At 49.7% G+C, this 67531-nt stretch overlaps 8 protein-coding genes, 1 long non-coding RNA gene and 1 pseudogene across 17 annotated transcripts in view; 7 read left to right on the top strand and 3 right to left on the bottom strand.

Annotated features, from left to right (window-relative positions):
- Window positions 1–16589: 16589 nt before the first annotated feature.
- On the bottom strand, window positions 16590–16952 carry LOC136499906 (uncharacterized). Its single transcript, XM_066495399.1, has one exon. The coding sequence runs from the start codon at window positions 16950–16952 to the stop codon at window positions 16590–16592; it is 363 nt and encodes a 120-aa protein (XP_066351496.1).
- An 8758-nt stretch (window positions 16953–25710) lies between these two features.
- Window positions 25711–39709, top strand: LOC136499069 (uncharacterized). 3 transcript variants are annotated; one of them, XM_066494766.1, is made up of 8 exons: window positions 25711–26168; window positions 37555–37660; window positions 37763–37830; window positions 38014–38154; window positions 38467–38508; window positions 39125–39264; window positions 39338–39451; window positions 39578–39709. In XM_066494766.1, exons 1-8 carry the CDS (start codon window positions 25820–25822, stop codon window positions 39704–39706), a joined length of 1089 nt encoding a protein of 362 aa, XP_066350863.1. In that variant the 5' UTR covers window positions 25711–25819; the 3' UTR covers window positions 39707–39709. The 3 variants fall into 3 exon arrangements, with proteins under 3 accessions (XP_066350863.1, XP_066350861.1, XP_066350862.1); XM_066494764.1 differs by lacking the exon at window positions 25711–26168 and adding an exon at window positions 36270–36762; XM_066494765.1 differs by lacking the exons at window positions 25711–26168; window positions 38467–38508 and adding an exon at window positions 36270–36762.
- LOC136499071 (uncharacterized) lies at window positions 34087–35697 on the bottom strand. Of its 2 annotated transcripts, none has more exons than XM_066494770.1 (4): window positions 35569–35697; window positions 35323–35433; window positions 34755–34808; window positions 34087–34536 (listed from the first exon to the last, which is right to left on the bottom strand). In XM_066494770.1, the coding sequence occupies exons 1-4, from the start codon at window positions 35686–35688 to the stop codon at window positions 34087–34089; spliced, it is 735 nt and encodes a 244-aa protein (XP_066350867.1). In that variant the 5' UTR covers window positions 35689–35697. The 2 variants fall into 2 exon arrangements, with proteins under 2 accessions (XP_066350867.1, XP_066350868.1); XM_066494771.1 differs by having other exon boundaries at window positions 34374–34511.
- A 63-nt stretch (window positions 39710–39772) lies between the features above and the next one.
- On the top strand, window positions 39773–42365 carry LOC136499073 (phosphatidyl-N-methylethanolamine N-methyltransferase-like). 2 transcript variants are annotated; one of them, XM_066494772.1, is made up of 2 exons: window positions 39773–40149; window positions 41518–42365. In XM_066494772.1, the coding sequence occupies exons 1-2, from the start codon at window positions 39773–39775 to the stop codon at window positions 41546–41548; spliced, it is 408 nt and encodes a 135-aa protein (XP_066350869.1). In that variant the 3' UTR covers window positions 41549–42365. The 2 variants fall into 2 exon arrangements, with proteins under 2 accessions (XP_066350869.1, XP_066350870.1); XM_066494773.1 differs by having other exon boundaries at window positions 41521–42365.
- A 92-nt stretch (window positions 42366–42457) lies between these two features.
- Window positions 42458–45830, top strand: LOC136499070 (protein AGENET DOMAIN (AGD)-CONTAINING P1-like). Of its 3 annotated transcripts, XM_066494769.1 has the most exons (7): window positions 42461–42499; window positions 43006–43100; window positions 43201–43314; window positions 43711–43836; window positions 43937–44415; window positions 44508–44718; window positions 44832–45830. In XM_066494769.1, exons 5-7 carry the CDS (start codon window positions 44092–44094, stop codon window positions 44975–44977), a joined length of 681 nt encoding a protein of 226 aa, XP_066350866.1. In that variant the 5' UTR covers window positions 42461–42499; window positions 43006–43100; window positions 43201–43314; window positions 43711–43836; window positions 43937–44091; the 3' UTR covers window positions 44978–45830. The 3 variants fall into 3 exon arrangements, with proteins under 3 accessions (XP_066350864.1, XP_066350866.1, XP_066350865.1); XM_066494767.1 differs by having other exon boundaries at window positions 42458–42499; window positions 43711–44415; XM_066494768.1 differs by lacking the exon at window positions 42461–42499 and having other exon boundaries at window positions 43006–43116; window positions 43711–44415.
- Window positions 45831–46373: 543 nt separating this feature from the next.
- Window positions 46374–47229, top strand: LOC136500376 (heavy metal-associated isoprenylated plant protein 26-like). 2 transcript variants are annotated; one of them, XM_066495712.1, is made up of 2 exons: window positions 46374–46677; window positions 46772–47229. In XM_066495712.1, exons 1-2 carry the CDS (start codon window positions 46666–46668, stop codon window positions 47048–47050), a joined length of 291 nt encoding a protein of 96 aa, XP_066351809.1. In that variant the 5' UTR covers window positions 46374–46665; the 3' UTR covers window positions 47051–47229. The 2 variants fall into 2 exon arrangements, with proteins under 2 accessions (XP_066351809.1, XP_066351810.1); XM_066495713.1 differs by having other exon boundaries at window positions 46775–47214.
- A 181-nt stretch (window positions 47230–47410) lies between these two features.
- LOC136500372 (formin-like protein 9) lies at window positions 47411–50668 on the top strand (annotated as a pseudogene).
- Window positions 50669–50820: 152 nt separating this feature from the next.
- On the bottom strand, window positions 50821–54099 carry LOC136500374 (dihydrolipoyllysine-residue acetyltransferase component 4 of pyruvate dehydrogenase complex, chloroplastic-like). The gene is made up of 6 exons (XM_066495710.1): window positions 52931–54099; window positions 52644–52835; window positions 52466–52553; window positions 52305–52375; window positions 52005–52088; window positions 50821–51109 (listed from the first exon to the last, which is right to left on the bottom strand). Exons 1-6 carry the CDS (start codon window positions 53948–53950, stop codon window positions 51005–51007), a joined length of 1560 nt encoding a protein of 519 aa, XP_066351807.1. The 5' UTR covers window positions 53951–54099; the 3' UTR covers window positions 50821–51004.
- A 110-nt stretch (window positions 54100–54209) lies between these two features.
- On the top strand, window positions 54210–54943 carry LOC136500375 (NADH-ubiquinone oxidoreductase 20.9 kDa subunit-like). Its single transcript, XM_066495711.1, has 2 exons — window positions 54210–54478; window positions 54552–54943. Exons 1-2 carry the CDS (start codon window positions 54325–54327, stop codon window positions 54704–54706), a joined length of 309 nt encoding a protein of 102 aa, XP_066351808.1. The 5' UTR covers window positions 54210–54324; the 3' UTR covers window positions 54707–54943.
- An 11838-nt stretch (window positions 54944–66781) lies between these two features.
- The window catches only part of LOC136502072 (uncharacterized), a 10854-nt gene continuing 10104 nt past the window's right edge, over window positions 66782–67531 (top strand). Inside the window, exons 1-2 of one of the 2 annotated variants that reach the window (XR_010770417.1) lie at window positions 66782–67204; window positions 67294–67531. The exon at window positions 67294–67531 is cut by the window's right edge and continues 136 nt beyond it. This is a non-coding gene — a long non-coding RNA (uncharacterized lncRNA). The other variant, XR_010770416.1, reaches the window with a different exon arrangement.

Below are 67531 nucleotides of genomic sequence, written 5' to 3' on the forward strand. Positions count from 1 at the left end.
GACGAAGGCCCCGATCCTGGTTCCTCCTACCAATGGAGAACCTCTTTAGCTCTACATTGTGGCCACCACACAAGTGGTCAGCACCTCCCTAGTAGTGGAGCAAGAAGAAGAGGGGCACTCCCTCAAAGTATAGTGCCATGTGTACTTCATTAGCAAGGTCCTATCCGACTCTAAGACCCACTACCCCCAAATCTAGAAGCTCCTATAGGCTATCCTCATCGCCAAGAGGAAACTATGCCACTACTTCGAGTCACATCCGGTGACAGTCGTGATGTCCTTCCCCCTCGGCGAGGTCATCCAAAACTAGGATGCCATGGGAAGAACCACAAAGTGAGCACTCGAACTGATGGGTTAGGGCATTGCGTATGCCTCTCGAACAGCCATCAAGTCCTAGGTTTTGCCTAATTTTGTCAAGGAATGGACTGAGGTCCAAATGCCACCAGCGGTCATCGATCAAGAGTACTAGACGATGTACTTCGATGGATCGCTGATGAAGAAGGGCGCTGGCGTAGGGCTGGTCTTTGTGTTGCCCCATGGGGTATGCATGAGGTACGTGGTTTGCCTCCATTTCCCCTCATCCAACAATGTGGCCGAATATGAGGTGCTCATCAATGGCCTATGCATTGCCATCGAGTTGGGCATCCGATGCCTTGATGTTTGGGGAGACTCAAAGCTGGTCGTCCACCAAGTCATGAAGGAGTCAAGTTGCCACGACACCAAGATGGTTGCATACTACCAAGAAGTCCACCGACTGGAGGACAAGTTTGATGGCCTCGAGCTCAATCACATCCCGAGGCATCTCAATGAGGTAGCTGACTTGCTTGCAAAGGCGGCATCCGACTGAGAACTGGTGCCAACGGGTGTCTTTGCCAGCGACCAACACAAGCCCTCGATTCGCCACGAGGGGTCGAAATAAGCCGGTGATGGTTCGCCCAATCCAGGCTCGGGGGCTGACCAACCATCGGCTCCATCCGGCCCTAAAGTCATGGAGCTTGAAGAGGACCCAGTGATAGAGCCTAACCCTCTGGTCGACTGGAGGATGCTCTACCTCAACTACCTCCTCTGTGATGCACTTCTGATGGACAAGACAGAGGCTCGATGGTTTGTGCACCGCGCTAAGTCCTTCGTCCTTGTGGAGGGCAAACTCTACAAGCGGAGCCCCACCAGGATCCTACAGCGCTGCATCCCCATCAAATAGGGAAAGCATTTGCTGAGTGATATCCATAGTGGGGTCTGTGATCACCATGCCATGCCTAGAACTCTAGTCAGAAACATGTTCCGACAAGGCTTCTATTGGCCCACTGTAGTAGCTGATGCCGAGCAGATTGTACGCACCTACGAAGGGTGTTAGTACTATGCTCGGTAGACCCACCTACTAGCCCAAGCGCTCCAAATGATCCCTATCATGTGGTCATTCACGGTCTAGGGACTTGATCTGGTCAGACCTCTCAAAAGGGCGCCCAGAGGTTACACCCACTTGCTTGTCACCATAGACAAGTTTACAAAGTAGATAGAAGCTCGGCTGATCTCCACGATCAAATCCGAGCAAGACATGTTGTTCTTCCTCGACATCGTCCATTGCTTTGGAGTCCTGAACTCCATCATCACGGACAATGGCACGTAGTTCACCAAAAAGAAGTTCCTCTGATTCTGTGATGAATACCACATCTGAGTCGATTGGGCCGCCATCGCGCACCCCCGAACAAATGGGCAGGTCGAGCACACAAACGACTTGGTACTATAGGGCCTCAAGCCCAGGATCTTCAACTGGTTAAATAAGTTTAGAGCACGCTGGGTCACCAAGCTACCTTCAGTGCTCTAGAGCCTGAGGATGACCCCCAGTCAAGCCACCGGCTACACACCCTTCTTCATGGTCTATGGTTCCAAGGCCATCCTCCCGACCGACCTTGACTATGGAGCGCCAAGGATTAGGGCGTACGATGAACATGGAGCCAAGGCGTCCCTCGAAGATGCCATGGACCAGCTAGATGAAGCACGCGATGTTGCCCTCCTCTACTTGGCCAAGTACCAGCAAGTGTTGCGATGGTACCACAACCGTCGAGTGTGGGGACGAGCCTTCAACGTTGGAGACCTAGTCCTCCGCCTCGTCCAGAGCAACAAGGACCGCCACAAGCTCTCCCCGCAGTGGGAGGGATCATATGTGGTTGTGGAGGTGCTCTGTCTAGGCTCCTACAAGCTCTCCTCGCCGTGGGAGGGACTGTACATGGTTGCAGAGGTGCTCCATCCAGGCGCCTACAAGCTCAAGACTAATGACGGCGAAGTCTTCGCTAATGCCTAGAACATCGAGTAGTTATGTCACTTTTACCTCTAATAAACACACATTTTCTCTTATCAGTTTCATTATCAAAACTCCCCCATCATTCGTGACATCCGACCCCAGCAACGGCAAGGGGTCAGGCCTCACTCAGGGGCTGATATGAATGTATCTATCCGGCAAACATTCCTTGTGCATGCCCCCCTTTTTCATGTTAATGCAAAGGAGCTAGGTTTACGAGAACAAGCTCTGAGTATAACTAGCCGGACTGCGGGAAACCTATGCCCTAACGGTTACGGTGTCTTTGCTCACCAGCGTGATTAGAATTGGCTCACTCGCAATCTGAGCTTTTACAACCTTAATGACGGAAAGGGTCGGAACGCACTAACTTTTTATGCAAAAAGGGGAGAAGAGCTAAGAAGCTGTTTGCTATACCGAAATTCAAGAACTTGTCCATTTGTTACAAGTTTTCTCAGCTTGGCTTATCTATCTAACTCAATTCTTGCATGGGATGTCCTCATCCTTTATCTCCATAGGAAAGTCTCGCCAGGGTAGGTAACACAAGTCGACCGGATGGCTTGGCCACAGCCAAGGAATGGGTAGGGAGCAGATAGGATCCCGCTCATATCCGATGGAGGCTTCCTGAACCCATCACTCTTACCATCAAGGTAAACCCGGTGCCTAGGTCGATTGAATAGCTCAAAACCGTTGCCGAGAGATGAGCACCCTTACTTTACGCATTAATTTCACTACTAAACCTCTGACCCTAGCAATGGTAGGGGGTTGGACATCGCTCGGGGGCTGGCGAGAGTGTGTATTCGCTAGACATTTCTCTTTGCCTGACCCCTCCTTATGTTAAAAAACTGGAGGCATGGTGTGCGGGCACAAACTTTGAGTAAACCTGGTCGGACTGCTAGGACCCTACGCCCCAGCGACTACGGCATTTTTGCTCACCAGCGTAATCAGACTCTTTGTCTCCGCACTCCAAGCTTTAGCCTCCACCTTCTCGGAAGGGTTTGGAGGGGCCCACCTATGGAATCTCCATCAAGGAGAGGTCGGCAAGTCACCCAAGTCGATCGGATGGCTTGAGCCACTGCCGAGAGACGGGTATGGAAAATTGGGATGCCTCATGCAGGTTACTCTGGCCCTGTCATGAACGTCAGACCCGGACCCCACATAGACACATACGGTAAGAACCTCCCAAACCCGTCACTCGAACCATCAAGGTATCTTTACTGACCCCACTTTTTCTTTTCCATTATATGATCGTTCATTCATCCATTTTCATTCATCCATTTTTGTTCATACATTCGTTCATCCATTCATTCATCCCATACATCCAAGCATTGCATATGTAATTACTGCATCACAATGCTTCGCGTTGCGTGATGAAGCAGTAGTCATCTCATTCGATATGAGCAATGACCGATCGAGGTTCAAAGGCCAGCCCACAAAGGGCTCGAGGCTGCCTCGCATCAAATAGAGCCAGGGGAGAAAAACTAAGATGAGCCCCTACGGCCTTGCCCGACCCCGCTTAGAAGTGGACAGGGACGTCTTGACCTTTCTTATTCGTTTCTAACCTCGAGCCAAGCCCATAGAATCTCCATCGAGGAGAGGCCAACGGGCCACCTGAGCCTATCGAACGGCTCAGGCATCTGTCGGGAGGCAGGTTAAGAAGTAGTGGAGTGCCACATGAGGGCTCTACCAACCCCATCTGTGGATGACAGACCCGGATTCCACTCAAACATGCCCGTTAGCGAGCTCACCGAGCGCGACACTCGTGTTGTCGAGGCAAGTGTTGTTAGCTTAGCCCCTCTAGTTGTGGAAATCGAGGATGGGGTGATGCATGAAACACGGTCGACCCCTACTGAACCCCATAGGGCTTGGGGGCTCAAGCCGCCCGGTCCTAGATTGAGAGACTGAGGTTCGAAGGCTGGCTCACGAAGGGCCCAAGGCCGCCTTGCGTTGGACAAGAGCTAGGGGAGAAAACATAGATGAGCCCCTATGGCCTCATCTCGACCTTCTCGTTTGGTCCTAGCCTCTAGCCGAGCCCATAGAATCCCCATTGAGGGGGAATCTATTAGAAGGCGGGTTAAGGAGCAATGGAATGCCACACAAGGGCTTTGCCGACCCCATCATGAACGATGGAACCAGATTTAGTTCAAACATGCCCGTTAGTGAGCTCACCGAGTGCGTCACTCGAGCCATTGAGGCAAGTGACGTTAACACAACCCCTCTGGTTGTGGAAACCATGGACGGGGCGACAACCACAAAAATGAGTCAACCCTCGACCGAATCCCTGCTACACGCGGGGGCTCGAGGAAAGTTGGACTTGTAAGGAGATGGAATGCACAGTCGTAGAATGATAGCTATGATCCTAGGGAGGGGGTATGTGCGAGTACAAGAGATGCTTTCTCCTACTAGTTTCGCTATCCTCTCCTTGACCTTCAGTGACATTCGGCCCTAGCAACGGTAAGGGGTTGGATCTCACTCGGGGGCTGGGATAACGGTATAAATACACCCTTTTTGAAACAATCACCATGCCAAACCTGTTCCTCACATTAAGTTTAGTGGCAAGGTTTGCGGAAATGAATAACAGAGCATGGCTGGTTGGACTGCCAAAAACCTACACCTCAGCGGCTATGGTATCTTTGCTCACCAGCATGATCGAAGTTTCCCTCTTACACCTTGGGCCCTATGGTCTTAATGAACGGAAGGGTCAGAATACGTGAGCCCCTTTTCGCACACAAAAAGGGAAGAAAACAAGTTTAAACAAACAAAACGAAATTACAAATTTGTTTTTACGATACATAAGGGTCGGCACTTGTCCATAGATAACAATAATGTTCATTCGACCTACTTGACTAAACTAGCCCCTCCGGGAGAGAACTATGTCTTCAATTTTGTCCGCCAGGTGCCGCACAAGAGGAGCCACCACCGTCTCTATCTCATCCAGCTCAAAGGCTTCATAGCCAGGCACGAAGCCATGGCTCATTATCTCCAAGTCAATTATGTCCGCGTAATGAGAACGAGTGATGGCAAAGGATTGGGTGACTCTAGAGCGAAGAGCGTCCCTCTCAAGCTGGCACACCTGTGCCATGATATCGATGCCATGGGCTGTGAGTGCACTAGTCCCCTCCGACCGCACCACCTACAGGTCATCGTAGACTAGTCTGAGGGTGGCACTTAGGATACTAAGCTTGTTGCTCTCCACCTAAAGGTTCCTCCTCACCTTGGCGAGGTCCGTGGCCAGCCTGGCAAAGACGCCCTCGGCCTCCAGCCTCTGATTTGCCATGGTTCCAAGCTTGGCCTAGAGGAAGCCAATCTTCTGTTGTGCGGTGCCACGCTCCCGGATGGCCTGGTCGCGCTCCTCACATGCCATGCCACGCTCCGAGTGGAGCCTCTCCATGGTCTAGTGTAGCTTGTTCCACTCCTTGCATAGCTAGGTGACCGCCTTGGCATCCAGACTTGCCCTCCACTCTAGGGCCATGAGCTTCTCCCCGGCTCCTAGCTTTAGCTCCCGCTCCCTCTTAGCCTTGGCCAGAAGGTCAAGGATCCGCTGGTGGGTCTCAGCATCCCTCTAAAGCAGCTCATCCCGCTCCCTCCTAACTTTGGCATGCCCTCACCGATAGGGCCTCGAATGCCCTCTCGGCCTCGTCTGCATGTCGATGGGCATCGGCCTCCCGCAGTCGAAGACTGTCTGTCTCCTCGGCAAGGGGAGTTTGCTCGGCCACACTTTGTTGGCCAACAATGAGCTAGGTGATCACATCCCCGTGCAGTCATGCCTCTTCGATGAGGCGGTCCTAGCTCTCCTTCTGCTCGGGAAGGAACCGAGATTTCTCCTGGCTGCGAGCAATGAGGGACTGAAAGGAGATAAGGGTCAGACCACAAAAAATACATAAAGGAAGAAGAGAGCAAAAGGTAAGATCAAGCGAATACCCAGCCAGTGGGAATGATGACTTCGCATAGGGCGCCCCTGGCATGGTCCAAGGCCTCCAGCGTGGCCGTAATTCCCATGTCAAGACTCTCCCGCTCCATGCACTCAGCGGCATCATCGAGGGTGAAGAGTGTTGACGATAGGTCCTGCGAGTTTGTCCACTGGAGCAGAGGCTCACGCCATGTGAGCGAGTGGCTGCCTCACGATGTCAGGGCCAGGGATGACTCCCCGCTGATCCCCTCGGCAACCACCATGATGTTTGGGGATCCCTTGGCCGCATCCCCCTTTGTCCGGCCCAAGATAGGCGTCGTCGCTTTGGTTGCCGATGGCGCAGGTCGTACCACTACCTCAAACACCACCATAGTAACGCCCGACTACGGCCCATCCATCACAGCCACCGCCACCTCCATCTGCGTTGGTGGGGCCTCATTCAGCTGCGTCGTGCCCGCCGCGGTCGGCACCATAAGCGCGGTCGGAAGCTTCGTCTGACCCATCGTCGGCAGTGGCACCACCTCTATTACCAGTTCCTCAGCGACCTCCGAGGGCATCCTTCGAGCCCCCGCGTCCACTTGCCCCGCCGAGGGCATGGGCACCAACATGGGCGACACCTAACTAGTCGGCAAGGCAGTAACACCAGTGCTCCTGCCTGAAGTGGGTGCGACGTCGATCGATAATCGCCGCCTCACCTGAAGGGCGACGCTCTTCTTTGGTGCCAGCACCAAAAGATTGCACCACCTCAAGACGCTGCGAGAAATAAAAGGCATAAGTCACGTTGAAAATAGAGAAAAATAGAGAAAATAGAAGAGCTGGTGACTTACACTAGTGTTGTTGGATGGCAGACATGTTTGGGGGGCGAACCCCTAGACCCCTACTCCGCCTCATCGGGGCAAGGCCGTTTTGAGCCTACCCCCTACTCTCGGGCAGAGGAGCTCGCTTCCCTTGCATCTAGGGGCACGGCAGCGGGGCCACCCTCCTCCGTTGGCACCTCGGGTGTAGCGGTAGATCTGCCCACCTCTGTTGGCTCTTGGGGCGTGGCGGTGGAGCCACCCTCTTCTGCCTACACCTTGAGTGTGGCGGCAGATCCACCCGCCCCTGCTGGCGCTTGGGGCAGGCCGATGGTCCGGCCTGTCTCCACCAGCCTCACAGACGCGCCTTCCCCTCCATGAAATGGGAAGGGTCCCGACCCCTATAAGGATGAGCAGGTACATGTTAGCATATCCTTGCTCATCAGGTCATCCTGCTCAGTGTCGGCAACTACCTCATCGTGTCCTCCTCATCGTCGTCGTTGTCATTGTCAGTGTCCTCCCCTCGCTCCCATGCCAGCAGCTTCCGCAACCTCTTCTTCCTCTCGTCCTCCTTCACCTTCCTCTACCACTCGGCCTCGGAGTGATTCGCCGTCCTCGCTGGACCCCCCATCTCAATGTTAGTATCAAGGGGTCGGGAGTTCAATTGAAGAGGAAGCATGAGGAAAGAGAACTTATGAAGACGATGTAGCCCGGTTCTGGCCGCATCGGAGGGTGCCCCGGCACTAGATACACGAACTCGAGGGGTGCACTAACATTGTCCTGCGAAGGCTCCATCGCCTCCTTGATGCACTACGCTACTTTAGAGGGGGAGAGCACTCCCTCGGCGAGCGTTGTCCTGTCGAATGACGCCTCGGGCGCCATCGCGTACAACGATAGCATGCGCCTCATCAACGATGCCACCCTTCTCATGTGGTAGGCTCCGATGATGCCTGGCCCCTTCAGGCCCCTCTCCTTTAGGATTCGGATGCTGGTGAGGTAGTCTTAGATCCTCTTCTTGTCCTTCTCCGGGACACCCCACTTTCTCCACGAGTCTGGGACCTCTTCGACTAGGTGCCTGGTGAACTCTAGCAGGGGGCGGTTGCGTCGTTCTTGAGATAGAACCAATGCGAATGTCACCCCTTGTTGGAGGTCGATAGATGCATTGATGGGTATTCACCGACCCGGTTGTTCTAGAGTTGCATGCCAGCGCATCCCATCGGCATGTTCAGCTCCTGCTTCTTCTCCCGCTTCTTCTGAAGGGTGACGGCGAAGAAGTACCGCCATAGGTTGAAGTGGGGACTGATCCCTAGGAATCCCTCAAACAAGGCGACAAACACCACCATGTGCTAGATTTCATTGGGATTGAGGTGCTGCAACTCAATTTGGTAGTAGTGCAGTAACCCCCAAAGAAATTTGTGAGCAGGGGTAGTGTCGGTGCAGAAAGTGACCAACACGTAAATATTTGTAGTTTTGTCGTACGTTGTGATTGGAGGTGACCTAGCACTCAATGACACAGGGTTTATACTAGTTCAGGCAATATGCCCTACGTCTAGTTTGAGTCGGTTGGTGACTTTATTCCTGAGCCTAGGTGCTCAAAGTTTGCTGTGGGGTTACAAATGAGTAGGAGTAAGGTGGGGGTGCAAGAGGTCCAGTCGGACTCTGGTCAAAGTGCCGAGAGTGATGGGAGCTCCTATGTGCATATGCTCTATGTAGCTTTAGAGCCTTTGAGTTCTAAAGTCTAGCAGAGGGAGTTGGAGTGAATCGTGTGTTGTTGTTGTATCGATCGTTTGTCAATCGAGTCGTCCTCTTTTTGGAGAGAGCGCATCCCCTTTTATGGATGAAGGGGACGGCCTTACAAGTGAGAGAGAGAGAGTGTGCTACTAAGTCTTATTGCCCACGCCATCGGGTACAAGATGATTATAGGCGCCCACAATACTGTTGACGTCAGACACATGTGGGAGGTTTTACCGTGTTTCACAGGTATGGCAAATGCCAGCGCCCACAACACTATGGTTGCCCAAATGCATGTGGGGGGCCTTACCGCATTTGCCTAGTATGGGAATTGATGGTGCCCACAATATTGTAGGGCAAATGTTGGCGCCCTCAATACTATTTGGGTTCTGACATGTCTAGAAGGTTGCAGAGCACCCTTCTGACATGGTCTGACAGAATTGTCCTGCAGGCGTGTAGGGTACGGTCCTTGGTACTGCGGTTGTCTCGAGTGTCCTAACTTGCTCTGCTTGTTTCCTAGGCCCTTACAAAGCTGGCATCCCCGGTCAGATGGTCCCAGTCGGCTCCGATTGCGCCGGTCGGAGAAGAGCTATGAGCAGAGGTTCGGTGTATCCCCGGACGGAGACGCGGGTCAGAGTCAGAGCATGGAGGCGGGCGTTGACTAGGCCTTCCGGTCGGAGATGCGGGTCAGAGTCAGAGATTTTGGCTAGGCCTCTGGTCGGAGAAGTGGGTCAGAGTTGGAAGCGAGCGGTGTTCCTCCTTGGCCAAGCCTCTCGGTCGGAGAGGCGGGCTGGAGTCAGAAGCGAGCGTTGTTCCTCCTTGGCCAGGCTTTCTGATCGGAGACTAGATCACCCTTTTGGCATGTCATTAGGTTCCTAGGCCGGCCCAGATGTTGCGCGTCATTCGCAACGTCGTCTGCTGGGTCGAGCTTTTGCTGGGGAGCAGGCCCATTAGGGATCCTAGGTTTTATGAACCCGACAGGAGCCCCTGGGCGATTTGAGTAGAATCGTCTGGGGTTTTTTCGTCTTGATGGCGGGTGCACACGAGCGCACCCGAGGGTGTAGCCCCCGAGCCCCTGGGCAATTTGGATAGAATTGTCTAGGGGGGTTTCGTGTTGCCAACGCAAGGGATTTTTTGGTTTCAACAGCGAGTGTGAGCGAGCGCTCCCGCGGGTGTAGCCCCTGAGCCCCCCGGATGATTCGAGCAGAATCACCTGTGAGGTTTTGTCAGTGGGCGTGTGTGTGCATGTGCACCTTGGTGGGCATAGCCTCCTCTTCCTAGTTTCTGATCCACTATTTCCAGGAGCATGGACCCAGGTGTTTGGAGGCATAGCCGAAGGATCGGGTGAGTTTGGGGTCACAGACCTGTGCGTCGGGCATAGCTAAGGCGTAGCCAAAGGATCGAGCGAGTTTGGGGTCATGGACACGTGCGTCTGGTGTAGCCAAGGGACAGCTAAGGGATCAGGCAATGTGGACCCACAGATCCAGGCGTCAGGTGCAGCCGAGGTGTAGTCGAGAGATCAGGCGAGTTTGGGGCCATGGACCCATGCGTCGGGTGCAGCCAAGGGACAGCCAAGGGATTGAGCGAGGCGGACTCGTGGATCTAGGCGTTGGGTGCCGCCGAGGCATAGCCGAGAGATCAAGCGAGTTTGGGGTCATGGACCTGAGCATCGGGTGTAGCTGAGGGATAGCCAAGGGATCGGGTGAGGTGGACTTGCGGATCCAAGCGTCGGGTGCAGCCAAGGCATAGCCGAGAGATCGGGCGAGTTTAGGGTCATGGACCCATGCGTCGGGTGCAACCGAGGGACAACTAAGGGATCGGGCGAGGCAGACTCATGGATCCAGGCGTCGGGTGCAGTCGAGGCATAGCCGAGAGATCAAGCAAGTTTGGGGTCACAGACCCATGCGTCGGGTGTAGCCGAGGGACAGCCAAGGGATCGGGCAAGGCGGACTCACAAATCCAGGCGCCGGGTGTAGCCGAGGCGTAGCTGAGAGATCAGGCGAGTTTGGGGTCGTGGACCCATGCGTCGGGTGTAGCCGAGGGACAACCAAGGGATCAAGCAAGGCGGACTCATGGATCTAGGCATTGGGTGCAGCCGAGGCGTAGCCGAGAAATCGAGCGAGTTTGGGGTCACGGATCCGTGCATCGTCATGTCATGCCCTTGAGCCCCCATTGGGCTCGGTAGGGGTCGGTTGTGTTTCGTGCATTACCCTGTCCGTGGTTTCCATAATCGAAGGGGCCAAGCTAACGTCGCTTGCCTCGATGGCTCGAGTGACGCGCTCGGTGAGCTCACTAACGGGCACGTTCGAGTGAAATCTGGGTCCATCATTCATGATGGGGTCGGGATAGCCCTCATGTGGCATTCCACTACTCCTTGACCCATGTCCCAGTAGATGCCTAGGTCATTCCAGAGACTGACCCAGGTGGCTCGCTGGCCTTCCCTCGATGGAGATTCTATGGGCATGGCTCGAGGTTAGGTTCAAACGAGAAGGTTGATATGACCCTATCTGCTTCGGAGCAGATTAAGCGAGGGCCACTGGGGCTCATCTGCATTTTCTCCGCTAGCTCTATTTGATGCAAGGGCAGCCTCGAGCCCTTTGTGGGCCAGCCTTCAAACCCTGGTTGGTCGTTGCTCATGTTGAATGAGGCAACTACCGCTTTGCGACGCAACATGAAGCGTTGTGATGCATCAACTGCATATGCGATGCTTTAGATTCATGGGACGAATGAAAGAATGCATGCATGGATGAATGTGTTAATGCATGTTTGAGTAGTGATGAAAGAATGATTATGTAAAATAAAGGAAATAAATGAAATAAAAGGTTTTGGTAAAGTTACCTTGATGACTCGAGTGACGGGTTTGAGGAGCTCGCATCGGATATGTCCGATCGGGACCCATGTCCATCGTTCTTGACAGAGATGGCATAGCCTGCATGAGGCATCCCGCTGCTCCTTACCTGTCCCTTGGTGTTCCCCTGAGCCGTTCGATCAACTTAGGAGGCCCGTTGGTCTCCCTTGATGGAGGTTCTGTCGTTGGGCCCTTCCAGGTCCTACCTGGGAAGGCGGAGAGCCGTCTACGCGTGGCTGCGCTTTGTTTCCCACACCCGATGTGCGGTAGTGCTAGGCCATGCCTAGGCCATGTCCTACTGACCAGGCGCTGTCTCGTTGAGCAGGGCGCATCCCATTGGTCAGGACACGTCCCGTCGCATTCCCATCTGCATTGAATATGGGAAGGGAGAGGGTTTTTCGCCCCAACCCTTCACCTTTCTCCAACTGCTGCGTCGTCTCTTTAAATAGGGGAAGGGAGAGGGGAACTCATAGATCTACTCGTGAGTTTGGAGCGTAATGTCGAGTTGGAGGTCATCCAACATAGATGAGATGGTGTTGGTCGCCTTCACCGAGAAGGGGCTGCTTTCTCCGAAGGAGGTGGCGCACTAGAGGGTGCTGCTTCCATCGAAGGAGGTAGTGTGCTGGAGGGTGTTGTACATCACCGAATTTATCACCATCTATGAGGCCTTTGTTGGGATGGAGCCACACATGGATTCCTTTCGGCGAATCTTCTCTGGGCAAGCCTTGTCAGAGGGGAAGCCGCCCAGGACTGCACTGGTGGGGGGTTTTGCCCTTGTGGCTGCTCAGGTCGGCCAATTCATAAAGTTTGATGAGACATCCTCCAGCCATGGTAGACATACTTCGGCGAGTAGTGTCCCCATCTAGGAACTGCCCCATCTGCATGAGAAAGTCCGGAGCTCCATGTTCTTCTGCTAAGCATCTATAGCTTGCTGCTTCGGCATTTGCCTTTGGCATGTGTCGTGGCCTTACTTTTGGTGGGTGGTTGGACCTAGACCCTGGTAGTAGTTATGTCTAGCGGCTCACGCTGTCGGCCGATGCCGCCGAGCAGCCATAGTAGCATTCAGAGTAGAAGTGGTCAACAAATGTAACCGTTTAAGTTCATGGGGGAGCCCCCGTGTGAATAGTTTTTGTATTCATGAATACATCAGTTACTTTTTGTGATGAAATCACCTTGTAAGGGGAAGCTGGTCCCATCCGTTTCTCTGTGTTCATCCTAGCATAACTTTGTTTTCATCATTTCTTTTTTGCACCTGCCCATTCGTTCCGTAGGCTGCAACTTTAAGAACCCGAGCGTGGCCCGCGAGGCTTGGCTGCTCGTAACCATAGGTCATGGCGGGGTGCGATCAGTCGGGAGTTAAAACAAAATCACATAGGGTAATCAAAGGAATGGAATGCCCTTTCGCTCGGGCGACATCCTTTCATTCACACGAAAAGTACCCTTTCGTTCGGGTAAAAAGTATTTACTATATGGTAGTAAAAAATAGACGTCGAGTAGGTATCGCACCCATGTGGAGCCCCCGAGTGACTCGGGCCAAAGTGTTCAGGCTAGGATGCTTGTAGGAGCAAACATTGAATGAAAGAAAGCGGTAAGACCGAATCTTTAGAGGAAGAAACGACGTAATTGTTCGATGTTCCAAGTGTTGGTGAGAACGTTGCCATTGTCGTCCTTCAGTCGATAGGTGCCCGGTCGGATCACTTCAGTCACCGTGTAGGGTTCTTCCCATGGTAGAGAGAGCTTATGCTTCTCCTTCATTGATTGGGTCCTCCGGAGTATGAGATCACTGACCTTGAGGGTCCTCCCCCTGATCTTCCTTTCATGGTACCTACCGAGAGTCGGTTGCTAGCGAGCAGAGCGGATGACGGTCATCTCACGGGCCTCCTCGAGTAGGTCGACCGTGTCTTGTTGAGCCTCCGTGGCTTGGTCGTGGTCGAAGGCCTTCACTCTTAGGGCACTGTGGTCGAGGTCTGAGGGCAATACTGCTTCTGCTCCATAGGCCAGGAAGAAGGGTGTGAACCCTATGGATTAGTTTGAGGTCGTTCTTATGCTCTAGAGGATTGTTGGGACCTCTGTGACCCATCGCCTAGCGTACTTGTTGAGCCAGTCGAAGATGCGCAGCTTAAGTCCTTAGAGGACCATACCATTGGCATGTTCAACCTAACCATTAGTACGTGGATGTCTGACCGAGGCCTAGTCGATCCTGATGTCGTATCCATCACAAAAGTCTAGGAACTTCTTCCCGGTGAAGTTAGTTCCATGGTCTATGATGATACAGTTAGGAACGCCAAATCAGTAGATGATATCGAGGAAGAACTTGACCGCCTCTTCCGAGCAGATGCTAGTGATTGGCTTCGCCTCTATCCACTTGGTGAATTTGTTGACTGCAACGAGAAGGTGAGTGAAGCCACCCGGGCCATTTTTTAGGGGTCCTACCATGTCGAGGCCCTAGATAGCAAATGGCCAGGTGATGGGGATGGTTTGGAGCTCCTATGCCGGCAAATGTGTTTGCCGAGCGTAGAACCGACATCCCTCACACCTGCGGATGACCTCCTCTACATCTCATAGCACGGTGGGCCAGTATAAACCTTGGTAAAAGGCTTTTCGACCAGTGACCTCAGGGCCACGTGATGTTCACAGATTTTGGCATGGACTTCGAGGAGGACCTATTTCCCTTGGTCAGAAGGGATGCACTTCATGAGTACTACCGACGGACTTCATTTGTAAAGTTCGTCACTGAGCATGATGAACGTCTTGGCGCATCGAGCGATCCATCGTGCTTCAGTCCTTTCGGGTGGGAGAACCTCCTCAAGGAGGTAGGCGAGCAGCGGTGTTCACCAGTTAGCTTGATCGAGTGCTACCACAGCGACATCGATGGGTGATGTCGTCGCAGAGGCACCTAGGTCGGAGCCCCTGGGCGTCGGGTTGGTATCGAAGCATGTCTAGATTGGACTTTCTAGGATATGGGCAGACGGCTCGTGGAGGTCGTTGATGAAGACGTCATCTGGAGTTGGAGCTTGCCTGGCAGCCAATTTCACTAGGAAATCGGTAGCATCGTTGTCCTTTTGGGGGACATAATGCAGTTCGATCCCCTGGAATTTGTCCTCAAGCTTGCGCACCTCCTAGCAGTATGCTGTCATGAGGGGGCTTTTGCAAGAGGACTCCTTCATGACTTGGTCAATGACCAACTCCGAGTCACCACAGACGTAAATCCGTGTGGCGCTGAGCTCGATGGCGATGCGGAGTCCATTGACGAGGGCCTCATATTCTATGGCATTGTTTGAGGCTGAAAAGTGGAGGTGGATCACGTAGCGGAGCCTACTCCCCTCTAGGGAGATCAGAACCACTCCATCCCCTGAGTCAGGCCCCATCATGGACCTGTCGAAGTACATCGACCATTACTCGTGGGTGACATCTGGGGTCGGGAGCTAGACCTCCATCCATTCGGCGACAAAGTCCGCAAGAGCCTAAGACTTGATAGTAGTACAGGGGGTATACCTGATGTCATGGCCCATTAGCTCAAGTGCCCATTTGGAGATTCATCCCACGGCATCATGGTTGTGGATGATGTCTCCGAGCGGGTATGAGGTGACGACCGAGACTTCATGGTCGGTGAAGTAGTGCATGAGCTTCTAGGTCGCCATCAGCATGGTGTATAGAAGTTTTTGCACCTAGGGGTACCGGACCTTAGCGTCGGTGAGTACCTCCCTATCAAAGTATACGAGTCACTAGACCTTAAGGTGGTGTCCTGGCTCCTCCCTTTCGATGATTAGGGTGGCGCTCACCATGTGGTTGCTTGCCACGATGTAGAGGAGGAGGGGTTCTCCCCATTCGAGAGCGACGAGGATTGGGGCCGACGTCAATGACGTTTTGAGGCTCTCCAAAGCCTGTTGTGCTTCCTTAGTCCAGACGAATGTGTCTATCTTCTTAAGAAGTTTGTAGAGAGGTATTCCCCTCTCGCCTAGCCAGGAGATGAACTGGCTCAGGGCGGCTAAACAGACAGTGAGCCTTTGTATGGTTTTGATGTTGGGTATAGGCCCCATGTTGGAGATGGCCATGATTTTCTTGGGGTTGGCCTTGATGCCACGTTCGGACACAATGTATCCAAGCAGCTTTCCCTTTGGAACCCCAAAAACACATTTTTTGGGATTCAGTTTGATGTTGAACCTTTGAAGGTTCGCGAACGTTGCGGCTAAGTTTGTGATTAGGTCGCAAGCTTGAGCCATTTTGACCACTATGTCATCAACATAGATGGTGATGGTTGGTTTTGGCCGATCAACCTGATTAGGTTGGTCGAGCGGGTCAATTTGGTTGGCGAAGCATTGCTGCATGCACCATTGATAGGTGGCGCCAATATTCTTTAGACTAAAAGGCATGGTTATGTAGCAGTACGAACCATATAGGGTGGTGAATGAGGTTGCAAGCTGATTGGACTCCTTCATCATGGTCTGGTGATAGCCTGAGTAGGCATCCAGAAAAGAGAGGATTTTGCATCCCGAGGTGGAGTCGACTATCTGGTCTATGCATGGCAAAGGAAAATGATCCTTTGGACACGCCTTGTTGAGGCCAGTATAATCAACACACATTCTCCATTTCTCGGTCTTCTTTTTAATAAGAATAGGATTGGCAAGCCAGTCAGAGTGGTATATCTCTTTGATGAATCCGGCTGGCAGGAGTTTGGCAACCTCCTCGCCTATGGCCCTATGCCTCTCGTCGTCAAAGTGACACAGGCGCTGCTTGGCGGGCTTCGAGCCTAGGATGAGGCGCAGTGCGTGCTCAGCGACCTCTCGTGGTATGCTCGGCATGTCAGAAGGCTTCCATGCAAAGACATCATGATTGGCACGTAGGAAGTCAATGAGCTCGCATTCTTATTTTGCCGAGAGCTAGGTCTTAATCTACACCGTCTTGGTTGGATCAGTGGAGTCGATCCCCATCGCCTTGGTTTCTTTGCTCGGGCGGAAGGCAGTCAAAGAGGTCAGCTTGTTGGAGTCCGGGACCGCTGGAGTCGATGATTCTCTAAGCTGAGGAAGCTCGGTAGAGTTGATGACGGCAGGTGGTGAGCTCGAAGTGCTCATGGTCACACGTGAAGGCATGCAAGAAGGTGCTACCACTGGTGATGATGTCATTTGGTCCCAGCATCTTCATCTTGAGGTAGGTGTAGTTGGGGATCACCATGAACTTGGCGTAGTACGGCCACCCCAAGATGGCATGGTAGGACCCAGTCACCACCTTGAAGGTGAGGACCTCTGAGCGGAAGTTGGCTTGGTTGCTGAACATGATAGGTAGGTCGATCTGCCCAAGCGGGTACGTCTGTGTCCCTAGGATCACGCTATGGAAGGGAGAGCCCGCTAGACAGAGCTCCGACCAGGGGATGCGCATGGCGTCGAGGGTGTCAACGTAGAGGATGTTGAGGCCGCTGCCTCCATCCATCAGCACCTTGGTGAGGTGCTTCTTGCGGACAATGGGGTCGATGATGAGTGGGTAGTGCCCTAGTCTAGCAACTTGGGAGGGATAGTCCCTCTGATCGAAGGTGATTGGACATTCTGACTAGCTAAGGAAGGAGGGGACATCCGTCTTGATGGCGCATGCTTCTCTGTAGCGTACCTTGTGCTAACGCTTGGAGTGGATGGCATCAGATCCTCCGAAGATCATGATGCATTCCTCGGGATCGGGAAAGTCATCCCCATCCATGCCTGCCTCGCCTCCTTTGCTGGCTGCTACCTCCTTGCCCTATCCTTCTTTCAGCCCGCTGGCCGATTAAAGAAAGTGCTTGAGGAGCTCGTAGTCCTTATAGAGGTGCTTGACGGGGTAGGCATGGTTGGTGCAGGGGCTCTCCATGAGCTTGTCGAAGTGGTTGGGCAGGCCCTGTTGGGGCTGCTTGCTTGTACGATCGACCACGACGACCAACCCGGAGTTGGCCGGTCGGTGCTGATCCTTCTTATTCTTTTTGCTCCTCTGTGTGGAGGGGCCTTCGTCTTAATCTTCTCTCTTATCCTTGCCCTTATCCCAGCCTCCGTTGAAGACCGCTCTAACCGCCTCCTCGCTAGAGGCATGGTTTGTGGCGATGTTGAGTAGGTCGTGGGTGGTATGGGGCTTCACGCAGCCAAGCTTGTGGATCAAGGACTCGTAGGTTGTCCTAGAGAGGAATGTGCTGATGACATCCACGTCGACGACATCAAGAAGGGAGTTGCCCTGCTTCAAGAACCTATGAATGTAATCCCACAGGGACTCGTTCGACTCCTGCTGGCAACTCTTAAGGTCCCAGGAATTCCCAGGACGGACGTACATCCCCTTGAAGTTCCCGACGAAGACTCTCTTGAGGTCCGCCCAGTCGAGGATGCTACCAGGCAGGAGGAATTCGAGCCATGCTTGAACATGCTCCCCCACGTAGATGGGGAGGTACTGAATGATGAAATGGTCATCATCCGCTCCATTGGCTCTATAGGCGAGCTGGAAGTCTTCGAGCCATATACCGGGGTTTGTCTCCCTGGTATACTTGGTGATGTTGGTAGGCGGTCAGAAGCGCTGTGGGAACAGCACTCTCTGAATACGCCAGCCAAAAGCCCATGGTCCCAGGCCATCCGAGCTGGGACTTCGATCATCTGGGTAGCGACCATGCCTAGGGTGCATTTCATCGCTCCTCTTGATGGTCCGATGGGGGCCCGTGTTGTCTGTTCTCACTGCCGCTCGGTGGACGTCGTCATCATGTCGGGCCTGATGCTAGTTGTCGATGATGCTGGGAGCATCTTGGTTCAAACCGAGGCGTTCGCGCACTGGCGGTCTGTGTGAAGTGGGCACTGGGTTCGACCATGGTGCAGCTGCGACCTCAGTGCGACTAGACTGGTATTGCCCCCATTCCCCCAGCGGGGCAAGAGGCCATGAGTCGGTGTTGCGGCACAGAGCTCTCCGCCTGTTGAACGATGGTGGCTTTCACCAGTGCCTGGAGGTTCCGATTTGTACCGCTTGTTCCTGGGGGTTGATAGGCTCGGGGAAGGCCGCAGAGAAGCATCACCAAGGTAGGGATGTTCTGGCTAGCCTGAGTGAATTGTGGGGGTCATTTCCCCCATCCTGATGTTGCGATGGACCTGGCGGGCATGACCTTGGGCGCCGCTCGTTAGGTCACGCACGTGTGGCGCGGTGTGTTGTTCCGAGCGTGTCGCCGTAGGTGGCGGCTAGTTCTACCTCCTTTGTCATAGCTCCTCGCCGTGCTCCCGCGCACACGCGAGGGCTTCCGCACAAGGGTTCAGAGGGGTGTGTGTCTGTAGGGACTCCGCCACCACCGACAGCTGTCCTAGAGTGTCCGCCATAGCGCACTCCCAGGATAGAGGGTGGCTAGGCACCACATCGTCGATGCTGGAGTCGTTGCTCACAAACTCGTCATCCATGAGGTCATGGAAAGAGGTGGGAGCATAGCTTGCCATCCCCATGAATTCAGATGTGAGAGGGGGTGGCATTAGCATTTTTTAGAGCCTCTGGGCGTACATGTCCATGAGAGACACGAGGCCGTAGGGGAACCGATCACATGGTGGTTGTGGTGCAGACAACGGGGTCCCCCCGGATAATCGATGAAAGACAGTAAAAAGTTAGTAAAGAACAAAGCGTACATTACTCACAGCGGGGTCTGAGCCTAGCGTGGGCTCAGAGCAAAGCGCAGACGCCTCATTGTTGAGGTCGTCGGGCTGCTCAGAGACAATGGAGGACGTTCCTCCACCGATAGGTGCTGGGGCTGGCGCCTCCTCGTGAAGGCGAAGCACGCCGAGCCGGTCGGCGACAAAGTCCAGGCTTTTGAAGAGGAAGGCCTAGGATGGTTCGAAGACAGGAGGAACCCACATCCCAATGGGTGGGAGCGTGGGAAACTCTAGCGAGCCGAAGTGAGTCGTATCGCTTGAGACCATCGTGTTGGAGATGGCGGAAAGGTGGGCCATCCGATGACCAAAAGCGTGAAGGTATGGCGTCCTCCCCACGGATGACATCAACTGTCGGTGTAGAAAGTGACCAATACGTAACTATTTGTAGTTTTGTCGTACGTTGTGATCAAAGGTGGCCTAGCACTCAATGACATAGGGTTTATACTGGTTTAGGCAACGTGTCCTACATCTAGTTTGAGTCGGTCAGTGACTTTATTCCTGAGCCCAGGTGCTCAAAGTTTGCTGTGGGGTTACAAACTGAGTAGGAGTAAGATGGGGGTGCAAGAGGTCCGGTCGGACTCTGGTCAAAGTGCCCGAGAGTGACTGGAAGCTCCTACGTGCGTATGCTCAGTGTAGCTTTAGAGCCTTTGAGTTCTAAAGTCTAGCAGAGGGAGTTGGAGTGAATCGTGTGTTGTTGTTGTATCGATCGTCTGTCAATCGAGTCGTTCTCTTTTTGGAGAGAGCACATCCCCTTTTATAGATGAAGGGGATGGCCTTACAAGTGAGAGAGATAGTGTGCTACTAAGTCTTGTTGCCCATGCCGTTGGGTACAAGATGATTATAGGCGTCCACAATACTGTTGATGTTCAGACTCATGTGGGAGGTTTTACTGTGTTTCACAGGTATGGCAAATGCCGACACCCACAACACTATAGGATGCCCTAGATGCATGTGGAGGGCCTTACCGTGTTTGCCTAGTATGGGAATTGATGGCGCCCATAATACTGTAGGGCAAATATCGGCGCCCTCAACACTGTTTGGGTTCTAACATGTCTAGAAGGTTGCAGAGCACCCTTCTGATATGGTATGATAGTACTGTCCTGTAGGCGTGCAGGGTATGGTCCTTAGTACTGTGGTTGTCTCGAGTGTCCTACCTTGCTCTGCTCATTTCCTGGGCCCTTACCGACCGGGCATCCCTAGTCGGATGGTCCCAGTCGGCTCCGATTGCGCCGGTCGGAGAAGAGCTATGAGCAGGGGTTCGGTGTATCCCCGGTCGGAGAAACAAGTCAGAGTCAGAGCATGGAGGTGGGTGTTGGCTAGGCCTTCTGGTCAGAGTCAGAGATTTTGGCCAGGCCTCTAGTCGGAGAAGCGGGTCGGAGTCAGAAGCGAGCGTTGTTCCTCCTTGGCTAGGCCTCCCAGTCGGAGAGGCGGGCTAGAATCGGAAGCGAGTGATGCTCCTCCTCGACCAGGCTTTCTGGCCAGAGACTGGATCGCCCTTCTGGCATGTCGTTAGGTTCCTGGGCTGGCCCAGGAGTTATGCATCATTTGCAACGTCATTTGCTAGGCTAAGCTTTTGCTGGGGAGTAGGCCCATTAGGGATCCTGAGTTTTATGAACCTGATAGGTAGCAAACCCCCACTCATGGAAGTGCATGAACGAGATGGCATAGCCATTGAGTAGTGATGACACATCCTCCTTATCGAGCAGCATCCACTCCTCGACCGCGGTCCGTGCACAGAGAAGACCACGGCAGACAAGGCCCTCCATGCGCTGGAGGGTGATGTCAGAGCGGCACCATGGATCCATTGGAATATGGGGGCGGGTGGATGAGAGTTCTATGGCGGCTAGGACGTGGAGGTAGGAAAAAGTGGGTGATTGGCGGTGGAGGTTGCAGATGCGAAGGCAAAGAGGCAAAGTATGAAACCCTAGGGGCGAACCCTTTGGTTCTATAGGGGCGACGGATGCAAGGAAACCAACCGTCCGCCTAGATCTCCGTGCCTGCCACGATCTGCCATAACGTCACATCACTGGATATGCGCGTGCAATCCCTATCCTTTCCTTTGGGAAACTCGCTGGATGTTTCGCCTCCCCGAGCGGACCGAGACTCGTTACGAGTAAGAGGAATACGGATAAAAAAATGCCTCAACGACCCGTAGGGGCCTAGGAGTTTGATGGTTTGCCCATCAACGGGTTCGACAGCCACTCCAAGCACCCCTATGATAAGGGATGGAAAGGAATGGGCCCCCGCAAGCAGTCAATACCTAGGCGCGTGAATGCCACGGGCATCTTGGCCCACGATCGAGTCTCAACCAGACTGGCCCTTACTAGATCCATACGAATGGGATGCTGGGATTCCAATCGAACCATCCAGTTAGCAAACCACTAAATCTCATAGCCATACCCGTGAAGGGTCCGACCTTAGCAAGGGGAAGTCACCTTTCCCCGAGACACACCATGGGCGACAAAGGAAAGCCAAGACCTTTAGGGTCCTCCCTTTCAGAAACCCCCCAGGTGATTCTATTCGAATCACCCAAGGGCTCGGGGGCTACACTCATTAGGTGCGCTTGCACACACCCACTGGCAAGTCAAAACCCCTAGGCGATTCTATCTAAATCACCCGAGGGCTCGGGGCTACACCCACCGGGTACGCTCACGCACACCCACTGGCAAGTCAAAAAATCCCCCAAGTGATTCTACCTAAATCACCCGAGAGCTCAGGGGCTACTGTTGGGGACCAAATACTAGGGTACCCGAAGAGGAGGAGCTAATAACTGTCAACGGTGATTCATCTGAACACACAAGAGCATGACTATACCTCTCACCGCCTCATCCGACCCCTGAGGGTTGGCTCCACCTTGTCCGACCCTTGAGGATTGATTCTGCCTCGTTTGACCCTCGAGGGCTGGCTCCGCCTCACCTGACATCTGAGGACTGGCTCCATCTCACTCGACGTCTGAGGGCTGGCTCCGTCTCGCTCAACGTTCGAGGGCTGGCTCTATCTCGCCTGACGTCTAAGGGCTGACTTTGTCTCGCCCGACGTCCGAGGGCTAGCTCTGTCTTGCCCGATGTCTGAGGGTTGGCTCCATCTCGCCCGACGTCTGAGGCGCTCGACGTCTAAGGGCTGGTGCTGCCTTGCCCGACCCCTCGGACACAGTTCCTAACAGAAGCTCATGCCGTCGCCAACCACTACGATCCTGAAGTCAAACTTCTAGCACCATGCAGGAAGCGATCACGTCTCAGCATGACCCGTCTCCATGACATGTCATTACAGGGGACTCACATCACCCACAGTGATGGACGCGTGGCCACTATGTTGCCCAATCCCTGTACGACCGCTGACCAGCACGCTGGATCGCCGCACCGTCCACCAGGATGGAGCGAGACGTTACGACCCGCTAACAAGCACTAGGGCATGGCAGTGTCAGCGGACAGGCGCCCAGCGTGGGGCTATCCTTGTCACCACCTACCATGTCAGTGGATCACCGCACCATCCGCCGGGACAGAGCGGGATGTTGTGACCCACTGACAGACACGGGGGCATGGCAATGTCAGCGGATAGGCGCCCGGCATGGGGCTATCCCTGTCGCCGCCTGCCATGTCAGCGGGGCCTGCACGGAGGAAAAGAAAGGCCGGCGACCCTGATGGACTTCCTTCGCCTCTCTTCTCCTATCTTCTCCCATTTTGTAACCTGTGCTTTCCCTTGGCCTATAAAAGGGAAAGCAAGGCGTCCCACTAAGGGACATCAGTTCAACTCACAACACACCGCACAGTAGCAGAACCACTAACATCGAACCTCGAACACATAGCTGAGTAACGATCGAGCTCTTGGCACCCAGTCGATCTTTCCATCAGAGACTTGGGACCCGTCCCTCTCTCACCCATTTTTAACCCCTACGACAAACTTTTCAGTGCTAGTAACACGAACAGCAGCCACGAACTGGACGTAGGGATATTCTACCTAAACCAATATAAACCTTGTGCCTTCTTAGCACACCATCCGAGCCAGACATGCAATAATACAAATTTACTTGTTGGTGTTTACTCGAAACACCGACACCAATTGTGTGGATGAGGTTCGTGCAATACCTCTTAGTCGCTGAACCACCAAGTGTTGGTCAACACAACGGGGACGTAGCGTGTTGGCAAACACGTGAACCTTGGGAGAAAATTAGTTGTCTCTTGCCCTTTGGTATTCTCCCAGTGATTGAGTTAGTATTTATCATGTGATTGGTTCACTCCTCTACGTGGCGGTATAATCACCTTACTTACTCATTTACATACCCGCAAACTGTTGTAGTAAGCTCTTTAGTGTAGCTAGAATTGAGAGCTTGCTTTGTAGCTTAAGTTCATTTAGTGGAGCTCTTTAGTGTAGCAAGTATGAGAGCTCTTAGTGAGTAGTGACCTAGTGAATTGTGTGTCTAGTGATCATAGCAACTAGAATTGTTGGATAGGTGGCTTGCAACTCTTGTAGAGCTAGAGCAGGTTTACTCTTCGCTATTTGTCACACTAATCAAATTGTTCTAGTTGGTTTGTAGATTTTTAAATAGGCTATTCACCCCCCCTCTAGCCATATTAGGACCTTTCACTCCTACACAAAGTAATCAGTCAAACAAAAGGATACACTACAAAGATGCAAACTTTCTTGATCAAACTAGCTACAGGGAGAACATATACTCCTTGATCCCTACCTGATGCCGGCGATAGGCAAGGGGCAAGCTATAGAGTAACTTCTAGAAGATCTAGTTGCCACCGTTATTGTCGGCCTCCTTGTTGGCTTGTTCCATTGCCACACACAACAATTGCATTGCCACCCACTGCCACCATTAGCACCAAACATCATCGTTGCCATCCCGATCTTAGATGTGATGGAGCAAGGAACCCACCCTCCTAACCTGGATATGCGTTAACATACCTCTTCCCATCCATGTCACCGGAGACCATAGTTGCACTGACCTCGCCACTGCCATTGGTCTTGGACATCGTCGCATCAATCTTGGATGCCATGGTGCTTAGGAATCCGCCCTGCTCACCTGACCTGCCACTGCTACCAATAACAACACCATCGGCCTCCACTACTTCTTGACGCGCCTTATTCAAAGACATCATCGTCTTTCCCACTGAGTCCTACACATAGAAATGAAACTACTACAACCATGATCTCAACAAAGGTTGCTCGCGCTAGATATAAAAGGTGTGCGTGAAAGATGGATGCGGGAACATGGATGGCGAGCAATGGCGGTTCGGGGATTATATCGAGCGATTTTGTCAAGACAACTGTGAGAAAAAAGAACGATAAACAGAGAATGTTGTATGCTTTTTATCGCTAGAGCTAATAAACCATCGAAAGGGAATACCAACTCTTATAGCATGGACAACCGATCTGGGTTTTGTAAAAATCTTTCATGATAAACGTTTAGCCAAAGATATAGCCAAAAGTAAGTGTTTTAAAAAACCTGAGGTCAAAACTAACATAAATACTCTAACGCAGGCGACTGATAAGGTGCTTATCCGTCAGTCACCCACGTCTAAGCCTCCTCCCTGCGCACACTCTCTCCGCGCAGGCGACCAGATCTCCTCCCCGCACGACGACAGGATCTCCTCCCCGCACGCTCCCTCTCTCTCTTTCTCTCCCCGGCGCCCGATGACCTCCCGGTGAGCTCCTTCCCGCGCCTCACCGCGCCATGGACGGCGGCTTTGGGCGGACCTGACGAGGTAGGCTTCCTCCCCCTCCTCCTCTTACTCATCCTCCTCTTGGATCTCGGAATTAGGGTTCCAACGAGCTCTTCCTCTCCTCTTCCCAACTCCGACGAGCTTAGAAAGGGAAGGTTTGGGGGGAGGAAGGCTGGGCAGACGGTGGGGATGGTGGCAGAGCGATTAGGGGCCCTAGCGGTGGCCAGGCCAGGTCGAGGCAGGGGAGCTCCATGGCCGTAGCTCGCTGCGAAAGGAGGGGGAAGAAGGCGGCCACCGCAGAGCTCCGGCACAACCCTAGCGCGCCGCGACGGGGCGTGGGCGGCGGCGGGACGAGTATGAGGCGAAGGGCGCGACAGTCACTTGGGCGTGAGTGGTGGTAGGAAGAAGAAAACAATATGTTCGTTAAATCTTGATCCACCGGTCCAGGATGGTGAAACGGAGATGGACCCCAAAACTAACCTTTCCAACTTAGCCTTGCTTGATACATGTATATCTACTTCAATCCACATATGTTAAAGTGAAATGGAATATAATTTTGTTTAATTTCACCCTAATCTACTTTAAAACATGTGGATTGATATGAATATATGGGCATGAAAACGAGACCTGACATGAAAAATAGAAAACTTTTAGCAAATAGTACCATTTCTTTAAAACCTGGAGTCTCCACATTGTGCCTGTTTGCTGGTTAGTTTCTGGGCTAATTTGGACTAGCTGGTGCTAATTTGTTGTGAGAAAAAAATACTATTGACTGACTGATTTGGACTGGCTGAAACCAACGAGCGAACATGACATCATTCTCTCCCCAAATCTGACCCTCCCTCGTGCGAGGCCTCACCTCTCCAGACGCGACGCGAGACGCACCACACGCGAGCACAAGCCGAGCCCTATCTAGGGTTAGCGTTCCACGGCGGCGGCCGCGGCGGCCATGGACGAGGCAGCGAAGGCGTCCCTGGCGGCGGCGAGGGGGCGGTGGACGCAGTGGGAGGAGGTGGTGGTGTCCGACGACCGTGGCAGTCGCCTCGTGCACTACTACCTCCGCGGCAACGGCGAGGCGAAGGAGCTGGCGGTGGTGGGGCGGGAGCGGAGCCCGCGTCACATGTCGTACGCCGTGCAGGGGCGGTTCCTCCGCGCGCTCGCGGCCGCCGCGGGGGCGGTCGCCGTCGCGCCGTCGCCCTCACGGTCGCCCCTGGCGGCTGCCGGGGCGGACGGCGGCGCTCCGAGGAGGTGGCGGTCCAGGCGGGAGGTCGTGGACTGGCTGTCCTCCCTCGTTTCCGGTAAGATTTCTGGTGCCCGGGTTGCGCTTGTTGGAGATTTGGTTGTGGATTTGGATGATTCTGAGCGGGGCCTCGGCGCGTTTGGTCCCTGTTTTTGGGCTCGATTTGGTGCTATGCTTTGCGTTGAAATTGCGCGTGGTTTTAGTCCGATTGAAGGCTGTTCATGTTGTGGCCCGCTGCTCTGCATGTTTGGATGCGTTTTATGCCGTGAAACATGAGAGTTCATGGGATTCACAAGGATTTCTTCGGCTGATTTGCGTGATGCGTCTGTTAGAAGTCCATGTCTGGGATTCCTTGGCGGACCGTCGGCTTATTTGTTCGTCTGGATTCGGGCTTGTGGATTCGGGCTTGTCTTCCTTCCCGCTGCAATCTGCGTTTTCTTGCATATTTGCTCGTTTGTACCCGATGCCGGAGGGGTGGTTTCTGTTTATGCAAATCTTGACGCGCTGAGCAGACCAAGCTCGACACGAGCCCGGGTTCAACCGCTGCGCCACGGAGCACGCACTCTACACGTGGCGACGAGGGAAGGAGGAGGTCATCGTCGGTGTGTACGTGAATGACCTGATCGTTACCGGAGCGCGCGTGGCGGACATCGATAGCTTCAAGCGCGAGATGGCTGCTCGTTTTCGAATGAACGATGTGGGCGCGCTCTCCTACTACCTCGGCATCGAGGTGAGGCAGGGGAAGCAAAGCATCTCCCTAGGCTAGCGCGCCTACACGGAGAAGCTGCTGGAGCATGGCGGCATGGCAGAGTGTAAGCCGTGCGTGACTCCGATGGAAGAGCGGCTGAAGCTGTCCAAGCACAGCACGACGGCGAAGGTGGATGCGACGCGCTACCGGAGTATCGTCGGCGGGCTTCACTACCTCACGCACACTAGGCCGAACATCACGTTAGTGGTCGGGTACATCAGCCGATTCATGGAGGACCCGCGCGAGGATCACTGGACGGCGGTGAAGAGGCTGCTGTGCTACGTCAAGGGGATGCTCGATCAAGCGATCATCTTCCCCAAGCACGGCGGCAAGGGTGGGCTACGCCTCACGGTCTTCAGTGAGGCACCTTACCCAAAACAGAGGAAGGTGAGCCAGAGCTCACGGTTTTCAGCGATGCAGACATGACAGGTGACATCGACGGGCGACGAAGCACCTCTGGTGTGCTCGTCTTCCTTGGAGTGGCCCCCATTGCCTAGCAGTCGCTGAAGCAAAAGATCGTGGCGCTGTCGACATGTAAGGCGGAGTATGTCGCAGCGGGCACGGCGGCGTGCCAGGATTATTGGAATGGAAGATAATTGGCATGAATGAGGTCAAGGCTTCAGGTTAGCAGCAGGATTAGGGGAAGAATTGTGAGACATAATCTGATGGTGATCTCTTTCTCTGATTCTACAATCAGGAGCAGGCGGTCGGTCAGCTCCTTGTTGCTGTAGAATGTAAGGCAATAGGCCATCTAGTACTAGTAGTTGGTAGAAACTGCATCTGCCATGTCTTGGTAGTGGGCTGATCTAAGCAGGGTACTTGTAGTACTAGGAGTAGTTGGGCTTGTACTCAGCCATACTCATGTGTACCTTATAGTTGGTACATGAGTTGTATATATACCAAACCTAGGGCAATGCAAAAGGGCAATTCAGTTGCCACATTCAGAGTTTCAGAGCTGCTGTTGCAGCCCGAGCAGTGTGTGTGTGCTGTGCTCACCTCTTCTTCTACCTCTAGCCAAAGTGAGTGTGTGGGTGTGCTGGTAAGCTATTTGCTTACCTATGCTGGGATCCCAGGGGCCAACAATGAAGGGGTAGTGTTACAACAATACTCCCATGTTCCCTATCTCCTTTGGCCCTCGCCACCAGAATCTATGCACTGATAGTAGTAGTCACACAGATTTGGAAATAGATTATTACATCTATCGATTGATAGGACAGAAACTTGTTTAAAACAAACACATAATGCAAGTTTTCGTTAATGCATTTAATGCTCATGCATATTATGATCTATTAGTTCTGGATAGTGTCATATCAGAAAAATCTAAATGCACTGCACATTCATTTTATGTAGTAACGAGGATGCCGCAACCTTAGATTCCCAGATACAGGCAAGGCAATGAATTTGCTCACATCCTACAATGCACAATTTTCATCATGTGCCAAAGTTTGGGAAAGCACTCAAGAGGAAGTTTTTTATGTTGGAACTTAGATTACCATTTCTGCAGAAAGAGTACCATCAGATTTAACTCTAGCATGATGGATAAGTCTCGTGTGGCTGGTCTTTGTGGGGCTATGATGCTCACATGGTCATCGTCCTTGTGGCTGTTTTTCTGTTTTTATGACAGCATCTTAGACTAGAGGACAGCATCTTAGAGGACAACATCTTAGACTAGAGGACAGCATCTTAGCTAGGACAGCATATTAGCATCTTAGACTAGCATCTTGGCGTATGCTTGGCTGGCTAGCAGCCTATAAATATGTAACCCCAACCCCTCAGGTTGGTATGGCATTTGTGTGAGCTTGTGTGAGAAATAGACAAGAAAATTACCCCAACTCCTAGTGTCATCCTCTCTCGATGAGAGTAAGAATTCTCCTACTACCAAGAGTGAGAATTCAGCGACTAACAACTGGTATCAGAGCCATATTATCCTGTAGCCTGAGCATCTCTTGCTCATCTTCTCTCCCAGCCCCACAACAGCCCCAACTGTTGGCAGAAGCAGCTCCTCCGGTCGCTCCTGTTCACTCCTCTCCTAGCTCGTCTGAAGCAGCCCTCTCCCCACGCAGCAGCCCCCCGGTAGCGCGTCATGTCCGCAGGGCAGTCTCAGCGCTCGGTCGCCTCGAGCACGCGGCGTCGGCAGGAGGCCGAACTTGCCGCGGCAGAGGAACGCGAGCGAGCGGCGGCAGAGACCGCTGCGGCGGCGGCAAGGGCGTCGAGGCTGGCAGCGGCGGAGCTGGCAGCAGCCAGAGCGGAGGCGGAGGCAGCGGCGGCGGCGAATGCAGCGCGTGCGGCGGCAGCGGAGGTCGAGGCTCTGCGCGGCAGCATCGGCAGCTCCATTTCCGCTGACGACACCGCCGACGCGGACCTCGAGCTGCTAGGGAGGGAGGCAGCGCGAGCGCGGGCGGCGCAGTGGGCAGCCGCGCACGTCCACGAGCGTGGCGGTAGCCCAGACAGGCGCGGATGCGTCGGCGGCGCTCCTGGAGGAGGCGCGCACGGCGGTGGCGCTCCTGGGGCAGCCGCGCACGCCCACGAGCGCGGTGGCAGCCCAGACAGGCGCGAACGCGCCGGTGGCGCTCCTGGAGGAGGCGCGCACGGCGGTGGCGCTCCTGGAGGAGGCGCGCACGGCAACGGTGGCGGACGGGTCGATGGAGAGCGCGGCTTTCACAGGCAACGTGGCTCTCTCTCCCCGGATCGGTACCGACGGGTCGATGGAGAGCGCGGCCTTCACAGGCAGCGTGGCTCTCTCTCCCCGGATCGGTACCGTGGTTACCACGGGCTCCAGGCTGTTGTCAGGGACGTCGGTCCCGGCGGTGGGTGGCCTACCCTCACCAAGACCAACTACGTCGAGTGGGCTGCGGTGATGAGGGTAAAGCACCAGGTGCGGCACATGTGGGAGGCAGTCCGGTATGGCGACGTCGACTACGACCTAGATCGACGGGCGCTGGATGCTCTCATCGCTGCAGTCCCGCCCGAGATGCAGTTCTCGCTTACCAGCAAGCGGACTGCCAAGGAGGCTTGGGACGCCATCGCTGCGGCACGCATCGGCAGCGACCGCGCCCGCAAGTCCACACTGCAGGCACTTCGCAAGGAGTGGGAGAACCTGGCCTTCAAGCCAGGTGAGGACGTTGATGACTTTGCTCTCCGTCTCAACACTCTGTTGCAGAAGATGGTGCAGTTCGGCGACGACACTTACGGCGAGGAGAGAGCTGTCGAAAAGCTCTTCCGCTGCGTCCCCGAGAAGTACAAGCAGATGGCTCGCTCGATCGAGTCTCTGCTGGATCTCTCCACGATGTCGATCGAGGAGGCGATAGGTCGCCTCAAGGTCGTCGACAGCGATGAGCCACAGTCCCTCTCGGGGCCCATCACCACTGGCGGGAAGCTCCTACTCGGGAGCAGTGGCTTGCCAGCCAAGGTGACCGGAGGAAGGGGGAGCCTTCTTCCGCGACAGGCGGCCGCAAGCGTGGCAAGCCACGCAAGGCGCGCAGAGACGCCCAGGCCGGGGCGCGAGGACGTGCCGAGGGTGATGCCCGCGGAGGCGCCCAGGGTGGCGCCGCCGGCAGGCACAAGCCGGCACGAGACGACGCCTGCCGCAACTGCGGCCAGCTTGGCCATTGGGCCAAGGACTGTCAACAGCCACGACACGGCCAGACCCACGTCGCACAGGCGGAGGAGGAGCCGGCTCTGTTCATGGCACATGCCAGCATCGAGCTACCTCCAGCGGCACCGGCCGCAGCGGCTCTCCTCCACCTTGACGAGCCAAAAGCACACGCCCTCCTCGGCGACAGCTCCGGCAACGACAAGACTGACGGGTGGTGCCTCGACACCGGCGCCACCCATCACATGACTGGTCGACGGGAGTTCTTCACCGAGCTTGACTCTAGCGTCCGAGGCTCCGTCAAGTTTGGGGATGCCTCCGGCGTGGAGATCAAGGGCGTCGGCTCCATCATCTTCACCGCCGTGTCTGGTGAGCACAGGCTGCTCACCTGAGTCTACTACATCCCCGCGTTGAGGAACTCCATCATCAGCTTGGGACAGCTGGATGAGAACGGTTCGCGCGTGGTGGTTGAGGACGGAGTCATGACGATTTGGGATCGTCGTCGTCGCCTTCTTGCCAAGGTATCTAGAAGCGCAAATCGACTCTACGTCCTTAACGTGCAGGTGGCACAACCCCTCTGTCTCGCTGCTCGTCGGGACGACGAGGCGTGGCAGTGGCACGAGCGTTTCGGGCACCTTCACTTTGAGGCCCTGAAGCGGCTCAGTGCCACGGAGATGGTGCGAGGCCTGCCGTGCCTCGACCATGTGGAGCAGCTCTGCGACGTCTGCGTGTTGACGAAGCAGAGGCGACTCCCTTTTCCCCAGCGGGCGAGCTTTCGAGCCAAGGAGAGGCTCGAGCTCGTGCACGGGGACTTGTGTGGCCCGGTGACACCGGCCACACCGGGAGGACGACGCTACTTCCTGCTGCTCGTCGACGACCTCTCCCGCTACATGTGGGTGATGGTCCTCGGCAGCAAGGGAGAGGCTGTGGACGCCATCAGACGCGCGCAGGCTGCTGCGGAGGCGGAGTGCGGCCGCAAGCTGCGCGTGCTGCGCATCGACAACGGCGGTGAATTCACGGCGGCTGAATTCGCGTTGTACTGCGCTGACGAGGGCATTCAGCGCCACTACTCCGCGCCGTACAGCCCGCAGCAAAACGGCGTCGTCGAGCGGCGCAACCAGACGGTTGTGGGGATGGCTCGGGCCCTCCTCAAGCAGAGGGGGATGCCGACTGTCTTCTGGGGCGAGGCGGTGGTGATGGCCGTCTACATCCTCAACCGCTCGCCTACCAAGGCGCTCGATGGCAGGACGCCGTACGAGGCTTGGCATGGGCGCAAGCCGACGGTCTCCCACTTGCGGGTCTTCGGCTGCCTCGCGTTCGCCAAGGAGCTTGGCCACATCAGCAAGCTCGACGACAGGAGCACTCCGGGAGTGTTCATCGGCTACGCGGAGGGCTCGAAGGCCTACCGCATCCTCGACCCGAAGACACAGCGTGTGCGCACGGTGCGCGACGTGTTCGACGAAAGGCGAGGATGGGCGTGGGACAAGGCAGTGGACGACGGCTCGGCTCCGACGTACGACGACTTCACTGTCGAGTACGTCCACTTCGAGGGAGCTGGGGGAGTAGGCAGTTCTTCTTCGGCGAGCGCGTCTACCCCAGTCTCCGAGCCTCCACTGACCCCGGCACCTGCTACTCCGACAGCACCACGCTCTCCAGCCAGGACCTCGGCTGCGATGAGCTCTTCGCCGGCTCCACCACAGCCGGCAACGCCACGCACTCCAGCACCGACAGGCACCACTCCGGGCACGTCTACTCCACCACCAGCTCGTGTCGAGCACGGCCCGGTTGAGCTCGCTACTCCGCTCTCTCACGACGAGGAGCGCGTCGACGCGTACCACGACGGCGAGCTGTTGCGGTACCGTACGGTGGAGAACCTTCTCGGCGACCAGCCGGTGCCGGGACCGGTGCCTCACGACCTGGAGGCGCAGTTGCACCTTGCGTGTGATGACGGCGAGCCTCGGTCGTTTGCAGAGGCCGAGAGACACGCGGCATGGCGCGCTGCGATGCAGTTGGAGATGGATGCGGTTGAGAAGAACCGCACCTGGGAGCTTGCTGACCTTCCTCGTGGTCACCGCGCGATCACCCTTAAGTGGGTGTACAAGTTGAAGAGGGATGAAGCTGGCGCCATCGTCAAGCACAAGGCTCGCTTGGTGGCACGAGGTTTCGTGCAGCAGGAGGGGGTCGACTTCGACGACGCCTTTGCTCCCGTGGCACGGATGGAGTCCGTGCGACTCCTCCTTGCGCTAGCCGTCAAGTCGGCGTTCCTTAACGGCGACTTGAAGGAGGAGGTCTACGTGCACCAGCCGCCGGGATTTGCGATCCCCGGCAAGGAGGGCAAGGTGCTCCGCCTGCGCAAGGCCCTCTATGGCTTGCGACAGGCACCGAGGGCGTGGAATGCCAAGCTGGATTCCACGCTAAAGGGGATGGGCTTCGAGCAAAGCCCGCACGAGGCGGCCATCTACCGACGGGGCAATGGAGGTAATGCCCTGCTGATGGGTGTCTACGTCGACGACTTGGTGATCACCGGCACCAAAGATGCGGAGGTGGCGGCATTCAAGGAAGAGATGAAGGCCACCTTCCAGATGAGTGACCTGGGGCCTCTCTCCTTCTATCTGGGAATCGAGGTACACCAGGATGACTCTGGGATCACACTTCGACAGACCGCCTACGCCAAGCGCGTCGTTGAGCTAGCTGGGCTCACCGACTGCAACCCAGCTCTCACTCCGATGGTGGAGAGGCTGAAGCTGAGCCGCGACAGCACGACGGAGGAGGTGGACGCTACGCAGTACCGGTGTCTTGTGGGGAGCCTTCGCTACCTCGCCCACACACGGCCGGACTTGGCATTCTCCGCCGGCTACGTTAGTCGGTTCATGCAGCGACCGACGATGGAGCACCAGCAGGCTGTGAAGAGGATCATCCGCTACGTTGCGGGGACTCTCGACCACGGCCTCTACTACCCGAGGTGCCCTGGGGCGGCACACTTCGTCGGGTACAGCGACAGCGACCACGCCGGCGACATCGACACCAGCAAGAGCACGAGCGGGATCCTCTTCTTCCTCGGCAAGTGCCTCGTTAGCTGGCAGTCGGTCAAGCAGCAGGTGGTGGCCTTGTCCAGCTGCGAGGCCGAGTACATAGCGGCCTCCACCGCTTCGACTCAGGCGCTCTGGCTCGCTCGACTGCTTGGTGATCTCCTCGGCAGAGACACTAGAGCGGTAGAGCTCAGGGTGGATAGCAAGTCCGCTCTGGCCCTGGCAAAGAACCCCGTGTTCCACGAACGCAGTAAGCACATCCGGGTGAGGTACCACTTCATCCGAGGCTGTTTGGAGGAAGGGAGCATCAAGGCGAGCTACATCAACACCAAGGACCAGCTTGCGGACCTGCTCACCAAGCCCCTTGGGAGGATCAAGTTCCTTGAGCTCTGCTCCAGGACCGGGATGGTTCAACTCTCCCACAAAACGACGCACAAGACTTAGGGGGAGAATGATGGATAAGTCTCATGTGTGGCTGGTCTTTGTGGGGCTATGATGCTCACATGGTCATGGTCCTTGTGGCTGTTTTTCTGTTTTTAGGACAGCATCTTAGACTAGAGGACAGCATCTTAGCTAGGACAGCATATTAACATCTTAGACTAGCATCTTAGACTAGCATCTTGGCATATGCTTGGCTGGCTAGCAGCCTATAAATATGTAACCCCAACCCCTCAGGTTGGTATGGCATTTGTGTGAGCTTGTGTGAGAAATAGACAAGAAAATTGCCCCAACTCCTAGTGTCATCCTCTCTCGATGAGAGTAAGAATTCTCCTACTACCAAGAGTGAGAATTCAGCAACTAACACAGCAAGTAGAAAGCACAGGAGATCGATCCAGTTACGAACAAAGGGATTTTTCAGCCCCAGCGAATCAACAATTTCTTTGAATGGACATAGCAGTTTTGTAGCGCCCAGAGCTCCTTGGGGTCCCATTTGTATGAATGATTTCAACAACGAAGGAGCATATCTACCAGCAGCTGTAGATATAATGCCTAGATCGCCTCGAATAGAAAGTGGAGGCAAAGCCATTGCAGCTGCAGACATAGGAATAACTGCATCCTGAGATTGTTTTCAGTATGGTATTAGCACATGTTTTAAGGGAATATAAGAGCATCCTAAGTTACGAACTTCGTGTGATACAGTGTATGCGAGTGCTAGCACACAAGGAGGATAACACCTAGTGCATTACCCATGCATTGTTCAGTAGTTCAAAGTGTTCATCTACATCTAGCAAAGACTTTACCAAACCCATGAATCTAAATATGAAGTGAACTCACAAGAAGTTTTTTCCACTCCTGGACAGCGTCAACACCAACAAACATCTCAAGGTCCTGCAGCGATTACAAGTCAGGTCTCAGGATCCAATCAAGAGAGGGAGCATCCCAACATAAACAAAATGCTAACAACAGATATTGTTAAATATGAAAGAGCATTGCTGCATCTAATAATCTGTGCTGGTTACCCCAGAAAATCTTAGCCAACTATTGCAACAGAAACCCCCCTTTTCCCTCTTTTGATCACAACAACTAAGTGTGCACTGTGGAGCATACAACATCCCAGGGTAATCGGGTATCATCCAAGGACCCCTTTGTACAGTATTGAAATGGTCATAAATTGAGCCATGTCTGTTTATCATTCATAAACAACTCTTCTTTGGCTTCTTCATTATTATCATTATAAGTATACGCACAAAAAATCGATTATGAGGATACCCAATAGTTATTAATTAGACAATAATCAAACATGCCAATGAGTACTGAACCAACTTGCAGAAAATCAAGAAAATGCACAAGATAAAATTGAGACTGTAGTAATGTACCGAATGGCCTAATCAAGAAATATTACCTTGAGGAATTCAGTTGGTCCTATCCGTGAGAGGAATTGTCCTTCAGGTACATAAACCATCCAAGAGTCATAAGACACGCAAGGGACTGATTGGCCTAACGCATCAAGGACCTGAGGCAGCTGGCAGGCAAACAAATCAGAACAATTTGAAGCTGTCACCTAGATCAATACCATTGTCTGTCTCCGTCCATCCAAGTCCAACTACAAAAATGACAAAAGGCTATGCACAATGACGTAGCACTTCACCTGAGCAAGTGGATTTGCCTGGGGGCCTCTGGACTCGAACCCGGAAAACAAGGATGGCCCTGAATCGAAGCTGAAGCCCTTGATATCGAACGAGTGCGCGACGCCTCCTGGGCGGGTCATGGCTCTCAAGCACCAGCACGTCCTGGCCGTACCTCGCCAGGAAGCTGGCGCAGCACAGGCCGCCGAGCCCGCTGCCTATCACAACGACGTCCGCTTCCGGCCGCTCCACCGCCCTGGTCGACCGCAGACCAATCAAACCAACGCAACAACGGCGAGGCGATGCGGAGGCGAAGTCTGAAATCCGAATGGTCAGTTTGGTTGGCGCGTTGCGGTCCGTACCCGGAAATCCCGCGGTTCTGGCCCTCGGGGAACGCGGGGTCGGTCGGGCGCTCGTCCGCAGCCACCGCGCGGCAGCGCGCCCTTGCAGCGGCGGCGGTTGCCGAGCGCGCACGCGCACGCAGGCGCGGACGCGACGAAGGGGCGGCAGGGTGTCGGCCGTGCGGAGGCCGCAGCGCGCGGGAGGCCAATGTGGAGGTAGCCACCTCGGACAGAGTCGCAGAAGCGGAGGGCGACGGCGTCCGGCGAGGCGAAGGTAACTGGTGGGAGACGACGAGCAGGGTGAGGAAGGCGAGGGAGTAGTACGAGTGAGGCCGTGGTTGGGGACACGTGACGCCTCGCCGGCCGTTCTCCATTCGCGGCGGCCGATGCCTCGTCCAGGAGACCAGGACGGAGCCGATGCCACCGCGCGGTGGATCAAAGCCACATGTGCCCATAGAACATGGGCTGTAGGCCCATATACTCAGAAAGTCGGCCCGAAGTGTCGATCTGGCCCATTAAACATTTATACTTTGCTCGTCTCGCCGTCGCCGTCGAGGCGAGCTCCGTTGAAGCTTGCTGCAGGGCCTAGGTCTGTTCCAGGCAACGGCGGACAGGCAGCTCTCCACTCGGCTTGGCTTGGTCGGCTGCCGCGTCGCGCACCTGCTGGCGGGCAGTGGCCAGCGGCTGGGCGGTCTGAGGCAGGAACAGCGCTGCCGCAGCCAGGGGCGTCGTCACGCTCGCACCCACTGAGGCCGGCGGCGGCGGCTCCGCGGCTCGAGGTCGGCGCGTCAGTGTGGCACCGAGCCACCGTCCCACCGAGGAGGCTCGAGCACCGTGCACCGAACAACGAACAACGGAAGAGGAGCAGCCGAGCAGGTTTGAATACTCTGAGTCTCTGATCGATTGCAGCACCAACTGTGAATCAATTCAATGTTCAATTGGCTTCCCATTTACTGATATTAGATCAGTATTTGATTTTTTTGAAACCCCTTCAATATTGAGAATAAGGGCAAAGTAAGAGAAAGACTAGACTCAGGAATATACGGGTAGAGACAGACAGAACTTCCAACATCTTTTCACTGAAAACTGAATCTTGATCACCAAGATGGTGATGGCAACTATTGTTGTTATCGTGAGACAGTGGAGAGCTTATCGAGTGGTCTGAATAGTTCAGAGATTAAGTGTGGGACTGGAGGTGCACGCCTCCACGCTTACTTTAAATGGTTTGAAGCAAGAGACATAATGACACAATAACCAGTCTGTCATCCAGTGGTGAAAATAATCAGAAAGGCCAAGCTTTGATTCGTTGAACAAGGGAACAAGGCCATCAGCAACGACTAACGATTATTAATCCATGCAATCTGCTACGCACTTAAGAAATCATCAGAATAATACATACTCAATCCTGCTGATTAAATTAGAGATCAAGATTGTATCAATAACATTGATTAGAATTGCTACTCGCAACCACCAATTTCACTGTGAGTCCATTTGTGCTCACAGTTGCATCTGCTATATATTATGTGTTATATCTGCTATATATTATGCAATTATAATTGTGTGGTAGTATATATGCCAAATACTAAACTTTAGGTTGTTACTTTTTTTTAACCCCCTTCATATCTTTTAATACCCAACCTCAAAATACTGGACCCACCACTATTGAAGGCAGGGGAGAGGTTCCAGCTATGCTCGCCGCGCAGCCGCAGCCGCCTGAGGTGGCGGGTGAGGATGAGAGCAGTTGCCACGGTGTCTTCATGGAGTTCATGACCAAGTAATTCATCCTCTCTTATGCGAACGGAATCCGTTTCCTTTTTTGACTGAAATTTGCATTAACCTGAGCTATAAGCTGATTCTTCCATCTGTGGCGACACAGGGTCGCTCAGTTCGAGGAGCTCGCTGAATCTGGGGAGCGATTGCTTGGGAGATTTCGTGAGGAGCTTGGTTAGTTACTCTGATACGCTCTCCTTCCTCTTTTGTTGGGAGAACTGATATGCCATGGAGGTTCAGTGTATATTATCCACTGGGACGCCATTTAATCTTTAACATTGTGATGGTGTTATGTACTGTTCACCGGTTAATTTTCTGTAATTGTGTTGACTGAGGCGCTGAACAATCTTATTGCAGAGTATTTTCGTAGGCCACAGATTCCTAAGGAATCAGATGTCATGAATCAGATACTTAAATCCAACTGCACTGTCAGAATGAGGTCCTATATTGAAGCTGGCTGCAGGCTTCACTGCCAAAACATCTCAAACATAAATCAGCGTGAGTTACATATCTTTGTTTGTGAACAACCCTTTTTATTCTTACATGCTAATGTTTGATATGACCCGCTTATATGAATTTGTTCTGTACATGATTTTTTTTTCCTGAACGGAAGTAGTACGGACTATGGAAGGTCCTGACTGTAGAATTTTCTCTCATATTGTGATTTTTGACCTAATTCTATGTATTCTGCTGTTATTCTTGGATTTCTTGTTGAAGTATGAGCTCTAGACAACATAATTGTTCAATTTTAATGATAATTGCATACCCTTTAATCAGTTTGATATTAAAATTTTCTTTTCCTTGTGCCAGTAAGCTCATGCGAAGATAGACTTAAACATCATATAAAGAAAGGTACTTGATCTTTGTATCTTATATGAGTTTGTTTATCTTTATCCTGTTCAATATTCACAAGCACTTTTTAGTGCTAAGACCTTGCTGCAATTCTTGTGCAAAATTTATAGACTGCTTGAGTGGTCAAATGCAGTCAGATTGGTGCAGCAAACGTTTGATTGTGATCCAAAGGGATTTATTCTTATGTTGGACAGAGAAACGTTAACTACTGTATAAAGTGACAATCATAATCCTGCATTTTATGTTATGCAATAATGATAGCATACATAGAGCGACCATATCAATTTGGTCAAGATACTGTTTTCAGAGACCAACTCATTTGTTAACCGGTTACCAGTTTACCACCATGTTTTGGTCTTTACATGGCTGTTTGGCTCTACGTTTGGCCACAAGTCCCTCCTACCCCCTCCCCTCCTTAAGAATAGGAAGAAGGGCTGCCTATCTTTCCATTAGTAGACAGAGGGAAAACGTCTGGCCAAGATATATGCATCATTGCGATTGTTGTCCTTGGTTCATATTTTAAAGCTGGAGCTATGGGTTTATAATATCACCTTTTTACATGGTTGTGAAACTCTTTGGCTCTAATTGACCTTGTGTTCCTTTTATTTTCTCCTAGTTAAGACTTTGCTTGAAGAGCTTGAATGTCTAGTCGAGAATGTCTATGGCATCACACTAACAGCCAGTTTAAGTGCTCTGGGAGTTTCAGACAGTCAGTGCCTTGACAACATGCTAAGTACCAATTGCTGCTCCATGGAGGTAGAGTTTTTTGTTTCCATATTCCTTAACTTGCTGTCTGCAACGATGAAGTGAAATGGAAAATGGGTGACAGGGTGTTTCTACACAAGAGGAGGATAAAAGTGCAGATCAGTTGGACACGGATGTATCATTTGTTACGGTGATGGTCATGGTTCGCAACATGCTGAAGCTTGACTACATGATGCAGGTAAATTAAACCACATCCATGTGCCAGCCAGAATGTGCATTTGCTGTCGCGTTTTACATTTTGTGGCATCCCAGCTCTATTTCTTTCGCCCTCTTGATTAACGAAGGCTGCCGTTCTCTTCTACAGGAAAAGATTGTCAGTGCATTGTCCTTGAAAACACCTTCATCAGAGCTCGAGGGATACTGCCTCATGTGGAATTTACGGCCATACATCGATGACGATGTGATGCGTCATGCGTGGAAAATGTGTCCCTGAAACTTTTGGCCTGTTCGCCTATGCTGATGCTTATGCTGAAATGTTGTGAGAGGAAAACACCGTTCCATGGCCCGCAACTGTTCGTCAGCTCCCCCTCCTCCACGCTGCCGTCCACCCTCGCCGCGAGCCTGCCGTTGTACGCTTCGATCAGCTCGTTCGCCTCCTCCACGCAGCTTGCCAGTAGAGATGGTCTCCATGGCGGCCGCGGCGGCGGCCGTGGGTGTGCTGCTGCCGTTCCCGTTCTACTACACGCTGTGGACCCACCCACAGCGTTGGGTGGACTTGTGCGGCCGCGGCGCCGACCCGTGCCGGCGGATGGCGCAGGTCTCGCACGCCATCAAGGCGCTTCAGCTCCTCGCGCTCGCCTCCGTCGCTTCATTCTCCGGGCCCCCGCCGCTCTACTGCCCCGTCCTCCTCGCCGTCGGCCAGTATCTCAACTTCAAGTGAGTAGCCGATTCGTCCTTCTCCTGTCTGTTCTCCCAGTTAGCGAGGCACCGTGATCCATCCCGCGTTAAGCAATAGCTTCAGGATTTTATAATCTCAACAGCTTGCAACTGTTTCTGTTGATACAAAGGCGCATTGATTAAGGATCTCTTGTATTGTTGTCTGCGTTGACTGAATTACGAATTGTAAGGAGTACTTGAATGAATTGAGCTACTGGCTATCAGAATGATAGATAGCCGAAGATATGTAAGGACTACCTTAGGTGAATCAAACTAAGTGTATTCTATTCAACGGTTCTTAGCTGTAGGAATTGGAGGTCAGTGGTTTGGAATTTGAAGGAATAACTTATTACTTCAGTCGGATCTTGTGCAAGCCTTAATTCTCTTTCCATTTAGTGCTACAGAATTGCTTCAGGTGATTAAACACTGGTAAATGTGATTTCGAAACTGGGTACAAGAAATGGTTAGGGAAGTGGACTAGGCAAACAATTATCATTTTCTCCCGTTTAACACTCATGGGTTTAGGCACACTTGTAGATTAATGGAACACAATCTCTTGGAATTTTCCTTGTCTTCATATAACCAATGGTTTGCATCATGGTGCTACCTTCATTGATAGATTTTTATTCTAAATTTTGTCTCTGTTAAATTGTTGATAAACCTTGAAAATGCTGATGAGATCATGCTGTAAGACTTGGGACTCAACTCACTGTTGTAACAGATGACAACAAATTTGGCTTTTTTTATCACATATGGATACCTATTTGTTTCTTTTTTAAACAAGGAGGTTAATGCTGACCAATCTTAACACTGGTTACCTGTAGGTGTCGTCATAGTGTAAGGTGTGAGTGGAGTTGGTGTGGTATGCTGTATGTGTAACATTAAGTAAATTCATTGCTTGCTTATTTCCATTTGTGTTGAAATCCCTGCCCTGAAGTTTCAGTTGCGATTAATTATTTAGTAAAATGGAAAATGATGGTAGTGCTGAGGTGAATGATTAGGAGAGAGGTGGTTAGTACCAAAGATTGGTGCACTCAGAATGAGTGGAGCTAGGTGGCTGGCTAGTGGTTACAAAGGTGAAACAGAATTCCAGCCATTACACTAGGTGAATAATGATAAACAAGAGTAGCAGAAAATCTTGCCGTGTGAACTAGTACAAAGAAGATCCTGATCTCATCATATGCATTCCATTTTATAAATATCGTAATACTTCTACACTACATGGACATAGTACTATACTGAGGGAGTTAATAGTCATCGAAGCTTTGAAGTGTGTTCCAGTGTGTATATGCTGCTAGCAGTAGCAGCCATTATATGTTCTGCTTCCTCACGCGCAAGAAGAAGGTACTGATAACTGGGTTCCACTAGCAGAGAGATGGGGACTGACGGGAGCTGCTAGCGCCGTTTAGCTGGGCAGACGGCCGTCAAGTTCCATGCTGGCACGCTGAAGTGGCGTGCCACGTCAGCGAAAAATGGCAAAATATTAGTAAGGTTACTGTTTTCTCGGGCAATTTTGTAATTGGCACGATAAAGTTGGCAAACGGAGAGGCAGCCACCATAAGAGTGGCAAATAGTTAGATATCCCTATTTGGCAAGAAGAGGTGTTTCCTTCCTCGTATCTTTCCATTTTGCTTTACTTGCATTTCTTGCCGTGTCTAGCCTGATTGGCAAGAAAAACCGTCTTCATCGTATTTTTCCATTTTGCGGTTAGACCATTAGAGGATTCCTCCACTATGGTCTTTTGTTTCACCAAATTTGTTCGGCAACTGAGGTAGTGGCGTAGTGCATTTCGCCCTCTCTTGTTTGGCTGTTAGGAGGGAGCCGCTGCTGCAAAACACGGGTGCTTCACTTCCATTTGCTGCCGTGTCTAGCCTGATTGGCAAGAAAAACTGTCTTCATCGTATTTTTCCATTTTGCGGTTAGACCATTAGAGGATTCCTCCACTATGGTCTTTTGTTTCACCAAATTTGTTCGGCAACTGAGGTAGTGCATTTCGCCCTCTCTTTCTGATGTTCAGGAAGACTGCTTCTTGAATAGACCAGGACGTATGCCTTGTAGTTGGGATTTCCGTGTGTTTCTTTAGCAGTTCATTGGCTGAGTTTTTGTTTAGACAAATTGGTTTGGGGGTTGCTTTACGTTTTTTCTAGGAATGACTATGATCTCGCCCGGTTTGTTCAGTAATAATTTGGTTGCCTGCAAAACTCATGCCTTCTCCTTTTCCATAGGAATATGGAGAATACAGGTGTGTCTCAGTGGAAGCAGCTGCTGGCTTCCTTTGGGCCAATTGTGTAACCTTGGCATTTGAGAATAGAGATAAGCGAAGCAGCAGCATGAATGTATGCTCAATCAGGTGCTGTTTTGATCTTCCCTTGTCATGGCCTCCCCTGGTGCCTCTATGGAGAGGATCCACAAGTCCATATAGTGTGTACTTTGACTGTAAACTGAATGTTCATGCAAAAGAAAGCCTCGATTTCTTTGAAAAGCAACAAATTCTAGTGCAAATAGATCAACATATTCTAGTGAAAATGATTTGTCTGGCTATGTGTTCAAAGCTTTAATGTAATACAATGAAGTGGGAAATCTATCTGATATTTGGATATGTAAATAGGATCAGATTATACCCAAATCACGAGAAGTTATTCTCAAGTAAATGCGTTTTCCAACTTGTTTGCTTATTGCAGTGGTGATTTGTGATTGTCATCACATTCATCTCTTCTGTTCCGTTTCTTTTAGTTCTTCGTTTTGTTTTGCTGTGTTGCTTTTGCCTAGGTGTAGAATTGTCTACTTCATTCCATGCTACGGTTTCCATTAAAGGTTTCCTTGGCGATTTTCTTATTGTGAATGCTTCATTTGCAGGTTATAATTATGGTTCCTCCTCAATGGCTAATAGGTGCAATGGGGATTCATATGATGACAATGTTGTTAACTGCACTCAAGTTACTCCTTCGAAGGTACAGAAATGTTTTGGTATATCATCTTGCCTTTCTTATGTCTTGGAAGCACCAGCGATAATTCTCCTTCTCTAATGCATTTTCTATTATGCCTGTTCAGGATGTTTCTTCTAGGGAAGCTTCAAATGATTTCACATAGTTGGGAGCTCCCTGGCATTGCCAACAACGTTTGAAGCACTACAAATCTTTCTGCCGTAGAGGAATTACTATCTCGGTATGCCCCCTTGCTGTCGCTGGCTACTTTCATTTGTCTTTTTAGCTATGTGCACCTCTATTCCTTGCTCTTTGTCAATCAAGTATACATTTACATTTCAAACACCATACCTAGGCAGACAAGAAACTGAGCCCCCAGAAAAAAATGCCAGTGTCCTGAATATTACTTGGACAGTTCATGAGATAAAAGTGGATATATTTTGTTGAAAATAGGTTTCTTTTACTTTGACAAATATTGTTTTTTCATTATTCCTACTTTGAGATGATATTAAGGAACCTTTTGGCTTCATAGAAACACATAATTAAAAGTAGATGAAGATCGAGTGCCAATATTATTTTCGTGTAGTAAACTTTTGAAGGTTGAACGTTAGCTGATACATTCCTACTATACTTATAGGTGCATAGTTTTGTATATATCATGAGTGAAGAGATGAAGAGACTTATTGCTTGTGTGGAAGATCTCTATGAGGATACAAATTCATGCAACATGGTCAAGGTACAATGGTTCGACAAAGTTGATGAGGTTGGTGTTTCGTTGCCCATGGATTTTGATGACACAGAGATTTTCTTTTCTCTGGGCTGTCAAGATCTCAATGTAGAATGCATTGATGGATTGGCTGCAGTCTTGAGTGCCCAGCATTACGAGAAGTTGAAGAGTGATACCAGATGCAGCTTGTGGCAGCCTTATTTCTGCTGCCGGCAGATTGATAATGGTGAAGTCAAGCCTTTTGATGTCACACAGCTGCAAGGCTACTGGAGCCAGGAAGTACTTAGGACCATGTTCAATGCAACTTCCTCTCTGAAGGTGCGTTTCAAGGTCCCTAAACCCGGACCCAGTTCAGATGGAGGGCTGAAGAGGAAGCGTGATGCATTCAATAATGATGCTAATCCACAGAAGGTCATTTGTTCTGGTGCTTCTACTTCTAGGTTTTATGGTGAGAACATCAAACACTTGTGTCCTGGTTGCCATGTGGAAGTACTATCTCAAGATAGTGGTATAAGGGGATGTTGGTTTAGATGTTTGATTCTGAAGAGGCATAAAGATAAAATCAAGGTGCGCTACCTAGAACTTCAGGATGCTGACGAGACTGGAAACTTGGTGGTGTGTTATGTTCAGTTCTTTATAATTTATTTCCTTTTGTTTCATGCCATTGAATTTTAGAACTGGAGTATGACCTAATGTGATGCTTGCAGGAGTGGGTTATGCTAACACGAATTGCCAAACCTGATCAACTGGGTATACGTTTCCTTGGAAGGCCAATGGTTCATCCACAGCATGTGGAAGAAAGCAAGGCCTCGTGCTTTGATGTTGGAGCCATTGTTGATGCGTGGTGGCATGGTGGCTGGTGGGAGGGAATCGTGTTGTGCCATGGAGGCAGCGGGCGTCTACAAGTTTATTTTCCAGGTAACTTCCATTCCTGTGATTATGGGCAATTCTTTTATGCTGTGCGTTTTGTGAGCAATTAGGGTATTAATGGAAACACAATACCTTAACTTCTTTTTCGTCATTCGTCACAGGAGAAAAGCGAATCGCTGAATTTGGTGAAGATGAGCTGAGGTGTTCCCTTGAGTGGGTTGGTAACAAATGGAATCCTTTGAAGGAAAGAAAAGATATCGCAAGCAAGCTGACCTCCACTGCAGATCGTGGAAGTGAATATATTTGATTGGAAAACAAGTTCCGCTGACTTTTAATGTGCCTCCAAAACCAGAAGATCAACTAGAGGGACTTCGATCTGACAAGAGGGGTATTGAGAAATCTTCAGTCTGCACTATCTCACGAGATCAGAAACGTGTCCTTGCCGACCTGACTAATGATCTGAAGTTAGATAACTTGAGGTGGAGGCCAAGAAAGAGGAGTAGAAGATCTGGCTCCAGAAAGCAGTCGGACACTAGCAGCGGAAGCAGCAGTGGGGAGATGGACTTGTCCAGCCCCAGTGGAAGCTTTGGCCAACCTAATCTAATGCCCGACGAGGAGACATGCAAGAGCAGTGGAGAGCAGCCTTTTATGGGTGTGCCTGTGCAGGTTGCCAATCTTGTGATGTCCAGGTGAAAGCTAAATTCAGCAGCACCGGTTGAAGGGGTTAACATGTTAGCTTACTTTCTGGAGTTACACCGGCCTTGGTGAGATGTAGGTTTTGTGCATCCCCAGGTTATTTTTGCCAGCACAACCCAGGTCCAGGTTTTGACAGTTTTTTTGAAGGCCCATCATCAACAGTAGTCAGTTAGATGTGAAGATGTCACCAAGAACCAGTATACAGTTTGTATGTACTGACTGACCGAGATAAGATTTTTATCTGGTCCCTATAATTTCTAGGGTTGATAGCTTTGTTAACATCGTCTAGGAGGGGAAGAAGGCCCAGTTTGGTTTCTGGTTTTAGAGCTTTCAGTTTTTCTTTTGGCAATCCTAGTCTTTGTTGTTTGTTTGTTCATCCAGTCTTGTAGCAGTGGTGCGCCTTACATAAAGTTAGGCTACTTGTGAACTCGGTGAAATGTCACAAAATAGTTGCTTGTTGCCTATTTCTGTGTTCTTTTAAATGTCAGTTAGGCTACTTGTTGGATTCTGTTTTCTCACCGTGGTGGACTTCACTGTGCCTGCTTCTTTCTGTACCACCGCCCACGGAATGGTTGTGAAATGTGAATTGCGCGGAAGCAAGTGGCATGCTGTTGTTGCCTGTTGGAAAATGGGGTAATTGGTTGGTGTGAATAATCCCTATATCGTTGAAAAACGGTGATGATTCGTTGGTTTGGAGAACCTAACTCTACCTTGGATATATGGCAATGGTAGGCTTTGACAGGTTTGGCTTTGCTGGTATTCCTGGTAGCCTACCACTGCCTGCCTACCTTGCTGCCGCCGGGCGCCGTTGCTGCAGCGCCACCTCTTGACGGTAGTTTACACGCAATCACGCATGACAAATCTAGCAACTTCTCGTCTTCTCCCGCCGTGCAGTGCTAATTGATGTTCACATCGCGTTTCCAAGTGCTGTCTGATAAAGGCATGCAAGTGTGAAGTGTCCATCTCGACAGAGCCTGTGTCAAAGACTCATCGTCGCAAGTCGGGCACTGGGCAGAGGAAAGGCAAGGAAATGCCTTTCCCATTCGATACGTGCAAGGCATCCAGGCAGCCTGCGTGGTTGGACCAGAATCTGATTCGACTCGATGAGAAGACGATGCCTGGCCCTGGACACAGCGCAAAAGCTAGGTATCAATCCAATTAGCCCACTCGCACCTTGCGGCCCTCTGCCCTTGTAAAAGCGGCGGGCTCCTTCTGCCCTCCCCAGGATCAGGACCACCTCCTTTGCCGGCGTTGAAGCCGACCGGATCCGATGGCCGAGCTCGGGCAGCAGGGAGATTGATGAGCGGCAAGGTAACCACTGCGGTGGCCAAGCCAACGGTTCTTTGCTGCTGTGATCATGAGCTAGAACCGGAAGTGACTGGTGCGTTTTGTGACGTGGGTGCAGCAGCTCTACTGCATGACGGTGAGGATGAACATCGACTGCACCGGGTGCTACCAGAGGGTCAGGAGAGCGCTCCTCCAGATGCAAGACCTGGAGAGCCACCTGATCGACAGGAAGCAGCACCGGGTGAGCGTCTGCGGCGCCTTCGTGCCGCAGGACGTGGCCATCAAGCTCCGCAAGAGGACCAACCGCCGCGTCGAGATCCTCGAGATCAAGGAGGTCGACGCCGGGGCCGGAGGCGAGGGCGAACCACCGGCCCCCGCCGGCCAGCAGCCGTCCTGAAAGGGAGTAGCCGTAGGACAGGACACAGTCACACAGGTACAGATCTGTCTCTTGACCGGACCCCAATGTAAATCTACGCTCTGCTGTACTCCTTGTAGTTGTTGGAACGATGAAGCATACAGAGCACTGCTCGAAACAGATATGATTAATCCTTGAACGCGTGCGATCAAGGTCTTAATTAAAAGCTAACCTTGACCAGCCACGCTGCGGGAGCAAGTGTTTCGCTCAATCGGTTTGATGATGGTGGTGTTCAGTGTTCACGCCCCTCTTCGCCGTCCCTTTCTTAATTCCTTTGCCATACTACCGGTGGCAAAGAGCACGGACTCCTACCTTAGAGTTCGTGCTACAACGGAACCAACAACGCTACCAGCACTGAGTAACCAACCACGAGGACGAAATCAGACACAGAACTGAGGTGATCACACTTATATATACTCACTCATGGTCTCACAGACACGACGCAAATGGTCTGCACCCTGCAGCAGCCAGGCTAGAGTCTTCTGAACCTGCACATGCTTGGTGCCCAGCCTTCCAAGGCATCCAGTCCTAACAAGGTAACCCCGACAAACGTAAGAGCAGCAGGGCTGCCTTCGAGTACAGCCTCCGGAAGGACAAGCAGCGCCAACCATAAGTATCCATACATCACTAACTTGCTTCAACAAAGTACTGACAGATTATTAACAGATTTGGTACCGATGACGACGACGACGATACCGTGACAATGACAGCGCGGTAGCAAGAGAACCATTGCCCCGCAATCTCTCAACATTTGTGTCATGGCGATGAGGATCATCACCAAGTTAAGATTGGTGCTCGTTGCCCACTGCCCACCAAACCACAGCACCGGACTGAAAAGCCGGCGGTGGCAAGTGAGAGGTGAGACAGATGCCAAAGAAGCTGAAAAGAAGGCGCTGCACCTGTACCGTTCTTCCCACTCCATCAAAAAGTGCAGAGATAATCATAAGCGATTATGCTGTGAAAGCCAGCACCAACTTGCAGTCTGATGAAGCTGACTCTTTCCGTTCATTGCCCTGTTCTCGTTTTCCGTTCATTGCCCTGTTCTCGTTCATCAGGTGGCTCCATTACAGAGTCGCCGCTGCAAAATTATGATAAACCTATCGCAGATCCGTCTCCATCTTCTCGACATAGGGATGATTCACCTTCTAGTTCATCATATCAATCACTCTCACCAGATTGTAGATCTCCCTTCTGCCCAAAGACTCCACCTTTCACAGCTCCCGGTCACGCCCATGTGCATAACACCTTTTGCCATCTTCCAGAAAACCCAGATGAGGAGAAAACTGAAGTAATAAACCACCAAAAGACTGCAAAAGCTACCACCAATTCAGGATCCATGGGACATCCTGAAGCTCCAAAAGTAGACCAGGTCAATGCAAAGCTCAGGCATCTATCGTCAGGATATAAGTCTACTTCCTATGCTATTGAGACCACACCCTCCGAAACAAACTCAGCATTCAGGGTGTCAAATACAGACATTAATTTGGATCCAAAGGAATCAATACCGAATTCAGCTGACGAAGCAAAGTTCAAAGTATCCGGAGCAACAAGTACACCGAAAACACCACCACCCCCTCCACCGCCAATCAAACCTACTTCAAGTCTTGAAGGGTAGAACTCTGGCCAGCCTCCATTGCCACCTCCATTACGGATCCAGTTACAAGTTGGCAAAGATGGGTTACCACTTCCAAGGTTGAAACCTCTGCATTGGGGCAAAGTAAGGGCAGCTCCAAACCGTTCAATGGTGTGGAACGACATTCAGTCAAGTTCCTTTGAGTTTGAGTAAGCCAAAAAATGATTCCCAATTCCCATTACTAGATTGTGATTTCATTTCCTATTATCACATCTTACAACAGCATACATATGCAGATTTGATGAACAGATGATCAAGTCATTGTTTGCATACAACTTTCAAGGGCCAGCGAAAAACGAGGACCCCAAAAGCAAGAGTCTATCTACCAGCAAACATGTCATTGAGCACCACAAACTTCAAAATACTACTATACTCTTGAAGACTTTAAACGCTAGCACTGAACAAGTCTGCAGTTCTATAACAGAAGGTATATTTTGCTGCATTTGGATTTAAACTTACCGAGTAAATGATGGCCAGATGAGCCTACTGCCCTGTCTTGACAATCACAGGTACTGGACTGTCCACACAACAACTAGAAGCGCTGGTCAAGATGAAACCATCCGAGGACGAGGAGAAAAAACTACTTGATTATGATGGGGACATCAACATGTTGGATCCAGCAGAGAACTTTGTCAAGGTGCTACTGACAATACCAAAGTCATTTTCAAGAATCGAGGCAATGCTGTACAAGGAAACTTTTGATGATGAAGTTGCCCATCTCAGGATGTCCTTTGCACTGATTAAAGTAAGTAGAGCTATTCGATTAATTTAGAAGATAGAAAGATTCTATTGAAGCTACAACTATTTCTTTGTTTACTAGGGTGCCTGCAGTGAACTCAGGTCCAGCAAATTGTTTTTAAGATTACTTGAAGCAGTACTCAAGACCGGAAACAGAATGAATGTTGGAACTATAAGAGGAGGGGCAAGTGCTTTCAGACTTGATGCACTGCTGAAACTGTCAGATATACGTGGAGCTGACGGGAAGACAACCCTCCTGCATTTTGTTGTCCAAGAGATGGAGCGATTAGAAGGATCAAAGGCTTCAGATAAGCTCAGTGGAACTTCTGGATCTTGTCAAGCCACACTGGCAGAAAGAGAAGAGTATCCAGAAATAGGTACAGAATTTGTTTCAGAGTTAAGTAATGAGCTTGGCAATGTGAAGAAGGTAGCAAGTATAGATTTAGATACCTTGAAAAGCTCAATCTCAAATCTATCACATGGACTGGCTCAACTGAGAAGGCTTGTCGGCAAGGAGCTTACCTGCAATGACAGGAACCAGAACTTCCTGCAGTGCATGAGATCATTCCAAACTCATGCAGAGAATACCATGCAGGAACTCAAGGTTGACGAAGCGGAGGTCCTACAGCAGGTCAGAGAACTCACTGAGTATTATCATGGAGAGGTTGGCAAGAATGAGTCCAACCTCCTCCATATATTTGTCATCATGAGAGATTTTCTTGGTTTGCTAGATATGGTGTACCGAGACATGAGGGGTTCAAAGCACATCCAACCTCTGAACATAGTCCTTCCGCTCAGGTGAATACGTTCAATGATCAGACTTCACATTAACCACTTGGACATTAACAAATTAATTTTTTTGTGTGAATGTGTGTATAGTTATTAGCTTGAGATGGGTTTGTATCAGTTACGGAGAGTTTGTATACGTGCAGAATTGCATTAGCATGATGGTGTGTTTAGATTGCATGGTTTTCAATTTGTTGAATACACTCACAAGTCGCAACTTAATGCTGACCATGTTATTGTTTTGGAGGATTCTATATACTCCTGTAGTTACTGGTAACTGCCAAACATGTACTCTTGTATGTTTTCGTTTTGCTAATAAGCTTTAAAAAATTTAAAGTCCAAAGACAGCATGCCTGGGCCACTGTGCCAGTACACGTCAAAACATTACATGTCCATTTACATGCCAGTCTAAGGGCAACGAGGAATTTTCCCAAGATATATTCAGGGAAGATGGGATCTCTACCACTTTACAAATTTCAAGAAAATATACTTCCCAGAAGATAAATGAAAAAGGGATATAGACCGTATTTTAGAGATAAAATCTGCAGAACTATTCTACAGTTTTATAACTTATTATTGCTCTCCAACAATTCCATAATATCAACAGTATAATCTCTCCAACAAGACCCACAACATTGAGAGATAGGAACCGGTACAAAAAGATCAGACGAATCCTGTTGAATGCTCAAAGATACAAAAATTGGAGATCGACAATAGAACTCCAACTGCAATCAGACTATTATGGGCATATAGATAAAATCATAACTCTTCAAGAGATCTTACAAAGTTAAGCTCTCAGGATCCTCAACAATCTTTGCAAAAGTTTGCAGGAATGCTGCCAAATCAGCACCATATACAATCCTGTGATCAGCAGTGACATTGACCTACAAAAAGAAATGTTGAAACAGCTTAGTCAAATACAAATCCCCTGATGCTATAATTTCATACTCTATGTCCACTATGCAATAACCACAGTTTCTGGTGAAAATATTGCCAGTATTGTCCTGAACAATCTGTTCAACGCAAGAACTATTGCTGACACATTCCAAGTGGCAACCAACCAAAGAGATCCTAACTACTAACTGGCAGCACCAGCGATACATCCACACAATAAAACCAACAATATACACAACTCAAATGGACTTTGATGACTAGTGAGGTATAAGTTGTGGTGTTTGGTACCGATGAATTGTATATTTTCCATTGCAAAATTACTCATTTTAGGCCAGCAAATCTATTTCTATGATTTAGACAGAACCATAGAATAACATCTACTCCCTCTGTTTCAAAATGTAATTCATTTAGTATTGTCTTATGTCAAACTTCTCCAACTATGACAAAGCTTACAGAAAAATATATTAACATCTACAATATCAAATAAATGCATTATCAATACATATTCCATGGTGGATTTAATGAAACTAAATTGATGTTGTAGATGTTAGTACATTTTTTTTTTTGTATAAATTTGGTCAAAGGCAGAGAAGTTTCACTTAGGGCAAAACTAGAACAACCTACACTCTGAAACAGAATGAGTAATCATATAGACAATAACTGTAATTATGCGATAATATTGGGCATCTTATCATGGTAATTAACTCATGGAATTAAACCATGAAACACACTTCACATGATATATCTGACAAACTCTTCAACATAACGACTACATGTCATGAATACATTTTAAAACTAGTAGGATGTACAACTATTCACATTTCACCATACTGAAACATTATATGCAAACAACAGATGTCTTAAACAATCAGGTGCATAACTAACCAGCATTTTGTTCTCGACGCTAAAGAAACCATCTTTATCAGCCACAACTGTAGGTTTGGAGGCTCCAACCGCCATAATAGCTCCCTGCACCCATTGATACTCAAATATTAACCCTCATACATAAGTGAAGCATACGTATTACGATTTATATAAACTAGGCCCTGTTCGCTTGGTTGATAAGCCATGGCTGAAAGTACTGTTGGCTGATTTGTTGTGAGAGAAAAATACTTTTCGTTGGCTGGAAAAGTACGGCTTATAAGCCAAGCGAACAGGGCAAGGAAGAAAGGGAATTAAGCCCACCTGTCCAGGCGGAAGGATCGCATCAAACCGATCTACACCAAACATACCCAGGTTGGACAGTGTAAAAGTCCCTGCAAATAACAAAATCTTCAGGTAAGCAAGTCCACATAAAATTTGCAATAGGAAATCTAATACACTATGCAATGCCATGAGTTCCATACCAGAGCTGTACTCATTTGGTTGGAGCTGTTTTGCACGTGCTTTCTTGACTAGATCCTTCCAATTTTGTGAGAGCAAATATATATCCAGCTACAGTGTAACAATCAACAAGCTGTTTGGTGAACTTGTTTGCTAAAACTGCAAAGTGAAGCCAAATTTATCACAAAAGATAGGTTGTACCTTGTCAGCATCCTGAAGGACAGGTGTAATAAGGCCACCATCGATTGCCACAGCCACTGCAATGTTGATGTTACTGTTGTATGTGAAGCTCTTTCCATCCCTGCAGCTAGCATTGACTACAGGGTGCTGTGCAAGAGCCATGGCTGCAGCCTTTGCCAGCAGCACTGTCATTGTCACTCCCTTTGGCTTAACCTGTCAAAATCAAATCAGTCTAATAGTAATCAGGAAGCGGGCTAAGAAAAACAGAGGAGCTTCAAGTGCAGTCAAGCCCTGCCTCAAATCCTCACCTTTTCATACAGCTCATCGAGCTTATCGGTTACAATGGGGTAACCGACGCGGAATGCTGGCACTGCCAGGCTCTCCACCATGTTCTTGCTCACTGCAGCCTGCATGGTAGTGAATGGAACAACAGTCGCGCCAGGAACCGGCGGTAGCACTGCCGCCTGAGGCACCGCACCCACTGAAGGCGCAGCCACAGGTGGTGGCGCAGCAGCGGCAGGAGCGGGCTTTGACTTCGGCTGGATTCTGGCAGCCGCCTCAATATCTGCCGGCGTAATTCGACCGTACGGCCCGGTGCCAGTCACCTTGGCAAGGTCCACCCTGTGCTGCTTAGCCAGCTTCTTAGCGTGCGGGCTGGCGACGCCCTTCGTCCCCGCGGCCACCGGCGCGGGAGGAGTCGCCGGAGCTGGAGGAGGAGGCGGCGGCGCCGCTGCGGCATCCTCCGTCGGAGCAGGAGGCGCCTGCTGCGGCTGCCCGTTGGAGAGCTCCTGAGCCTTGGCGAGCGCGAGCGGCACCTCCTCCTCCGACTCCGCGAGCAGCGCGATGGGGGCGCCCACCGGCGCGGACTCGCCGGCCTGGACGAGGACCGCCGCCACGATGCCGTCGTGGAAGGTCTCGACGTCCATGTCGGCCTTGTCGGACTCGACGACCACGACGGCGTCGCCCTTGGAGACGCGATCACCCTCTCCCGCGGACCAGGAGACGATCTTGCCCTCCGTCATGGTGGAGCTGAGCGCCGGCATGAAGATCTCCCGGATCTTGGCACGCACCACCATCCGCCCGCGCCGCGCCTGCCTCCAGCGCGCGCCCGCCGGCACCGCTCCGGCACGGAGCCGGGCGGGCAGGGTGGAGGCGGAGAGCGAGAGGGGTGCGGGGGCCGTTGCCATTGGAGGAGAGGAGAGGAGTGCTCGAGGTCGGAGGCGAGGAGAGGGGGCTTTGGCTGGTTGGGTATATGGGGGTGGAAAGCAGTGAGGCGGGCGAAGAAAGCGAGGCGAGGATGGCTTTGGAAACTCCGATGATGCTGTCATGGACCGGGCTTTATCTTACTGTGGGCCTCTTACGTCATTAACAAGGGTGACCAGTCTAGCCCATCGACGGAAGTTGCGAAGCCAGACCATTTACGGTCACCAGGGATCTGGCCCATGTAAGTCCATATTCATTCATGGACCGGTTCCTAGGTCAATTTACCAGGAGGCTTTGGCCCATTTAATGAACTGATGGGCCTGTTCCGGCTTATTTCGTTAAGGCCCACAACTTCTACCACTGAGAACTGAGCTGAGAAGGACCTATCCCGTAAGGCCACAACGCTCCCATCCAGCTCCTCCTCGCGACCAAATCTGCCGTCTCCGCCGCCGCCGCAGCCAGCATCACCGGAGGGATCCGCACCGTCCTGCTCGACGCGATGAACACGGACATCACCGCGTCGACGAAGCCGGAGTACCCGGTGGTGGATCGGAACCCGGCCTTCACCAAGGTGGTCGGCAACTTCTCCGCGCTCGACTACATGCGCCTCTCCACCATCTCCGCCGTCTCCGTCACCGTTGGCTACCTCTCCGGTTCGCCTCCCCTCCCAAACCTTATCTCTCACTTCACCCCCATCGGTAACTCAGACCCGCGCTTGTCGTGCAGGGATCAAGCCGGGGATCCGAGGCCCGTCGATGGTCACGGGCGGGCTCATCGGGGTCATGGGAGGCTTCATGTACGCCTACCAGAACTCCGCCGGCCGCCTAATGGGATTCTTCCCCAACGACGCCGAGGTCGCGCGCTACAAGTACAAGCTGTAGTGAGGATCCAGCTCCACTCCGTCTCTCTTTTCGCAACCGTTGCGCCTTTTTCTTTCCTGACCTCGTGTTAGCTTGAGTACTTGATCTGGGCACTCTATGGCCTTGATTGAATAAACGCTGTATGCTGTTGCACAGTTATGAGGATTCGATGATACAATTCACCTCCTCTTGATGTTGTTTGGTGAGAATTTCATCGCCATTTCGGTGAATTTATGAATATTAAAGTGATTTCTGCTCTGAACTTGGTATTTGTTGTGTGGTCGTGTTTGTGTATCTTAGCTTGTCAGGATTGGGGATCATGACCTTCGCCCCGTTCGTTTGGGTTGGTTTGGCTTATAAGTCATGGCTAAAAGCTAAAAATATTGTTGGCTGGTTTAATAATAGAGAAAAATATTGTTTGTTGGATACGACCGCGAACCCATGGTAAGCAATGGGGTTCGTTTGGCTCATTGGCTGCCTGTCGGGGAAGACTTCAATGTTTGTTTGTTCAGACGATCTTTGTATCAGGATTTACCTGGTTTCCTCCACATGTGAATTCGCTGCACATTTATCATCAAGAATCTCATGGGGGTAGATAGATGGTACTATTAGAGAGCATACATAAATATTATCTGTGCTTACTAAAGTCGTGTTTGTTTTAGCTTGCATAGTGCAACTTACAAGCTGAAACGAATAGGTCTCTAACTGCAACAATCCATAGGTCAAATTGTTACAACAACAAAAACAAAAGCCTTTAAGTCCTAAATAAGTTGGGATAGGCTAGAGTTGAAACCCAGCAGAAGCAATAAAGGTTTAGGCACGTGAATAGCTGTTTTTCAAGCACTCCTATCTAAGGCTAAGTCTTTAGGTATATTTCATCCTTTCAAGTTTCCTTTTATTGCCTCTATCTAAGTCAATTTTGGTTTTTCTCTATCTCTCTTCACGTTACTATCCTGACTTAGGATTCCACTACGCACTTGTGCCTCTGGAGGTCTCCGTTGGATATGTCCAAACCATCTCAACCGGTGTTGGACAAGTTTTTCTTCAATTGGTGCTACCTCTAATATGTCACGTATATCATCGTTCCGAACTCGATCCCTTCTTGTATGACTACAAATCCAACACAACATACGCATTTCCGCGACACTTATCTATTGAACATGTTGTCTTTTCGTAGGCCAATATTCTGCACCATACAACATAGCAGGTCTAATCGTCGTCCTATAAAACTTGTCTTCTAGCTTCTGTAATACCTTTTTGTCACATAGGACACCAGATGCTTGGCGCCACTTCATCCATCCTGCTTTGATTTTATGGCTAACCTCTTCATCAATATTCCCGTCTCTCTGTAGCATTGATTCTAAATATCAAAAGGTATCCTTCCTAGGCACTACTTGACCTTCCAAATTAATATCTTTCTCCTCCCGATTAGTAGTGCTGAAGTCACATCTCATATACTCAGTTTTAGTTCTACTGAGTCTAAAACCTTTGAACTCCAAAGTCTCCCGCCATAATTCTAGTTTCTGATTCACTCCTGTCCGGTTTTCATCAACTAGCACTACATCGTCCGCAAAAAGCATACACTCCAAGGGATGTCCCCTTGTATGTCCCTTGTGACCTCATTCATCACTAAGGCAAATGGATAAGGTCTCAAAGCTGACCCTTGATGTAGTCCTATCCTAATCGGGAAGCCATTCGTATCTCCATCACTTGTTCGAACACTAGTCACAACATTATTGTACATATCCTTAATGAGCCCAACGTATTTCGTTGGGACTTTATGTTTGTCCAAAGTCCACCACAGAACATTCATTGGTATTTTATCATAAGCATTCTCCAAGTCAATAAAAACCATGTGTATGTCCTTCTTCTTCCTATACCACTCCATAACTTATTTTATTAAGAAAATAGCTTCCATGGTTGACCTTCTGGTCATGAAACCAAATTAGTTCATATAAACCCGCGTTATTGCTCTCAAGCGATGCTCGATAACTCTCTCCCATAGCTTCATAGTATGGCTCATCAATTTAATTCCCCGGTAATTTGTACAACTTTGAATATCCCCTTTATTCTTGTAGATCAGTACCAATATACTTCTTCTCCACTCGTCATGCATCTTGTTCGATCGAAAAATATGGTTGAACAGCTTGGTTAGCCATACTATAGCTATGTCCCCGAGGCATCTCCACACCTCGATTGGGATACCATCTGGTCCCATTGTCTTACCTCCTTTCATCCTTTTCAACGCCTCTCTAACCTCAGATTTTTGGATTCTCCGCACAAAGCGCCTATTAGTGTTATCAAAAGAGTCATCCAACTGAAAGGTTGTGTCCATATTCTCACCATTGAATAATTTGTCAAAATACTCTTGCCATCGATGTCGGATCTCATCCTCCTTCACCAAGAGATGCTCCCTTTCATTCTTAATACACTTAACTTGGTTGAAGTCCCTTGTCTTTCTCTTACGAACCCTAGCCATCCTATAAATGTCTTTCTCTCCTTCCTTCGTACTCAAATGTTTGTAAAGATCCTCGTACGCTCTACCATTTGCCACACTTACAGCTCGCTTTGCAGTCTTCTTTGCCACCTTGTACTTCTCTATGTTATCCACACTCCTGTTATGGTACAAGCGTCTATAGCATTCTTTCTTCTCCTTAATAGTCATTTGGACTTCTTCGTTCTACCACCAAGTATCTTTAGTCTCGCCTCCACTTCCTTTGGTTACTCCACACACCTCTGAGGCCACCTTCTGAATGTTGGTTGCTATCTTCTCCCACATGTTGTTTATGTCCTCTTCTTTCTTACAAGAGCCCTTTTTGATAACCCTTTCCCTAAATACCTCTAACGTCTCCCCTTTCAGTTTCCACCACTTTATTCTTTCAATCTTAGCTTGTTTATCCCTATGGGCATGCACCTGAAATCGAAAGTCTGCCACCAAAAGCTTATGTTTAGAAACAATACACTCCCCTGGTATCACCTTGCAACCCAAGAATGCTCGTTTGTCCTTTCTTCTTGCGAGGACAAAGTCAATCTGGCTAGAGTGTTGTCCGCTACTGAAGGTCACAAGATGAGATTCTCTCTTTCTAAAGAAAGTGTTGGCTATCATCATGTCAAAAGCTACCGCGAAGTTCAGAACTTCTTCCCCCTCCTGATTCCTACTACCATACCCAAAACCTCCATGAACTGTCTCGAAACCTGCACTTGTAGTGCCTACATGCCCATTAAGATCTCATCCTATAAAAAGTTTCTCACTACTAGGTACAGCTCTAATCAGGCCATCTAAGTCTTCCTATAACTGTCTCTTAGCACTCTCGTCGAGGCCTACTTGGGGGGCATACGCACTAATTACGTTCAAGACCATATCACCAACGATAAGCTTGATTAAGATAATCCTATCTCCTTGCCTTCTCACTCCCACCACACCATTCTTGAGACTCTTATCAATTAAAACTCCTACTCCATTTCTATTCGCGACTGTCCCTGTGTACCAAAGCTTGAAACATGCATTGTAGATTGTAACAAATTGTTACAATCCAACAATTTGCTTTCCCCCAGCTTGCAGATTGTAACAATCTACAATGTGCAAGCTAAAACAAACAGGGTCTAGCCTAGGAAGTACATAAAAATCTGTGGAAATTAATTTGATCCACCTGCTCTTTGTGGTATTGGCATGTGCCCATCTTTTTAATTTGAGTCCTGTGAAGCACATCAAGCTATAGTGAGAATTTAGTTCCGCTGCGCCATTCCTGCAGCAATTCTTGCTCCTTTATCTTTCCTTACCCTATCTTAGCTTCAGTTGATCCAAGCATGAATGGTCTTTGCTGAGTGAATTTGGTCTATTGTTGAAACAGTTGTGAGGATTTGGTGATACAATTTAGCCCCTTCATGTTACTACCCATTGATAATTTTGTCTCTATTTCAGTAAATAAATGTATGTATTTCAAAATAATTCCTGTATTGAAGCTTAGTAACTGTTGTGATTACCTTGGTAGATTAGGGGATGTGATTCTACCTCTTGTTGTTGCCTTTGGGGTGGGTTTGGCTGGCTCTAGCTATTGGGAAAGCTATCAAAGAGTGCTTATATGATTTATGCATGTTACTGAACTTGGCGCTCATGGTAATTTTTTGGGTAGATATTATTATGAGGGAGAATACATCAATTTATTGCAGATTGACTTGGGAAATACACAAAACCATGTGCAAATTACTATTATGTACATGGTTGTTAGTGGCATAGGCAGCCATATTTCAGTCTTATTGAGTTGATTGAAATAAAGTCAGTTATTCTCCCTGAGTTTTTTCACTTCCGTTGAACCTCCAGTATGTGCCATTTTAAGATATAATGGAAACACCAATGTTTGTATTGTTGTATTCATTCTATTACCTTGGTCTCGACAAGCTTACTACTTACCAGATAGGCTGATACCTCACTTGGGTAAGTTATGTGTTATATAAGTTGTGATGATCATTTCAGATGTAGGGTGATCCATGGTAGGTCTCAATCAGATAGATACATTGTTGTGCTGCTTTAGTTATATGTTTAACCTGCTTAGCTTTCTGCCTCATAGTGCAATGAAGATTGTGTTCTTTAGTAGTATGTAAAGGAAACCCTGACTCTGTGATGTGTATGCGGCCTTCCTCAATACGACATCGCTATAGTATTTCACTCATATATTTACAAGAAATCAATTGAAGAGACTTAGTTTATTTTCTGTCTGCGAATTGGATGGCACTTTCTATGTAATTTCTTAGAAAGAAAAGATTATCGTGCCCACCAGCTGCCCTCCAACAAAAAGGTTAGGTTATGAACAAGTCTGTAATATCTGTCCTAATATTACAATAATTGTCTCACCCTCCCGTGCTGTATCTGTGGACTGTGGGCTGTGAGAAACTAACCTCTTATTCAGATAGACATAATCAACGAACATTGCATCGTATGTGGTTGGACTATTGGAGCAATACGGGTAGCCTCAACTTCTGGGTAGGCACTTTGCGGGATCAACAACCATAACAGCACTGAGAATCCTAGAATCTCCTTGTAAATCCATGATGTATGCCCCTTAGACCCTTAAACTATAAGATTCTGACAAGAGGAATGCATATACTATTCTTATTAGAAGGGGAACACCTTGTTGCATTACGATTTTGCTAGATTTCAATACAGACATTTGTGTTGACCTCCATTCCCCAAGTTTGTTCGATGATTTTTTTCTTATTGAGGTGATTAGACATTTACAACTTAAAACCAGGACTCCGGTTAGTAGCGTATCTAACCACAAATAAAAAACTTGGTCGCCTCTTCATGTATACATTGATAAACCTGTTCAGCACTAAAGGCAATTTGCATAAACAGATCTTGATGGCTTGCCAATTGATAAACCTGTTCAGCACCAAATGCAATTTGCATAAACAGATGTTGATGGCTCGCCAAATAATTCAGAAAAAAGTAGTTACTCAAACCTCATGTACGCTTATATTTCTCCACTCCACTGCTGATATCAATGTACATGAAGAGGCATTAGATCTGTGGTTTCCAGATGCTGTAATCTCTTTTTGTGTTTGGAGGCTACCTATAAATTGAAATCTCCTACAACTAAAAAGAATAAAGCGTGGACATTTTTTGGTGCGACATTCCAACGTGGGTCTATCGTCTTGCCTCCCCGTGCGATTTTTTCCACCTTGACGCTCTGCCCGCCCGTGCAGAAGGAAACTGGCTGCCTCCATGCTCTGCCTTCCCGTGCAAAAAGGATTGGCTTCACCCCGCTCGCCCTGTCACCCTCCGGCAATCCCGCGCGCACCTCCCTTGCAAACCCTATCTGCCCCCTCCACGCAAAGGAAGTCAAAGCCAGCGCGATCAAGGCCGCTCCAGACATTGCGCAATCTTTGCATCCCAGGATTGCCTAAAATTATGCTGCCGCTTCCTCATTCCTTACTAGAGCCATGGTGTGTGCGTCCTCTGCGGTCATCCACCCGGCCATCGTTGCATGCCCATGCAAAAACCAGAAACTTGGGCGTCTTGGGCTCCCGACGGTGGTCAGGGTCAAGGTTGTTTGGGTGCGTACGGCGTGGCGAGCGTGGGTGTGACGACGAGAATGGCTTGTGGTTGTGGCGCGTGGATGTAGCATTGATGTCTCAGAGGCAGACGTTTGGGCGGCGGCGATGCTTAGGGTAGAGCGGTGCGGGCAGCTGCGCTTCCCTGGTGGCGGCAGCACTCCCTCGGCGGTGGCCACCGAGGGTCACAACTTCAACACCTTCAATTACCTCCTGGAAGATGAATTCAGTGAGTTCTCTTGCCTTCCTGCCGTCCGCCTCTATCAAGTTCTGTGCTTTTAGCATTTCATCAGTAATTTTTCTTAGTCTTAGATGTATTTTCTAAATTGGGTGTATGGTCAAACCATGGGGGAATTGGATGATAATTGAAGTTTTGGCGTTGTTGGATAGAGAACCAAATGAAAGAAGGATTAGGACAATCTGGGATTATGTCGTCCAGTGCGCATACCAAAAGGTAACACACTCAACATCCTCCTCTTTTTTCATAGAATGAAAACACTCATACGACTGAACTCAAGGCGTTGAATAACAGAACGCAACAGTGTAGGAGTGACTGAAAAAACAAAATGGTCTTTGTAATTGAGGGTAATGACAGCATCGATCCCATGTATGGTCAAATTTGGAAACTCCACATGATGATAACACATTGATTAGAAGAAGAGATATCTTTTCTATTACGATTAGTATATTGGCACGCTTGTGCATCACTATATCTTGATCTGCATGGTCATGTAGACAATGCATATGTGCCGGGCCGACATGGCACGACCCAAAGGCAATGCTGGCTCCAAGAAGGAGATTTCAATTTCCAGGGACGCCAGTGGCAATGTCATCTCTGCTCAACAATGTACTTGAACATCTTGTTAGATTTTTCAATACCATTATCTAAGCTTATGCCACTTAAACTAATATCATGTTCTAGAGCGATGTAACAATTTCACATTTTATTTGGTTCAGTCTGTAGTTTTTTTTTCTGTGATGATAATCCTGAAGGTATTGAGGCACGTAATGAGGTTAGCACACCCTATTCACTATTATGCATTTATTACTAAGAATTTCAAAATTATGTTCCTACCATTCAAAATAGGTGTCATCATAGACCATCTTCTGACTGATTGTATGCCTGTAATTACTAATAAATATACCTACAAATGACTGATGTGTGCTGCAAGCGAGAGTAATAGTGACCCAGATCCATGAACCATTACATGTAGCACGTGTGTTTGTGGTAATATGTACAACAATTGATTATAGGACACAATCCATCAACCAGGTTATGCATATCATTCATCTTGAGTTGTCATATAGTGAATTGGACTGCATGCATCTGATTTTCCATCATCGCTGCCTCCTCCGGCGCTTAGGAACTTAGATGCAAATAAGTATTTTATATTTATTATGTACTGCAAAAAAATGGATTTGATAAGATAGAATAGAAGCCATGCGTTGGTCCTGAATTGGCATGAAGCTCATATGGGTGTGGTCTTATGGTCTCTATGTTAGCTGGTCTAATAACAGGGATGCCTAATAAATCTGCCTGTAGGTAGGAAGTAACCAAACTATCATCAGTTAAGAAGAAAGACAAACCCGGCAAGAGAAGCAGACTTTTCGTGCCATGTAATATCACACAAGAAGTCAAGAACACATATCCCAGCAATCGCCTCAACTTAATTTTATTGGATTTTTTCTGAAGCTTTTGACATGATCTTTGCCCTGTGATTGAATTTTTTAGTTTCAAGATTCAACTCTTTCAGTTCATCTTACAGCTGATTTATCAAGTTGGTTTAACTCCACGATTAATTCAAAAAACAGGGTTAGGTGCATACTGCTTGTTTATCTGAATAAAAACCAACAACAGGTTGAGAACCTGGACCTGTCATGCTGATAGTTGTAATTATTGATTCTTGTAACTATAAAGGATTAGTTTAGTCTTGTGTTTCAGAGTAACTTTAGTTTTAGGCCTTTGTCTAACATTGTTCACTATCCGACAAAATCAATTTTGCATTTTTTATTTAAAGATATTCCTCTCAGTCTTGTAGGTTTCTGTCTACCACACTTTAGTCTAAAACCTAATATGTTGGTCATCAATCTATAATACTATATCTGACTTTGCATAGGATGGTCGAAGGCTACGAATGGACTTTGTAATCCAGTTGTTGGCTTATGACGGGAATTCTAGGATAATTTCAACTCATGTAGAGCCACAAGACTATCTTAAGCGTATCATAGACAATGCCGTGTTATATGTGACTGTTAATTTCACGAACTTTGCTTTTTGGATTAACGTGCGTATTTAATTTTACAGTATTGTTATCTTATCATGCGATCCGTATGTTTTTAGTACAAAAGTTTAGTTGTCCCGTAGCAACGCACGGGCACGCTACCTAGTGATTTCACAATTCCTGCATTCCAAACATGCCCTTAATAGCTAGCCACGAGCAAAGCCACTATGGCAAGCCGGCAGGTGGCAACACTCGATGACGCATCAAGCCAGCCCGCCACTTAGTGAACTTATTTGTTACTCCCTCCATTCCAAATTATAAATTGTTTAGATTTTCTAGGTATATAGGTTTTGGTATACATCTAGATATATGCTATGTCTAACATAGTAAAAACTATGTAGTTGAAAAAGACAAATGGCTTATAATTAGAACGAAGAGAGTATTGATTATCTGAACCTGTCAAGATAGCTTTCATTGTTGAATGAACTTCCACTGGATTACTCAGCCTGTCAAGCTAGCTTTCAAATGAACTTCCACCGGATTGCTGTTGCTTCCTTGCTTGGTGCTTGCTGGTTGTTGACTTGTCGTGGGCTTGCCGCTTGCTTGTAGGCTTCCTGCATCCTGCTGCTTGGTGTGTGTGTGTGGTTGCATCTGCATGCAAGCTCATGCAGTGAAGCTGTACAATGCGACACCTGCAGACAATCTCAAACAATACACAAAAATCACAAATACCAAATGTAAAGAGAGATTGAGACACGGTATTTGTTTTACCGAAGTTCAGAATCTGTCGAGTCCTACTCTCCGTTGAGAGGGCTGCGAGCGACCTAGCGTAGGTCAGCTCTAGAGGACCACGAAGGCCACTCTAGCCGAAGTCTTTTTCAACTCCTTTTTCTCCTTCCACTAGATGATTCATTCCCTTGCGGCGATGGAATCAAACCATTACAAACTTTCTGAGGCACACCAAAAGCTCTTGGGTGCTCTCGGTGATGCCTAGCCGTCTAGGACCAAAGAGTCACTTTCCACTAACACATTTAAGATTTGATTCTCCACTTCAATGTGTCCCTCGTGATTTGATGGGTACTAACTAAATGCAAGTACTTCCTTCTTCATCTTAGCTAGGTTCCTCGGTCGTTAAGCTATCACTTGCTCTTCACCCTTGCTTAGTACCTCAAAGCATTTTCTTGCTATTTGCATCATCTCAAACCATCAAGTCACACTTGGTGTTGAATCATTCATTTAGACCATTTGTGTAGATGTCTTTCAATGTAGCAAGCCTTAGAATGTGAGACCATTCCATATGTAATTCCTCATGTCTCATTAATTATTTGTCAACGAGCTTGCTTTCATATGAATCACCGAAATCCCACAATGAATAATCCTTGCATGAATTACATTTGCATTGTTGTCTTGTATTTGAACTAGATTGTTTATACAACAACACATCATTTTGGCTTTCATCAATTACCTGTGAGATAACCTATTTCCTATCCAACACTTAACAAACATGTTAGACCTTTAATCACGTTGTCATTCAATCATCCAAAACCCACTAAAGGGCTTGATGCACTTTCATGCACCTTCCCCGGCGAAGAGACATAAGGTAGCTCTAGTAAATTGCTCATGTCATTGAGTTACCTCACTTGTGGGTAAGTTCTTGCGGTGTCCATCTATTGGACGAGGTTTGTGCAACACTTCTTAGCCGCTGAACCATCAAGTGTTGGTCGATACAACGGGGACTAGCATGCCGACAAGCACGTAAACCTCGGGAGAAAAATCTTGTGTCATCTTGTGATTGGATTTCTCCCGGTGATTGATTGGTATTTATCTTGTGATTGGTTCATTCCTCGACACGGCGGTATAATCATCCTACTCACTCCTTTATATTCTTACAAACTAGTTGTGTAGCAAGCTCTTTAGTATAGCTAGTTTTGAGAGCTTGCTTGTTAGCTGAGTTCACCTAGTGGAGCTCTTTAGTGTAGCTTGTTTGAGAGCTCGTAGTGAGTAGCAACTTAGCCTTGTTATGTGCCTAGTGATCATAGCAACTAGAATTATTGGGATAGGTGCTTTGTAATCCTTATAGAGCTAGAGCAAAATTGCATTACACCGTTTGTTGAACTAATCAATTGCTCTAGTGCTTTATAGAGTTTTAAATAGGCTATTCACCCCTCCTCTAACCATATTAGGATCTTTCATCCTTCCGGTCCTTTGGCCCAGTTTAGACTCACCGTCAAGTTGAGCGAAAGGTTGGTGTGGAAGTGTCTGTGTTTGGGTTTTCCTAGCTAGATGTAAAATAATTCGAACTGCTGTCTCTCTTGGATATGAGAACCTTGTCCTCTATCCTAGCATTGTAGTAATAATATGGAACATGATGATGAAGATGATGCTTACTTATTGTCTTGCTTGTTGGTTTAATCAAGTGTGTTCTTGATAAGATATTTTGCAAACCTAGCACTTGATAGCTGAACCTTAACTTGATGCTAAAAGGATGCAAATAAGGACCCTCATTAGTAAGTTTTTTTCTAAAAATGTGTTGTCATCTCGCTCTACCATAAAGTCTTACATATCTTTTATTTTATGTTTTATTAGTCGGGAAAGTCTTGTTAAGGACACTCGAGTACTCAGGGTTTATTTTCCCTTATTTCAGATGGGTTAGAGCACTACGACTTATGTCCTTGTTGCATGCAAGTGATTGAGGCAGATCCGTGAGGTGTGTCAGTGGGCTCTGACGTTATGTTCATATTACCTTAACTTTGCTTTTGTTATGTTGGTTGTCACTTTGTTATTAGTGTACTTGAAATTTGTGTTTTGTTATATATTTTAAACTTATGTTATTTTCAACTTATCATATTTGGAAACTCAGGATGTATTGACTTATCTTTGAACTTTGGTTTGTAATATTATGTCCACCGTAAATCTATGTATGTGATGTGTTGCACTCAAATTGCCTATGGATCCTAGATGTAAATAAAAGTAGTTTCATTGGGTTTTTTAGGGCACACGATAGACTATTGGGTTTATATGCATTCAAGTATGTGGTTGCTGAAATCCCCGTGAGGACACCAGTATACTTGAACTCTTAAATTGAGGAATTCTGCTAAGGACCTCGAGCATGGGTCACATCACTAAGATCATTGTTAGGGCCATCACTGTCTAGACTAGCGCAGCATCGACGTGGAGGTTGCGGCGTGGTGCATAGTGATGCACACACAACATGGTACTACTGTGGTGATGTGCGCCTCGTCGTGACCAACGTGGCCTCGTGGTGGCTTGTCTTAGACACGCTTCTGCTTGGGCTGCCACACCACTCGACACTTAACCTTGTTAAGGCCATCGTCATGGGAATGTGCACTGCTCTTGCACACAAGGAGCATATGGTCAAGCGGGAATGTAGCTTGGATAGGCTCGAGATGCCAGACTTCACGTGAATTTAGAAAAAAAATCTAGAACTATGTTCATTTTTTCTAAGGTAAAACAACTTTACTAAGAATTTTCTAATATTGGTTTATATTTTATAATTTTTAATTGCATATTTTATAGAAAAAATATTTGATTACTTTTGAAATATTAACAATTTTTGGATAAAATTCTAGTTGATCTTTGTGTTAGTGTAGTTCGATTTACCATGTAAGATGATTGATATATGATGTTAATATTTCAAAAGTCCCTACAGATGGACTTTTGCCGCTTATTAGATCGGATTAAACGGTGGGCCGTTATAACCAAACGACAGGGCCGGAACCACATATCTTGGTGGCCGGCTTCAAAGTCTGAAGCTTAAAATGGCCCATGGGCCATGGCAAACAGAAAATTCTCCACGGGCCAACAAAATAAACCGCTCCTCGGTTGCGACGCCGACGGTGGCGGTGGCCGGTGGCGACGCCGCCGCCAATCAAGATAGATAGAGGCGGGTAGAACAGCCTTTGGAGTTCGTTACATGGAGATGGAGGCGCGTAAACCCCAACCCACTCGGAGGATTTTTCCCTCGGCTGTGTTAACTGAACTCTGATCAAGAATCGTCGACCACCGCGCACATCACCTGTTCGACGAAACGCCCCCTAGGACAGCTGATGTGTTGGACCGGTCGACAAGGGCGACGGATCAGCCGCCAGCCACCAGCCGCCGCGAGGTGCGTGCTGATCTGCGAGCAGCACCTGGTGGGCATGCGTCTGTGCTCTGCCGGCTGCCATGAGGCCATGGAGATGACACGGGCGGACGCGTGGTCTGTGTGCCGACGGATCAATGCAGGGTTCGTATTCGTAACCACCCTCTGTTTTTTAGGGGAAAAAACACCCTCTGTTTAGTGTTCACATTTGATGCCCACTTTTTTTTTTGAAGCCCTTTTGATGCCCACTTGATCTGGGGTGCTTTCTGTCCATCTCGTGAAATGCGCTGCCGACAAGAAAGGGCGCACGAAAATGCACCAAGATGGCAAGATGGCCCCGTAGCTTTATCCCTTTTTGCAGGTTGAATGATGATGGCACAGGGTCACAGGGACGATGGGAAATAGTTGTTTAGGTGCAGATCACCAGTTGATCACGGATACAAGGACAGTATTGTTGGTGCATTAGCTGTT

The sequence above is a fragment of the Miscanthus floridulus genome, chromosome 13 (assembly GCF_019320115.1).
Source record: "Miscanthus floridulus cultivar M001 chromosome 13, ASM1932011v1, whole genome shotgun sequence".
In the NCBI taxonomy this organism is placed as follows: Eukaryota; Viridiplantae; Streptophyta; class Magnoliopsida; order Poales; family Poaceae; genus Miscanthus; species Miscanthus floridulus.

Excerpts from the sequence above, each read along its gene's own strand:
- LOC136500375 (XM_066495711.1), top strand. The coding sequence starts at position 54,325 with ATGAACACGGACATCACCGCGTCGACGAAGCCGGAGTACCCGGTGGTG. Across the intron at positions 54,479-54,551 it reads CACCGTTGGCTACCTCTCCG|GGATCAAGCCGGGGATCCGA; the intron begins GTTCGCCTCCCC and ends CTTGTCGTGCAG.
- LOC136499906 (XM_066495399.1), bottom strand. The coding sequence starts at position 16,952 with ATGCGCATCCCCTGGTCGGAGCTCTGTCTAGCGGGCTCTCCCTTCCAT.
- LOC136500374 (XM_066495710.1), bottom strand. The coding sequence starts at position 53,950 with ATGACAGCATCATCGGAGTTTCCAAAGCCATCCTCGCCTCGCTTTCTT. Across the intron at positions 52,554-52,643 it reads TCCTTCAGGATGCTGACAAG|CTGGATATATATTTGCTCTC; the intron begins GTACAACCTATC and ends GTTACACTGTAG. Across the intron at positions 51,110-52,004 it reads GCGTCGAGAACAAAATGCTG|GTCAATGTCACTGCTGATCA; the intron begins GTTAGTTATGCA and ends TTCTTTTTGTAG.
- LOC136499073 (XM_066494772.1), top strand. The coding sequence starts at position 39,773 with ATGGCCCGCAACTGTTCGTCAGCTCCCCCTCCTCCACGCTGCCGTCCA. Across the intron at positions 40,150-41,517 it reads GGCCAGTATCTCAACTTCAA|CAGAGAGATGGGGACTGACG; the intron begins GTGAGTAGCCGA and ends GGGTTCCACTAG.
- LOC136499071 (XM_066494770.1), bottom strand. The coding sequence starts at position 35,688 with ATGACCCGCCCAGGAGGCGTCGCGCACTCGTTCGATATCAAGGGCTTC. Across the intron at positions 35,434-35,568 it reads AGGCAAATCCACTTGCTCAG|GTCCTTGATGCGTTAGGCCA; the intron begins GTGAAGTGCTAC and ends CAGCTGCCTCAG. Across the intron at positions 34,809-35,322 it reads GACCAACTGAATTCCTCAAG|GACCTTGAGATGTTTGTTGG; the intron begins GTAATATTTCTT and ends TAATCGCTGCAG.
- LOC136499069 (XM_066494764.1), top strand. The coding sequence starts at position 36,273 with ATGCCTCGTCCAGGAGACCAGGACGGAGCCGATGCCACCGCGCGGTGG. Across the intron at positions 36,763-37,554 it reads GAAGAGGAGCAGCCGAGCAG|GCAGGGGAGAGGTTCCAGCT; the intron begins GTTTGAATACTC and ends CCACTATTGAAG. Across the intron at positions 38,155-38,466 it reads CATCTCAAACATAAATCAGC|TAAGCTCATGCGAAGATAGA; the intron begins GTGAGTTACATA and ends TCCTTGTGCCAG.
- LOC136499070 (XM_066494767.1), top strand. The coding sequence starts at position 43,732 with ATGAGTGAAGAGATGAAGAGACTTATTGCTTGTGTGGAAGATCTCTAT. Across the intron at positions 44,416-44,507 it reads ACGAGACTGGAAACTTGGTG|GAGTGGGTTATGCTAACACG; the intron begins GTGTGTTATGTT and ends TGATGCTTGCAG. Across the intron at positions 44,719-44,831 it reads TCTACAAGTTTATTTTCCAG|GAGAAAAGCGAATCGCTGAA; the intron begins GTAACTTCCATT and ends CATTCGTCACAG.